The sequence below is a fragment of the Vitis vinifera genome, chromosome 12 (genome assembly GCF_030704535.1).
Source record: "Vitis vinifera cultivar Pinot Noir 40024 chromosome 12, ASM3070453v1".
Lineage (NCBI taxonomy): Eukaryota > Viridiplantae > Streptophyta > Magnoliopsida > Vitales > Vitaceae > Vitis > Vitis vinifera.
In genome coordinates this window covers 2,174,914-2,236,830 of record NC_081816.1, presented here as the reverse complement: position 1 = coordinate 2,236,830, position 61,917 = coordinate 2,174,914, and the positions used below count along the sequence as shown (strand labels likewise).

General features: G+C 33.7%; 3 protein-coding genes and 2 pseudogenes across 3 annotated transcripts; all 5 read right to left on the bottom strand.

Moving 5' to 3' along the window:
- Positions 1-22,398: 22,398 nt before the first annotated feature.
- Positions 22,399-25,136, bottom strand: LOC100245340 (G-type lectin S-receptor-like serine/threonine-protein kinase SD2-5). The gene is made up of 2 exons (XM_010658770.1): positions 25,049-25,136; positions 22,399-24,949 (listed from the first exon to the last, which is right to left on the bottom strand). Exons 1-2 carry the CDS (start codon positions 25,072-25,074, stop codon positions 22,546-22,548), a joined length of 2,430 nt encoding a protein of 809 aa, XP_010657072.1. The 5' UTR covers positions 25,075-25,136; the 3' UTR covers positions 22,399-22,545.
- A 634-nt stretch (positions 25,137-25,770) lies between these two features.
- Positions 25,771-26,487, bottom strand: LOC104880854 (EP1-like glycoprotein 4). Its single transcript, XM_010658855.3, has one exon. It carries the CDS (start codon positions 26,443-26,445, stop codon positions 25,771-25,773), a length of 675 nt encoding a protein of 224 aa, XP_010657157.1. The 5' UTR covers positions 26,446-26,487.
- Positions 26,488-27,838: 1,351 nt separating this feature from the next.
- On the bottom strand, positions 27,839-28,922 carry LOC132254800 (G-type lectin S-receptor-like serine/threonine-protein kinase SD2-5; annotated as a pseudogene).
- A 9,487-nt stretch (positions 28,923-38,409) lies between these two features.
- Positions 38,410-46,911, bottom strand: LOC100262497 (G-type lectin S-receptor-like serine/threonine-protein kinase SD2-5; annotated as a pseudogene).
- A 1,045-nt stretch (positions 46,912-47,956) lies between these two features.
- LOC100257381 (G-type lectin S-receptor-like serine/threonine-protein kinase SD2-5) lies at positions 47,957-51,501 on the bottom strand. The gene is made up of 2 exons (XM_010658771.3): positions 50,002-51,501; positions 47,957-49,827 (listed from the first exon to the last, which is right to left on the bottom strand). The coding sequence occupies exons 1-2, from the start codon at positions 50,642-50,644 to the stop codon at positions 48,098-48,100; spliced, it is 2,373 nt and encodes a 790-aa protein (XP_010657073.1). The 5' UTR covers positions 50,645-51,501; the 3' UTR covers positions 47,957-48,097.
- Between the last annotated feature and the right edge of the window lie 10,416 nt (positions 51,502-61,917).

The following is a 61,917-nucleotide window of genomic DNA, read 5'->3' as shown; positions in this document are numbered from 1 at the left end:
ACAGTTGATTCTCAATGGTTTCTCAATCCCATCAACGATTCGTAACTGAGTGACAAAATTCCGTAGCCATATCCTATGGTTTGATGCTTCGTAGCAGGCTATGAATTCTGCCTCCATGGTGGAAGAAGCAATAAGTGTTTGTTTAACACTTTTCCATGAAACTGCTCCTCCAGCTAACATGAAGATGTAGCCTGAAGTGGATCTCCTACTGTCAAGACATCCTACGAAATCGGAGTCCGAATATCTCACGATCTCTAAGTGACTTGATCTATGGTATGTGAGCATGTAATCTTTAGTTCTTTGTAAATACCGCATAACCCATTTTGCTTTTTTCCAATGATCCATATCTGGGTTACTTAAATATCTGCCTAACATTCCAACAATGTACGCAATATCCGGACGCGTACAAACTTGTGCATACATGAGACTTCCTACTGCCGAGGCATAGGGAAATCTCTCCATATCTTTCTTCTCAAGTTCATTTTTCGAACATTGGTGCAAACTAAACTTATCGCCTTTTGCTACAGGCGTGTCTCCTGGTGCGCAATTGCTCATTCCAAATCTACTCAACACCTTATCGATGTAGGCCTTTTGTGATAACCCAAGTATACCTCTTGAACGATCCCTATGGATATGTATGCCCAGCACAAAAGATGTATTACCAAGATCCTTCATGTCAAATTTACTAGACAAAAATCGCTTGGTTTCATGCAAAAATCCCACATCACTACTTGCAAGTAGAATATCATCCACATATAACACCAAGATAATGAATTTGCTCCCACTAAACTTAAGGTATATGCATTGATCAACGGTGTTCTCTTTAAAACCAAATGAAATAATCACCTGATCAAACTTTCGGTACCATTGTCGGGATGCTTGCTTTAAACCATATATGGACCTTTTTAATCTACATACAAGTTGCTTTGAATCATTAGACTCAAAGTTCTCCGGTTGCACCATGTATATTGTCTCATCAATGTTGCCATTAAGAAATGCAGTTTTAACGTCCATTTGATGTAGCTCTAAATCATAATGAGCTACAAGTGCCATGATGATTCTAAAGGAGTCATTTGATGAAACCGGTGAAAAGGTCTCCTTATAATCAATGTCTTCCTTTTGAGTGAAACCTTTTGCAACTAGGCGTGCCTTATACCTAACAATGTTGCCTTTTGAATCCCGCTTGGTCTTAAAAATCCATTTACAACCAATCGGTTTTACACCTTCAGGCAACTCTACTAGGTCCCAAACACCATTGTCTTTCATTGATTTCATCTCATCCTTCATGGCTTCTATCCACTTTTCAAAATCAAAACTTTGTTTGACTTGACTAATTGAAATTGGATCGTCTTCCAGACCCATGTCAAACTCATGTTCTTAGAGATATATAACATAATCATCTGAAATTGTACTTTTCCTTTATCTAGTGGATCTCCTTAGTGGCACTTGTACTTGAGGTTCTTGAGGTTGTTAAGTTACCTCTGGATGAACTTGAATCAGTTCCATAACTTGAGTAGGAGGAATCTCAGGTGTGTCTTAAATCCCTGTTATCAACTGTACATTCTGAATAGTGTCATCAAACATAATATGACCATGTCCAGTCGTAATAATAGGAATATTAACAGATTCCTCTTCAAATACCACCTTTCTTAATGACTCTCTCCCACTTAACTCAACATCCTCAATGAACTTAGCATTGCCCGTTTCAAAGAAGGATCTAGTTGAGGGATCATAAAATTTGAAACCTCTCGACCTTTTAGAATACCCTACAAAGTAGCAACTCACTGTTCTGGAGTCCAATTTCTTTTCATTTGGCTTGTAAGGCCTAGCTTCAGTTAGACAACCCCAGACATGCAAGTGCCTAATACTAGGTTTCTTGCTAGTCCATAACTCATATGGGGTTTTGGCTACTACTTTGCTTGGTACTCTATTCAAAATATAAACTGCAATTTTTATGGCTTCGCCCCAAAGTGATTCTGGTAAGGTGGAATGACTGATCATACTTCTTACCATATCCTTAAGAGTACGGTTTCACCTCTCTGCTACACCATTTTGGCTTGGAGTCCCTGACATGGTGTACTGAGGAACGATACCACACTCCATCAAATATTTGGTGAATGGCCCTGGACGTTGTTCTCCGGATCCGTCATATCTACCATAATATTCACCTCCACGGTTAGATCTGATGGCTTTTATTTTCTTGCTTAGTTGGTTCTCAACTTCAGCTTTGAAATTCTTGAATACATCCAATGATTGAGACTTATCATGAATCAAATAAAGATAGTCATAATGCGAGTAATCGTCAATGAAAGTGATAAAATATTGTTGTCCATTCCAAGAAGGGGTAGGAAATGGACCACAAATGTTTGTATGTATCAATTCCAAAACGTCACTGCACCTATTGACATTCTTTTTCTTCATATTTGTTTGTTTTCCTTTAATGTACTCTATACAGACTTGAAAGTCTGAGAAATCAAGTGGATCGAGAATTCCTTCTGACACAAGTCTTTGTATTCGTTGATTTGAAATATGACCCAAACGCCTATGCCATAACATTGATGAATTCTCATTCATTAATTTTCGCTTAATGCCATAATTACTTGAATGCAAGGTTTCATTTCCATTAGTGACCTTTATGTTCAATTTATATAGTTTGTCTGTTAGACTACCTGTACCAATAATATTTGAATTTAGATAAAGACTAACCATTCCATTTCCAAATGAACAACAATATCCAAATTTGTCCAAACATGAAACAAAAAATTAAATTCCGTCTAAACGACGGTACTACAAAAGTCTTTTCCAAATCCAATGTACATCCAGTGTCTAACTGTAATCTAAAAAGACCAATAGCCTTGACTGCAGCCTTGTTGCCATTTCCCACATAGATGTATCTTTCACCATCAGTTGGAATTCGGCTCCTTAGGCAACCCTGCATAGTGACACTTATGTGAGTAGTTGCACCCGTATCTATCCACTAAGTGTCTGTAGGCACTTTAGCTAAATTAATTTCTGAACAAACAGAGTTGAGAAGTGTACCTTTCTTTTCACGCCAAGCAGCGTATTTGGTACATGTCATCTTCATATGACCAACCTTCTTGCAAAAGAAATAAGTGATCTCTTTATCTTGTTTCTTTTGCTCCTTTTGCTTTGATGTCCCAGAAACTGCAGTTTGTTTTCCTTTATTGTCCCTCTTTCTTTTCTTATTGGTACCAAATCCTTGAGATGTGGAAGCCAAGTGAGCACTTTCTATCTTTTCTTGCTTCAATCTCTCCTCCTCTTGCACACATTAAGCAATAAGCTCATTCAAAGTCCATTTTTCCTTTTATGTATTGTAACTAATTTTGAATGGACTGAATTGTGTAGGCAAAGAGATCAAGACCAAGTGCACGAGTATGTCTTCCGACAACTCTAACTTTAGTGCCTTGAGTCTCGTCACAAGATTAGACATTTTCATAATGTACTCCCTGATATTCTTTTTCCCTTTATACCGCATAGAGACAAGCTTACTAAAAATAGTGCTTGTCTCAACCTTTTCGTTTGCAACGAATCGGTTTGCTATCTGGTCCAAGAATGCCTTGGCTTGGGTTTCCTCAGGTATTGCACCCCTTATAGCTTCTGGAATTGAGTGCTTCATTATCATTATACTCATGCGATTGGATTGTTCCCATTTTTTCATAGTAGACCTTTGCTCAACAGTGCTGGCACTAGTAAGATCTGAAGGGCAATCCTCTCTTAATGCAAAGTTTAAATCCATGCACCCGAGCACAATTATAACGTGCTCCTTCCATTTCTTGAAATTTGTGTCGTTAAGCATAGGAATGTTATTAACATTTGCAAATATAGAAGATGTTGAATTCATAATAATAAAACTCACAATCAGTCACATAAGCATCATACATACATGAATAAATAAACATCATGCAAGATACCTAGCACAAACATTAATATTCAGTCTTTGGACAAAAATATTAACTTGTAATTGGTATCCTTATACAAAATTAATTCATAAATATTGACAATAAAAAACTGAAAACAATATGTCTGTCTTTGGACTAACATATCGAATACAAGATAAACATTATATGTCACATATTTATGACTACTTTATCTATTATTATATTAAAATAATCTTCCTTTGGGCCGATTATTTTAAATAATAATAATAACATGTTTACATACTATAAAATAAATAAATTATATAATATAAGTTACTTTGGCAACTGGCATACATAATTCATTTATTTTAAAATATAAAACACAAATTTAGCACAAAATAATTTAATTAAAATTATTTATTTATGTATTTATGCATAAACCCATATATATCAATTGATGCATAGTATCATGTATATATATATATATTCCTTTTTGTTTATTTATAGCAACCCAAACAAAAAATAAACAATCATAGCAATTAAGGGCATTGATGCCCACAGTAGCAAAAGAATTCTCAAACAACTAAGGGCATATATATATATATATATATATATATATATATATATATATATATATATATATCTATTATTATACTATGCCACAAAATGGGATGCATTCGAGACCCAAGGTGATATTTGCAGGGAACCCTGCAGCGACTCACCAAAGGCGCACCAACGGCGTACCAAAGGCGCACCAGCGTCGCGGGTACGCCTTTGGTGCTTGTCAAACTCCGGATTGTATTATATGATTATACAAGAATCGGATGTTGAATCACATGAGAAAATATGTCACAAATCTCTATAGAAATGGTACTAACCTAAATCCATTTGTGTGTTTGATGAAGACGGTATGGATATTCTAAGAGCAATGGAAGGCCCCACCTCTTACACTATTCTCTCAGGCAATGGGAACGGGAGAGAGAGCGGTTGTTTTCTACTGTTCAAAGATGTGATGATTGTGAAAAGATACAAGCCTTAGCCATTTTATACCCTCCTGCCTTAGGAACCATACCCATTGATTATTGGGCCTCACGAGCCTTAGGCCCATCATCTAAAGCCCGTGATGACATTAGGCTCTACACATTAGGTGACCCATACTCAAGATTAAAATCAGAAATTATATGTTAATAGATAGCTTAATCCTGGACAATGTTTAATATAATGTCGGTCCACATTTATTCTATCATTATATTCTTAACAATAGAACATATATATTTTTAGATAATATCTTCTAGTGGTTTTCATTTTGTTTAATATTATTTTTAAAAAATAATATTATAAATATGGAGAATGATTGAAATTAAAACATAAGAAAGGAGAATTAAATAATATCCAATTTAGTGGGGCAAGAGGCTCCCCATAAGGTAGGTGTGGGACCTTGCATCCATCAAGGTATAAATCTATTTCTTGTCAAGGTATTAAATAGGCAAAGGGCTATTTGGGCAATGTCCCTACAAGTAATGAATGTTCCAAACCATTATGTCATGAGCAATCATGAATATAAACATTTGACTTTAAGCCTAGGAATTGTTATTCGTAAGGCCAATTATAGGTCCATTTAAAGTGTTAAAGAGACACATAAAACATTACAACTAGAATAAAAGGTCATCAGACATTAATTTCAGGTATGAACTAAGCTCTCTAAAAAAGTTATATCTTGTTTCTTCCAAAAACTAACTTAAGCTTTGGAGGGGCATACTAAAAAAAAACCATCCGAACATACCTTGTTGCAAGTATGCTCGTCGTTTTCTCGAAGGAAGTTAACTGGAGAAAACATTATTGGTCACGTACCAACAGTAGGGAACAATATTTTGCTAATTCGAGTGCTTGACAAATCAACCCATATCATTATTATACACAGACTTAAACTTATTCATCTTGGTTTGGACACCTAATCTTTCTCTTATATTAGGTATTCATTAAAGCCTACGATTACCAAGAGTCTCATTTAGTGCTTTCAAACTTAGTCCTTCAATCACTGTCAGACGCTTACATTGTGTTGTTGACATATATGATTTAAATAAGCTTGTTGAAACTTATGAGTATAGTAAATTAAAAGAATGAATTTATGTAAATGTCTTACAAATAAAAGTTATTTTTAAAACATGTTTTAAAATATAGAAAAGAGGTCAATAATATTTTGAATTCCTAAATAGACTTTTGTTTTACAAAATATTATAGAACAATTGTAAAAAATTATTCTCAAAAACTAATTTGAAAAATACTTCCTAAATATAACATAGAGATATTTGGTTAAAAGACTTCCACTACGTCTAAAATTGGAAGAATTACCTTTCTCATTTATTCTTTGAAAAAATTACCTATTTTGGACATTATTCTTATTTTTATTTCTTCAAAAATAACATTTCCCTTCCATTTCTAAAACAAGTTCTATCCACGCTCTCTCCTTTCTTGTGGTGAATTTTATAAGAAAATTCATAACAAATATCAACAGATGAAAATCAACCACAACTTTCTCATCTTTCTTTCTTCATTAAGATCGTTCATCTTTTTTTTTTTTTTTTGTTAGGGTTTTTGTGGTTGCTTTTTGTAGTGGTTTTTTTTTTTTTTTTTGTAACTTTTTTGTTGAGATTTTTTTATTTTGGGGTTTTCTATTGTGGGTCTTCACAGATGTTTTTTGTTGGGATTTTAGGTAAAGACTTTAATAGTAAAATTTTGGTTGAGGGTGTTTTTTTATGATGAGATTCTAGTTAGGATTTTTTTATGGTTGTTTTTAGTTGAGGTTTTTTTGTAGATGTTTTCTAATGGGATTTTGGTTGAATTTTTTTTTTTTTTTTGTGGAGGCATTTTGGTTGGGGGTTTTTGCGATTATTCTTGTTGTTTCTTTTGTTAGGAATTTTTTTGTAGTTTCATTTAAACTTTTAAAATGTGAAAATGATATCGGAATCATGCAATCTAACATTTAAGTTCAGATTAACAATTTAATTAAGAATGCAATTTTAATAAAGTTTTTTTTGTATATTAAACAAAAACTTAACCCTAATTAAGTTATTTTTAATTAAATTTTAACAACAATATAGTTTAGGTCTTCACAATCAAAAGTTAAACAGGGTAGGACAGGGCAAGTATGAAAATTTCTTATACTTGCCCCACCCCTCCCCTCCCCATCCCACCCTGTTTACTTTTTAAAATGAGATGGAGATGAAAATTATTTTAAATAAAAGAGATGGGGTTGGGATGAGGATGACCCATCCTGAACCCACCTCGTTGTCATCCCTAAAGTGGGATAGGGTTTTAACATACCCACAACCTCCATTATAAAGTTCAATATGATAACTTCATCCTCTATTAAAAATGGGTGAAATTACCATATCATAAATATTGAATTTCACTTATGATCTTAAAAATAGAACATTCCATTTAATAATATTGATATCAATGATACTAGGTATCCCCTTGACTTAAATATGTTAATACAAGTGCTTAGAGTAGGCTCTTTTATCATAATTTAGGTGGTCAAAGAAACGGTATGTCAACTTTGTTCTATATTACAACAAATACGACAAGTTTATTGCATAAAATCTCCACCTAGTAACTAATTCTAGACTTGCCTAAAGTAAGCTAAATTTTTTATGATTCTAGGATACTATTGTTGGTTCAAATATAATATTAAGAGCATAATATTTTAGTATTTATGCTAGAGTTATGTTTATTGAATATTCACAATAACATATAAGTGTCTCATACGTTTGTTTTAAAAAAGTTGTATAGCCTAGTAGTTGTTATTCTAACCCAAAACAAATCAATTAAACCTAATTATGTGGATTGGAAGAGAAGTAGATATATAGCTTTCACTACAAAGCAACTCAAATGGGTTAGTCTTGATCTAGCGCCTAAGCCAACTTCATGACCTCCTCCCTTAGAGGAAAATGATGCATATCAAAAGTGGAAGAGGGATGATGAGATGGCAAAGTGTAATACCTTGAGGTCACTCAAAAGTATGTTGCAACAACACTAGTCCTATGCCACTGCATTTGACATCCTTTACAACTTGCATGAGATTTTGAAGGACAGGGAACAAGGTAACTGACAGGCCACCTTGAAAACTATCATGAATGCCATTCAAAAAATAGAAATATTTTAAGAATTTTTTAAAAATAAATCAATAAACATGTACTCAAATAATAACATTGTTAAAATTTCAAAATTACCCCATTTAGTCTTTTCTCTCCCACCAACTAATCCATTTGTTTTTTTGTTTTTTTTTTTTTTCACCTTGAAATGACAAGTGAAGATAACTTCATGATTGTTATCAAATTAACACATGATTAATGAATGTGTCATATTATTTTCATTTTGTTTCTTTATTTTACCTATAAACTAATGCCCATTTTTTTAATATGCTAGTTACACATTGCTATAAAATCTTTTTAATTTCATTTTTTCATATTTATTCATTTTAATTATTTATACTCTTTAAAAATAATAATAATAATAATATATGATAAATAATTAATGAGAAAAAATTAATATAAAAATAAATATATAAGGAACAAAATTAGAGGTTTAGAACATAAGATTTTTATATATTCATGCTAAATAAAATATTTATTTATTTGATAAATCTCATCATATATATATATATATATATATTAAATAGAACCATCTTTATTATATTATTTAATTGTTTACTTTTAAATTTTTTAAATTTTCATGTGAAAATCAGAACTAATTATCATGATTTTTAACTTTTGCTTATGATTCTTGCTTAATTGTAATTATTATTTTTTTATTAATTAAAATATTTAATATTTTTAATTCAAGAATATAAACTTGGTTGTCGTTCTAACATTTTGCTTTGTTAAAATTTTTAATTTTTAATTTTTAATTTATAAAAAATAAAAAATTATTTTTAATCATTTACATTAATTTTATATAAAATCGAATATATATATATGTATGCATATTTATAAAAAAAAAACTGTATTTAGTCATTTATGTTAATTTTATTAAAAATTAAAATTTTTGCATATTGAAATTCTGCATTAATAAACACAAATTTTGGAAAAGATGGTAAAAATAGTAAAATACCACTCTAAGTGGTACTTTTAACATACTTTAGTATTACTTTTTTCATAAAAAGTGGTACTTTCTTATTTATAAAAATTGGTACTATCTTTTTTTAGGGTTGTGTTGATCAATATGCAAGTATTTTAATTTTTAATAAAATTAATATAAATGACTATATATAATTTTTTTTTATGAAAAATATACTTTATTTTTTATTTTATATAAATAAAAATTTTTAATAAAGCAAAATGTTAGAACTACAATCAAGTTTTGTCTTTTTTTTAATAAAAAATATTAAACATTTTACCAAAGAAAAAAAATTAAAACCGGGTCCTAAATCTCTATATTTGTCCATCATATGTTTATTTTTATATTAAATTTATTCCCACTAAATATTTATTATATATTATCATTTTATGTTTAAAATGTCAATAAATAATTAAAATCCTAAATATGCAAAATAATATACTAAAAAAAATTGAAAACACATCCTAAAGCCGACACATTAAAAAAAAATCAAAACAAAAAGAAGATATAAATATTATGGAGGGGAGGAAAAAAAAAAGATGTAGTATAGTTGATTGTTAAGTGTCAAAGTTTTATTTATTTATTAAAGAATAATAATAATAATAATAATAATAATGAAAAGCTTTTTAATTTGTTATGTCAAAGTTAAAAGAAAAAAAGAAAATAAAATAAAAACTTATCCGCGCTTAGAGTGGAATTTTGGAATATTGATGATTGTCAAGGTTATTTTCCTAAACTTTTCAAAAATGATTTTTTTTTTTTTTTAATGGCACGGGTAATCATGATTCTCCCAATAAGGAAATGGAATTAAAAAAAAATCTGCATTGATTACAAATTAGGGTTGTTCTATGGTACCCACTCTTCATTTTGGGGGTACCTACCCACATTTGACCCCAATAAAAATATGACATGTGTAAAGTATATATCATTAAAAAATTTATAAAAACTTATCAAACTGGTAAAGATGACTTGTTGGTGAGAAATAATCACATGCATTTCATATATATCTAAATATTACAATTTTTTATAATTTATTATTAAATATCAAATATAATTTGTTATTTAATGCATTACCTAACTCTATCTAAAAAAAGAAAATCTTACCTACTACTCTTATACTCTCATTATTCATATATAAAAAAAAGATAGTAATTTAACATGAAAATTAAATAATTTCAACTACCAAATTACAAAATATGTAAGATGTATTTTGATGAATCAAATTTCAAGATCAAGTTCAAAACTTTTTGAGAGAGAAAATTTAAAATTTGTATTATATGAAGAAGATGAAGAATTTCAAGTGATTACAAGTGTCAAAGGTAATATTTGATATTTTTTTATCCAAATATAATTGTTGTAGGAAGAAATGTGATGTTAAATAACGATTGTAGAATTTTTTATGAGTTTATTATAAAATTTTGTTATCAAATTGTTATTAATATTTTTATATAATTTTTTTTTTTTGTTCATAGATTAAATTTGAAGATGAAGCTTTATATGTCTTGAAGGATGTCAAGTGATTACAAGTGTTAAAAGATAACATTTGATTTTTTTTTTTCATTTACATATAACTATTGTAGGTAGAAATGTCATGTTAAATGACATTTAAATATGTAATGATTTATAATATCTAGATTTTTTAATTTTTTTCTGAGTTATTTTTAATCAAATTGAGAGCATTTAGTAATTTATTATGAAATTGTCATCAATATTTTGTAAGAGAGGGTACGAACTTTCTAAGGGATGGTACGAACTTTTTAAGGGAGGGTACAAACTTTTTAAGGGTGAGTACGAACTTTCTAAAGGTGGGTACGAACTTTCTAAGAGAGAGTACGAACTTTCTAAAAGAGGGTACGAACTTTCTAAGAGTGGGTACGAACTTTCTAAGAGAGTGTACGAACTTTCTAAGAGATTGTACGAAATTTCTAAGAGAAGGTACGAAATTTCTAAGAGATGGTACGAACTTTTTAAGATCGGCTACGGACTTTCTAAGGGAGGGTACGAACTTTCTAAGGGAGGGTACGAACTTTCTAAGGGAGTGTACGAACTTTTTAAGAATTGGTACGAATTTTCTAAGGGACGGTGCGAACTTTCTAAGAGACGGTGCGAACTTTCTAAGGGAGGGTATGAACTTTCTAAGAGAGGGTACGAACTTTCTAAGAGAGAGTACGAACTTTTTAAGAGTGGGTACGAACTTTCTAAGGAAGGGTACGAACTTTCTAAGAGAGGGTACGAACTTTCTAAGGGATGGTACGAACTTTCTAAGGGAGTGTATGAACTTTCTAAGAGAGGGTACGAACTTTCTAAACGTGGGTACGAACTTTCTAAGAGAGGGTACGAACTTTCTAAGAGAACTTTCTAAGAGTGGGTGCGAACTTTCTAAGAGTGGGTGCGAACTTTCTAAGAGATGGTACGCACTTTCTAAGAGATGGTACAAACTTTCTAAGAGAACTTTCTAAGAGTGGGTGCGAACTTTCTAAGAGATGGTACGAACTTTCTAAGAGATGGTACGAAATTTCTAAGAGAACTTTCTAAGAGTGGGTGCGAACTTTCTAAGAGAGGGAGCGAACTTTCGAAGAGAGGGTGCGAACTTTCTAAGAGTGGGTACGAACTTTCTAAGAGATGGTACGAACTTTCTAAGACATGGTACGAACTTTCTAAGACAAGGTACGAACTTTCTAAGACAGGGTACGAACTTTCTAAGAGATGGTATGAACTTTCTAAGAGTGGGTGCAAACTTTCTAAGACAGGGTGCGAAATTTCTAAGAGTGGGTACGAACTTTCTAAGAGATGGTACGAACTTTCTAATAAAGGGTACGAACTTTCTAAGAGTGGGTACGAACTTTCTAAGAGAGGGTACTAGACATTCAACTAAAGTAATTATATTGCATTTGTATTGTACTTATACTTTATAACTGAAGCAATGGTTCTTTTACACAACTTTCAAACTACTAGACATTCAACTCATCATACCAAAATAATACTTATACAAAAAGGTAACAAATTCATAACAAAAATATAGTGATCTTAACTCTTTAATAAATTCATAATAAAAGACAAAGTGGTCTCGTACAAAGGGGATTTCAGTTTTTAATGAAAATCCAATTATTGTTTATAAATACACAAACAAAGTGGTCCCAAACAAGCATAAAACAACTGAGAACATTTTTTCTTCAACCATGTCAAAAAGTCTTAACAACAAAACTAAAGTGCAAACCTTTTCAATGGAAATCAATAATAATCATATCAAACAACCCACTCAAAAAATAAATTAAAAATAAAAACACATCTTCAATATGACCAAAATAATATAAAAAAAATTCAAAATAATAAATTTAAATAACATTTTACACAAAAAAATGTAATTTATTTCTCAAAACCTTCTTCAATATTTTAGATCTAATATTTTACAGCTACATTGTTAAAATTATTAACTTTTCATTCATTCAATCCAATTTTTAAATTATTTATTTATTTTTTTCCATAAACTGACATTTTTTTTTTGGTATTTAAAAAAAAAACTTACCTTTAATGGATTTCTTGCTAGATTCACACAAAAAAACAAGCTTTGTGTAAACGGTTGCAGATAATGACCTAAAATGCTGGACCTTTTTCCTTTCTTTTTTTTTCTTCTACAACACCGACAAGTTGCAGGTAGGTTAAAGAAAAAAACTCTTTTTTCTTTCCTGTTATTTTTCACTTTACGGTTGTTTTTCACTTATTAAGGGTAATCTTGGTATTTAAACAAAATAAGATCTTTGGAGGAATTATCATAATTTTACCCTACCCTTCACAATAATTATCAAATTTACCCATTCTCATCAGTCATATTTTTCCCCAGCCTACCCTTAAGGGTAATTCTCTCTTTTTCATATCCTCTCTAATTTCTTAGTGTTTTAATTTTTTAAATTTTTTAGGATAATTTACATTATTTCCAATTAAAAAAATTTTTAATGCTTAATTTTTTTTTTTAACAATTCTATCAATAATAACTCAAAATAATATTATTAAACTATGTTATTGTTATTTCAAGTTAAAAAGTAAATCTAAAATTTTAAAAATATAAATAATTTAGGGTACGAAAAATATAAGAACGGTATGAAAAATGTGATAAATACATGTTTGGTACTTTTATCACATTTTTCATATTGATTTTTAGTTTTAAAATTTTTGAAATTACAAATTTATTTTCGAAAATACTATCATTAGTAACTTAAAAGAGTATTAGTAATTTATTTTATTGTAATTTAACTTTAAAAACCTTAAATTCAAAAAATGTAAAATTTGGAGAGTACGAAAAAAAATTAGGACGATCTAATTATCTAAACTTTACATATGATTACCAAAATGTTGAATTTTTATTAAAATACTCATTTCATATTAAAATATTACCATATTCATTTTTATGTTGAATTTAAATGTTTAATAATTTTTTAAAAATAAAATAATGTAATTATGATATATGATGATTTTTTGTGTTAATAAATATGTTTTCAAGTTTTATATCATTTTATTTTTTATTTTTTTCCAATTCTATTTTTATCTAATATTTATTTTATTTAAACCCAAAATTGTTGAGAATGGAGGAAGAAAGAATGCCACAACCGGTTCTTCCCTTAACTGGTTAAGTGGAATTTTTATTTCAAATTGAAAATGGATGGCCAAGATGTAATCTTGGACATCCAATGGCTTGAAAAGCTTTTTGGGTAGCTACCGAAGAGGTACCCTAGAATTTTCCTACGAATTATGACTATACGGTAGAATATATTCCAAAGATGTATAAAAAATCATTATAGCTAAGGAGGCAAATCCTCTTTGAATGTGTTCCACGGAAAGGTGTGGGCTTTTTTTTTTTTTAACTTGTACGGCTATGTAAAAAAATAATTCTTAAAATACGGTAGTTATAAAAATATTTCTAAATCTACGATACTTTTTGCCACTTTGAAATGTGTTTCTTGAAGAGACAGTTCTATATTTTTCATATCAACCATACATGTTAAAAAAAAAAATTGAATTTACCCTAAAGGTGTCCCTTTAAAAGATACCTTTCATAATTCCATAAAATTGAATTTATATTAAAAGTGTTTTTTCAAAAAATATTTTTCCATAATTTTTTTTATTAGTCACACACGTTAAAAAAAAAAAATTGAATTTATACTAAAGAAATATCATTTCTACAATACCATAAAATCAAATTTATACTAAAGGTGTCTTTTGAAGAGATATCTTTGATAATTTTCATATCAGTCACATAATGAAAAAAATTGAATTTACATTGAAGTTGTCTCTATAATTCTATAAAATTGAATTTATACTAAACGTGTCTTTTGAATAAACACTTTTCACACATTTTTATATTAGTCACTTATCGAAAAAATTAAATTTATACTAAAAGTGTCTCTTGAAGGAAAACCTTTCAATATAAATTTAATTTTATGGAATTATGGAAGGTGTCTTTTGAAAATATACTTTTAGTATAAATTCAATTATTTCGATGGATGACTAATATAAGAATTGTTGAAGGTGTCTCTTCAACATACACATTTAATATAAATTTAATCTTGTGAAATTATAGAAAGTGTGTCTTAAGAAGACATTTTTAGTATAAATTCAAATTTTTTATTATGCAACTGATATGAAAACTGTGAAAAGTATATTTTTAAAAGACACTTTTAATATAAATTCGATTTTGTAGAATTATAAAATATGTCTCCTGAAGAGACACTTTTAATATAAATTCAAATTTTTTTAACGTGTTATTGATATAAAAATGATGGAATGTGTCTCTTGAAAAGACGCCTTAAATGTAACTTCAATTTCTTTGAACGTGTGTCATTGCTATAAAAATGATAGAAGGCGTCTTTACAAGAAACACCCGCTATAAATTCAATTTCTTTAAATGTGTATTATTTAAGGGTCTCCAACGGGCGGGCCGGGCCGGGCCGGGCCGAGCTGTAAATAGGAGGCCCGTGGCCCAGCTCGGGCCGAGCCATGATAAAATGCTAGGCCCGCGGCTCGGCCTATGAACCCCTGGGCTAGCAGGCTGGCGGGCTGGGCGGGCTTTTTTAAATAAGCCAAAATGGCTTTTAAATAAAGGAAATGAGATGGGGGGATTCGAACCCCTCCCCTCAAGCTTAAATTTCAAGGCTCTAACCAACTGAGGTATATTCCTTTTGTGCTTATTAAATGAGTTAGTTATATATATATATAAAAATAAAGTATATTATTTTTAAAAAAAAAATTAAAGGCTCCAACGGTCATGTGACCGTTGGAGCTCCATGTGAGTCATGTGACCGTTGGGGCTAAGCCTCCAACGGTCACATGACCAATTTTTATTTTTATTTTTAAACCTTCCTATAAATACATTTTCTTCATTTTCATTTTTTCATCAAATTCTCTCTATTTCTCTCACATTCTACAATATTTCAAATTCTTTTATTTTTCCCTCAAATTATACAATATTGCTGGTGGTGCAAAACAAGCATTGGTGGCTCCAAGAGTTAAAATTGTTAGGAATTTCTACATCGGTTCTCTAATTGAGTAACATACTCCACCCCTACTACTTTATTTTTTTGTTACATTTTTTTTTATATTTATTACTTTATTATTTTTGGCATAATATTTTATCAATAATTATAATATGACAAGTGCTTCTTCATCTAGTCCATGTGATGAAATATCATCAAACAAAAAATTTACTTCAAATATATGGAATTTTTTTGATAGAATAGAAATAATTTTAGAAAATAATAAAAAAGAAATAAAAGCAAAATGTAAAATTTGTAATAAATTTCTTACTGGTGGCTCAAATGTAGGCACAAGTCATTTAAAAAGACATCACGAAAATTGTAAAACTAAAAATAATGTAGATATTAGAAATTATATACAATTAGGTAAAAATGAAAGTGGAAATTTAAAAACATTTTCTTATGATGAATCTAACTGTCGTGAAGAAATGATTGATTATATAATAAGAGCAAAACAACCTTTCAACATGATGGAAACTCATGATTTTGTAGGAACAATTCAACGAGGTATTAATCCTCAATTTAAAGGTTGGTTTGGAAATACAGTTAAAAGAGATATTATGAAAAAAATTTATACACAAAAAGAAATTTTAAAATTTTTTTTTGCAAAATTTGAAGGAAATATTTGTTTAACATCTGATATTTGGACATCTTTAACTCACACTGGTTTTTTATGTATAACTGCTCACTACATTGATAATGAATGGAAATTAAATAAAAGAATAATTTCATTTAAATTAATAAATGCTCCACATAGTGGTAAAAATATAGCAGCTTTAATAAATGATGAAATTATAGATTTAGGCATTCGTGATAAAATATTGACAATAACATTAGATAATGCTGCTAATAATGATATAGCAATACATAGACTAAAACGATATTGGCAAGTAAAAGAAGATCATGCTAAAATATTTCATGTGCTTTGTTGTGCATATATTTTAAATTTAATTGTAAAGGATGGATTAAAAAATGTTGATAGTACATTGGAAAAAATTAGAGGCATTGCATATAGTATTAATAGTTCTCAAGCAAAACATGAATTATTTTTTGATTGTTGCAAAATGTTAAATATGAAAAGAAAAAATATAAATTTGGATATGACCATTAGATGGAATTCCACATATAAACTTTTACAAAATATAAAAAAGTAGTCGAATTATATGAAATGCAATTAATTAACAATGATTGTGAAGTAGATATTTATGCATTAAATGATTATGATTGGCATATTGCGGATCTTTTAAGAGATCTTTTTGAAATTTTTGATACTTCAACAAACATTTTTTGTGGTGTATATTATCTAACTTCAAATCGAGTTATTATGCAAATAACTAATATTTTTATTGTACTTCAAAAATATTTAAGTTTTGAAATGTTTAATGATACAATATTTGCAATGATAGAAAAATTTAGAAAATATTGGGGAGAAATACCTTTAATTTTTTATATTGCTTTAATTGTGGACCTAGATTGAAATTTGAAGCTTTGGATGAATGGTTAATAATTATTTATTTTAATGACCAAATAAAAATTGAAGAAATTAAAAATGAAATAAATTCATTATTATATAGTTTGTATAACTATTATAAAGAAAAATATGGTAATGATATTAATACTATTAAATTACCACCTATAAACTCCTCATCTTTTTATAAAGGAGCTCTAGAAATGTTGAAAAGTCGAAAAAAGACAACAAATAGTTCTCCAAATAATACATCTGATTTAGATAAATATCTTAATACTGATATAATTTCATTTGAAGATCAAGAAGATTTTGATATTTTAATATGGTGGAAATCACATCAACACAAATATCTTGTGCTTTCTATAATTGCTCGTGATGTACTAACAGTTCCTATGAGTACAGTTGCATCAGAAGCTGCTTTTAGTGCAGGTAGAAGAGTAGTTAGTAAAAAACGATGCAACTTAGCGCCAGATGTTATTGAAGCAGGGATATGTGTGAAAGATTGGGAAATAGCAGATAAAAGGATGTACGATTCCATTCGAGAAACAGAGATACTTGCCGATATGGAATCTTTAAAATTATCAAGATCTTCATGGATGCATGATAATTCGCCATCATCGCCAGAAAATAATGACTAAATGTATATTATATTTTTATTTTTATTTTTTATGGTTGAAAAATACAGATGATTGACAAATAAATAGGTGCCAACCTAGTTGGGATGTATTTATTTTGTAGTGATGTAAACTTTTCCCACATTTTTAAATGTAATTATACATTCAATGAATAAAATTTTGAAATGAATATTTTTTTTAATACTTTTTATTTTTGTAGTTTTTTTTTAAAGGGGCGGGCCTAAGGGCGGGCATACGGGGCGGGCCTACGGGCCGGGCCTAAATTTAGGCCCTCGGCCCGGCCTAAATTTAGGCCCTCGGCCCGGCCCGCCCATAAACGGGCTCGGGTCAGGCCGAGCCTAAAGCGGACCGCGGGCTTTTTGGAGACCCTTAGTATTATTAATATAAAAATGATAGAAGGAAGGATATGCTTTCCTTTCAAAGTCAACATGACACTACAACCAATCACTTTGAATGCCTTCACCGTTTTATTTGGAATACAAATATTTATTCAAATCAGCCTAAGTTATTTCATCTTTGTCAAATGAAATAAAAAGTAAAAATAAAAAAGAAAAAGAAAAAAATGCCAAATTTCCTTTCCTTTTTTTTTCTTTAACTTTCCTTTTTTAATTTAGGTGTCATTTAGATAAACTTTTTTTTTTTTTTAACTATTTTAAAATTTAAAAAAACATAAATTATATTTGAATTATGTTTAAATTCTTCTAAAAACATAAACATGATAGTTGCAATTTTTCTCTCTACTTTTAAAAATAAAAAACAAAATATTTTGTAAACCCTAAAATTTGTCCAAATTTTATTTTTATATTAATTTCGAGCCGAATTTTGTGTTTAGATTTCAAATTTCAATTATATGTGTTTTTTTTATTCACTCACTATTTAATAGTTTTTATTATTTTATATATTATTTTATTTTATTTTATTATTATTACTTTTATTTTATTATTATTATTATTATATTTTTTTATTTTTATCTTCTTTCTCCTCTCTCCTCTCTCCTCTCTTCCTACTCCCCAACCACTCCTTCTCACTCCCCCCATACTCCTCGTCATCGGCCACCATCCCATCTCCCATTGGTTTTTTCATTTTTCCCCCCATTTTGCCCCCGTTTCCCCCCATATTTCCCTCAATTCTCTCTTCTTCCCACACGGCCGCCCCCCTGATTTTTTTTTTCCTCCTCCCTCCATTTTCACTCGGCTCCCTCCATTTTTCCAGAGATTTGGCAGCTCTTTCCCCTCTCAGATTTTCCTTTCTTCTTTTTTTCTTTTCTGTTTCTCTTCCGGGATGCATTGACCGCGGCCCATTTTTTTTTCCACCCCTTTCTCTGCCAAAGAAACACCCACAACTCCCAGATTTATTTATTTTCCCCATTTTTTTGTTTTGGTTTTTTTTCCTCCCTTTCTCTTCTTCTTCCCACAACATTCCCCCTGTTTTTTCTATTAGCCGGCCCCCATCTCTTTCTTTCCATCATTTTCCCTCCCTTTCTCTCCATCCAAACACCATTATTTGGATTTATTATTATTATTATTATTATTTTTACTTTTTTTAAAAAAAATTCTTGATTTGATTTTGATAGAAATTGTTATTGAAATTTGGTTTGTTTATTTATGTTTGGTTGTGGGCTTATATTTGGGCTTTGTTAATTAATATGAAATTTGAGTTAATTTATTGTAAATAGATTAATTTGTTAATTTGGTTTTATGGTTATATTACATTTAGTGATTAATTTAGGATATTTGGATTATATCAACTGCATATTATTTATTTGGATTTGAGTCTATTATTAATTTGTTATTTGGTTAGGTTTATTGAATTGGGCTTGAATTTTATTTCCTTTGACCATGTATATTTTTTTTATGTGGGCTTGTTAATTGATGTGAATTTTGGGGTCCAGAATGTAGGTGGGATTTGTTGGATTAATTGAATATTTGATATGAATTTGACCAATTTGAATTGTTTAATTTGGACATGGGACAATTGTGATGTATATTAAATTAGGCTAAAATTACGGAATATTAAATTTAGGCCTAGTAGAATTTATTTTAATTTATCCAAATTTAGGTTTGATCGATTGTGTTTGTATTTTTTGTTATTGATTTGGATGTTTTAGGGTAAGACCTATAGTAATTTGGGCTTATTTTAATTGACGAAATTTATGGGACTAATTTGAAATTAGAATTTGGGTTTGAATATTTGCTTGGGATTTTGCATATCTCTGGATATTTACATTTGTGCTATTTTTGTTTTTGCATAGACTCATTCTGCAATCTTGTTGGTTGAGTACGAATTGATAACACATAGAGCTTGTGGTAAGTTTATTTTGGTACATATTTTATTTTTCACTTTTATTTAGTTTTATTTTTATTAGTTCTTATAAATATTCGTTTGTATATATTTATTGAGTGTGTACAGAACTGAATATTGAACAAATTAGAAATTTTGTTTAAACGAAAGGAAGAATTCAGTAAATGTGTTTTGATAAAACAACAATTTTAAAATATTATTTTTAATAAAAGAAAGTTTTTTTTATTTATAAAAATTCACAAAAATGCATTTAGAAAAATCCAAAAGAATTGTTTTCAATAGAATTCGAAAAATTGTTTTTAATAACATTGTCAAAAAATTTCTTTGTTTAATAAAAATTGTTCAAAATTTGTTTTGTAAATAAAATTGTCCAAATTAATTTTTAATTGAATTGTCTAAAAATATTTTTTTTAAATAAATTCTTTTTCCTTAATTAAAATGGGATTAAATGTGTTTTTCAGAAATAGAGTATTTAAATTTTTGTTTTCTTTTTAATTAAAATTTCTTTTGAAAATAAAGTTATATCGTTTTAAATAATTTGTAAAAATCACTTTTTTTTTTAAGAAATGAAAATGAATCAAAATACTTTTATAAATAAAATTGTAAAAATTCATTATTTTCTAAAACAAGTAAAAATAATCTTTGTACCCAAATTGAAATTTTGTAATAAATTCTTTTGATACAATAAGTATAAATAACTTTTCTTGAAAATTAAATACAAATGAAATTGAATCAAATCACTTGAAGAAAATGTTTTGTAAATAAATAAATTGAAATCACCCATTCAAAATTGTTTTTAATAAAATCCTTTGAAATTTTCAAAAAACTAATTTTTTTAAATATTTTTTTAATTAGTTCAATAAATCAATTTGCATAATTCTATTGTCATTTATTTTGTACATTCTTGTCATTTTATTTTGTTATCACTTTTGTGTATATTGATTTATGTTATTAATTTTGGTATCCATGATTAATTAATTAATTGCCATAATTTCCTCAATTAGTTTAGTAGAGACCATATGTATACGGCCTTAGAGGGGTGCTACGGCTCACCACCGTACCTTTCCAATAAGTAACATGACCCCCAAACCCAGACTCGGTTTTTCACAGACTTGTTTTTTTTTTCCTTCTGAAGTCACACTTAAGGTTTTTTTTTCTTATTTTGTTTTTCCCTTCAAAAATAAAATAAAAATAAATGGCGACTCCAAGTATTTTTCTAAAAATCAATTTTTTCACTAAACAAATAAAAAAGCGAGTCATGCCGTCAAGTGGGAATGCACGTGAAAATGCGGGGTCCACACATTTGTGATTGTGATGATTTTTAAATTTTTTTAGTGAATTTCTATAATTTTTTAGTACTCTTATATTGTGACACATTCAGATTGGTAATTTGATGAAAAATAATAATAATAACTATATTTTTATCCTTGTATGAAGATAATTTTCAAAAATATTTTTTATGCTTCTTTTTCTTTTTTTATTTTTTATTTTTATTTTTAATTTTGAGAAGCAAAAAGTAAAAATAGGTTAACCAACTCAATTTTCAAAATGGTTTTCAAATTTATAATTTTCTTAAAAAAAGAATGTAAAAATTTTAAAATTTTTTTGAGAATAATATTTTAAAATTCATTTTCATTTTATAAAATAAAAATTTGTTTGAGAATTTAAAGTACTTTAATTTTTTACATTTTTTGATATATTTTAAAAATAAATTTATATGTAATATTTTATTTTTAATTATTTTTCATATTTATATAATTAATTTTTAAGGCAAGTCTCATAAAATAAGTGAAAAATTAAAAATATTTTCTAAAAATACCTTATTTTTTATTTTTAAGAATAACTTTTTTATGGTCAATATATATATTTTTTATTATTATTATTTTTTATAATAGGAAAAAAAATAATAATTATTTGTTGTGTTGAGATATGTTTTTTAGGAAGTGCAACTCGAGGTTGACTTGACCTAATCCGAACCCAATTAAATCTTTAGATTGGTTTGTATTATCATTTTCAATACTTGAATTGAGTTGGAGTTAAGTTTTTTCTACCTTAACTCAATTTTTTATATTTTATCCTATAAAAGAATATTTATTTTTTTAATAAAAAAATATCAAATTATATTATTTCATATATTTTTTATTTTTTAAAAATATATAAATTTATGTTTATTATATTGTTGCTATCTTAAAATTTTATTTTATTTATTATTTAAATCTTTATATGAATAAATTTTAAATTTTTTTAAAACATATTATAAATAAAATTTGAATAATTTAAATTTAACCTAAATTTAAAAAAATGAAATTGGGTTTAACTTATACCAAATGAGTCAAAATTGCGATCATGATGTCAATTCATCATTTTTATTTATTTATTTATTTTTCCACTCCTGGGAACAGTTGGTCAAGACATTGAATGAAGTGGGGCCTTGGAGAATGCGGCTGTCAGTCGTCTTTGCAATGACCTTGTTTACTTTGACTAAAGCTCCTTGAATTCAAAAGGGAGAAGGTGAAAATGAAAATTTTCAAATTTTCAGTTACAACCAAATAAAGACTAAATAAAATTTCATAAAAGCATCACACTTTAATTAGAGTTACAGCTAGGTAGGTTGACGTTTACCTAGGTCCTGATAAGGCTGATGGCATAATTGGAGTAGCAGCAGCAGCAACCTTGTGAGCAATGCCCCTAGCTAATGGTGAAAACGAAAAATTGTAATCCAGGTCACCTTCAATATCAACCAAACCCTCCAAAGCCTTCACCACCACGGACATGGAAGGCCTCGTGGCATAATCATTTTGTAGGCACCATGCAGCAACCTTCATCAGCTCCATAACTTCTGCTCCATGTCCCTGCATATCCTCACTGTTTTTATCAACCATATCCAACACTTGTCCTTCATTTGCCTTCCTTCTGAAAATACCGAGTAAATGCAAATCTTCTTCAGGTTGAGATCGGTCTACATTTCTTCGCCCACACAGAATTTCTAACAACACAACGCCAAAGCTGTAGACGTCCACTTTTTCTGTGATAACTGAGCTCAACCATTCGGGAGCCAAGTAACCCGGGGTCCCCCTCATTGTTGTTACAACTTGGCTTTGGTCCTTGTCAATCAGTTTTGACAATCCGAAATCGGAAACTTTTGCATTCAAGTGTTCATCCAAAAGGATGTTTTGGGGTTTGATATCCAAGTGAAATATCTTCTGCCTGCATTCTTCATGGAGATAGGCTAGTCCCTTCGCTATGTCAAGGATGATCTTTCTTCTGGATTCCCAACCAAGGGAAAGATGTTGGTTTTTGTGGAAGATCCATTTATCCAGGGACCCATTACACATGTACTCATAGACTAAGAGCCTATGTGATTTTTCAGCGCAAAATCCAATCAGTCTTACCAAATTGACATGGTGAATGCTGCCTATCGTCTCAACTTCAGCTGAGAATGATTTCTTTACTTGAGCTAAACCTTCAAGATGCTTCACTGCAACTTTGGCACCATTGCTTAAAGTGCCTTCATAGACTGACCCGAATCCTCCTTCCCCAAGCTTGCAACTAAAGTTTTGTGTTGTAGATTTCAAGTCTTGGAAGGAGAATCTAGTGGGCATTCCTGATACCTGATCTAGGTAATCCTCCTCAAATTCAATAGAATCCTTTTTTTTTCTGAAAAGAAAGAAGCAAGTGGTCATAAAAATAAAGACACCAAAGAAAGCTGCAAGACTTGATACGAGTATAACTCTAGCATGCCCTTTTTTCTTCTGAATATCAATAGGAGAAACCGCCACTTTAAGGAACGTGAATGAGTTAATATCATCCCGATCAGCGGTCATCAATGAAAAGACCTCAGATAGAAGGCAGCAATCCCCATGTAAAGGATCGTCTGTATATTTAAAAACAGCAGCTTTGCATGAACAGTTGTTCAAACAGGCCTGCTTGCAATTTTCTACATTTGTACTGCTAATGTCAGAACTGAAGGCAAAGTAACATACGTGTTGAAGCTCAAGAAGATGATGATATTGAGAAGAGCCGCAAGCAATAGGTTTAGTTGCATAGCATCCATGACTGGGTAGGTTGTCATCTACTGGCCTGAAATAGTTTGTTCCATCAGGAGATGGTGGGGGACAGCTACACTGTCTTTCTGAGCAAATGCCATATTTCCCGCACACCAGCGGGTATTGACAATCATCTACATCACTTAGATGATTTGGAAATGATAACCAATCAGTCAGAAGATCAGCCGCCTCCCAGTCATAATCTTTCCACCCGTAGGCTCTCAAATGACCATCCGGCCCCAGTTTGATGAACTGAGCAGACAAGTTTGCAGGAATGGAAATCCTTGAATCTGGATGGTTTTGTTCAGCACCATGTATAATCACATCGAGGTTTTCATTCCCGAGTAAGATATAATTTTGTTTTGTTTTACCTTTTGTGTCTGTATCCGAGCCCTCAAGACGATAATAGAATTGAGGAGGATTGGACTCTACATAAGCTACCAGAGCTTCATTAGTAACGGAAAGTGATAACATACCTTCAGTCCGGTTATCTGTGGCTAAGCTGGCTGTAAGCTTCTTCCCTGCAGAAACCATCTTTTGGCCCTGAAGTAGAGCATCGGTGGGGTGGTCAAAAGACTGCCAAACCGTAGCATTGTTTGCGTCAAAGAGGACAACATCTCCGGCTTCAGTCAATTTTAAGCCTGAAACACTCTTTCCTGTTGTGTTTGTGGACCAAACAAATTTGCCATCAGCATCCTTCAAGATCAAGTCTCCTCCTCCAGTTAGCTGTAAAGTAGCATTTACCCGGACAGGATCGTTCCGATTAGCAGACCACACTAGTTCTGGAGATTCTATAGAAAGGAAATTGATGGGGTGGTAGATGACAACAGCCAAGAGGCATTCATCTCTTAAATAGCGGCAGTAGAATCCAAAGCAGAACCCTCTACCTTCGCTTTTGATGTCAAGAATGGGCTGCACAGTGACCATCTCATCCCCCTGGTCATATGTAAGCTCTTGTTCAACGTTAGTCCATGAACTGGAGAGACGTGCAACAATATTAGGATCATCGTCCAAATCTAGGGTAGCACCATAAAAGAGAGAGATGAGGGCGAGGAAGGAAAGAACAGGAACATACCAAGACTCCAATCCATGCCAGGCCATTACTTTTCCGGATAATTAAGAAACTGGATTTAGATTTCCACCCACACAATATTGAAGCAAAGAAACAAGAGATTAAGAAAATGGACGAAGTTCCAAACAACACGGTGGAATTTAAAGGTCAAGTCAAGCTACAATAATGATATAAAACATAAAGGATTTTTGTTGAGAACAAATCATAAGTTTTAAATTGTGTCTCTTCCAAATAACGTAGTGGAATTTTAAGGTCAAGTCAAGTTATAATAATGCTACAAAGGATAAAGGGTTTAAAATTTTGTCCCTCTCTCTGAGAAAAATATGAATGTCGATCTATTAAGAACTTGTTTGGAGTGATTTTAGATTAAAAACAATTTTTTTGGATTTTGTTTTCAAGTATTAAAAATATTATATATGATAGATATTTCAATTTCCTTTCTATGTGACATAAGAGAAGTTGCTATTACCTTATATTTTAGTCACACTAATATAATTAAAGAAAATGCAATAATAGTATTAAGATATTTTATTTAATATATTTTATAAACATTATGATTTCGCATTTCTTCTTCCTCTCATCCGCCTGTTTGATTCAAGACAAAGACATTTTGTTAAGAGTTCTTTTGCGTGGATTTAGGGTTAAATTGACTTTGTCACAATTATTTTCCCTAGTCAGAATTTATTTTTAATATTATTTTTTTCATCTAGTCATGAAAGGCCATATCATGGATGAATATGCTTGGCCTTTGATATTTTCATTTTCCATGGATGACTCAATTTTGGGTCATCTGTGGCTAAGCTGGCTGTAAGCTTCTTCCCTGAAACCATCTTTTGGCCCTGAAGTAGAGCATCGGTGGGGTGGTCAAAAGACTGCCAAACCGTAGCATTGTTTGTGTCAAAGAGGACAACATCTCCGGCTTCAGTCAATTTTAAGCCTGAAACACTCTTTCCTGTTGTGTTTGTGGACCAAACAAATTTGCCATCAGCATCCTTCAAGATCAAGTCTCCTCCTCCAGCTAGCTGTAAAGTAGCATTTACCCGGACAGGATTGTTCCGATTAGCAGACCACACTAGTCTTGGATACCCTATAAGAAGGGAACTGTAGAAACTGTAGGGGTGGTAGATGACAACAGCCAAGAGGCATTCATCTCTTGAATTGCGGCAGCAGAATCCAAAGCAGAACCCTGCACCTTCGCTTTCGATGTCAAGAATGGGCAGCACAGTGACTGCCTCATCCGAGTAATATATAATTTCTTGATGAACGTTAATCCATGAATTGGAAAGACGTGCAATATTAGGATAATCGTCCGAATCTTGGGTAGCACCACGAAAGAGAGAGATGAGAGCGAGGACGGAAAGAACAGCAACATAACAAGACTCCAATCCATGCCAGGCCATTGCTTTTCCGGATAATTAAGAAGCTGGATTTAGATTTCCACCCACACAACATTGAAGGAAAGGAACAAGAGATTAAGAAAATGGACGAAGTTGCAAACAACACGGTGGAATTTAAAGGTCAAGTCAAGCTACAATAATGATATGAAACATAAAGGATTTTTGTTGAGAAGAAATCATAAGTTTTAAATTTTGTCTCTCTTCCAAACAATATAGTGGAATTTTAGCCTATGTTTGATTTTTTTTGAAAATTTTAGGAAAAATATAAAGGAAAAACAATAGAGAGGAAAAAAAAAAAAGTGAAGGAAAATAAAAAATAGAGTTAAAGATGATAAATTATTTTTATTTGTTACTTCAAACTCATTTTATTTATTTTAACTTCTCAATATAAAGATTAAATAATTTTAAAATCCATAAGTTTGTAACTAATTTGAATTATATTTAATTTTCTTTGAAATATTTTATAGGACAACCAAACATAAGAAAATAATTTTTTTTAGCAATTTTTTTCTTTTTTTTCTATTTTTCGGGAACTAAACATAATCTTAAGGTCAAGTCAAGTTATAATAATGCTACAAAGGATAAAGGGTTTAAAATTTGGCCCCTCTCTCTTAGGAAAATATGAATGTTGATATATTAAGACCTTGTTTGGAGTGATTTTAGATTAAAAATAATTATTTTGATTTTTTTTTCAAGTATTAGAAATATTATATACAATAGATATTTCAATTAATTTTATGTGGCAGAAGAAAAATAGCTACTACCTTATATTTTAGTCACATTAATTTAAAGAAAATGCAATAATAATATTAAAATATTTTATTTAACATATTTTATAAACATTATGATTTCGTATTTCTTCTTCCTCTCACCCGGCTGTTTGCTTCAAGTCAAGGACATTTTGTTAGAGTCTTCTTTGGCGTGGATTTAGGGTTAAATTGACTTTGTCACAATTATTTTCCCTAGTCAGAATTTATTTTTAATATTATTTTTTTCATCTAGTCATGGAAGGCCATATCATGGATGACTATGCTTGCCCTTTGATATTTTCATTTTCCATGGATGACTCAATTTTGAGTACTAGAAGTCTACAATGAACATTCCTGAGAAGCAAATTTTAGAAAAGAAGAATGTAATTCATCCCATTCTTTGCTACCATAATTCAAATAGAGCTTTACATCACCCTAAAGTCTTGTAGAACACTGGCATTTCTTAAGGTATAAATTACAACATCTCCAAGGAAAAGAAAATTTGCTTTATTATTGGTGAAGCTTTTTGATCTTACAAATATTAATTTCACTATTTCAAATATTAAGAGAGTTTTAAACCAAGGCCCTCTTCTCACCTTGGAAAAAGCTAAAACAATGGAGATCCAAAACCCAGGAATTTTGGCCTACACTGACAATACAAACTAAAATTACAATGAAACTTCATAGAGGAGGGACTCCCTTTCACCTGGGTCCTGACAAAGTGGATGGCAGTAATGGAGGAGTAGCACTAGCAGCCTTGTACCCCTGGGCCAGATATTTTCCTGATAATGGTGAATATGAAAACCTGTAATCCAACTTAATTGCTACTCCAACTGAACCCTCCAAAACTTTCACCACCACAGACATGGAAGGCCTCTTGGCATAATCACTTTGCAGGCACCATGCAGCCACCCTCATCATTTCCACTACTTCCTTTCCATGTTCTTGCATGTCCTCACTGTGTTTATCAATTATATCCGCAAGTTGCTCCTCTTCTGCCTTTCTCTTGAATATGCTTGGTAAATGCATATCTTCTTCCAGCTGGGATTGATCTATGTTTCTTCGCCCACACAGAATTTCCAATACCACCACACCAAAGCTGTAAACATCCACTTTCTCTGTGATGACTGAGCTCAACCATTCTAGAGCTAAGAACCCGGGTGTTCCTCTCATTATTGTTACAACTTGGCTTTGATCCTTGTCAATGAGCTATGACAATCCAAAATCAGAAACTTTTGCTCTGAAATGTTTATCCAAGAGGATATTTTGTGGCTCAATGTCCAAGTGAAATATCTTCTGCCTGCATTCTTCGTGGAGATGGCCAGTCCTTTGGCTATGTCAAGTGTGATCTTCTTCCTTGATTGCCAACCAAGAGTAAGGTCCTTGTTTCTGTGGAAGATCCACTTATCCAAGGATCCATGGCACATGTACTCATAGACTAACAGACTATGTGATTTTTCGGCACAAAATCTAATCATTCTTACCAAATTGACATGGTGAATGTTGCCTATTGTCTCAACTTCGGCCAAAAATGACTTCTTAACTTGCTCTAAGCCTACAAGGCGCTTTACTGCAACTTTCATTCCATTGCTTAGAATCCCTTCGAACACCAAACCAAATCCTCCTTCCCCAAGCTTGCAACTAAAATTTTTGGTGCTAGCTTTCAATTCATGATAGGAAAATCTTGTGGGCATTCCTTGTATCCAGTCTAAATAATCCTCCTCAAGTTCCAGGGAGCCTCTTCTCTTTCATAAAAGAAAAAGGCAAGCACCAATGCAAACAAACACACCCAAAAACTCTCCAAGACTTGATCCTAGTACCAGTCGAGCATGCCCTGTTTTTTTCCCAATCATGTTTCCAACATCCCCTGTTTTGGTCTGCACTTTAAGAAACAAAGATGTGCCATAATTGTATGTTCCATCCATTTTCTGGAGTGAAAAGACTTCGGATAGCAGGCAGCAATGCCCAATTGAAGTATTTGAATTGCACTTAAACAAAGCAGCTTTGCATGTGTAGAGTTTGCCAACTATCAAGTGACAAGTGGCAAGGTTGCTGACTAAGCTCAACTAGCAAACAATAAATGCTGAAAATAAGGGCTGGGAGTATTGTTAGTTAGTTAGAGGTTTGTTTTGTTTTTGACTGATATAAAAGGTGCAGTCTCGGGAAAAACAGAACAAGGGGGCATTTTCTGTTGTATAGATCAAAGAGCAAGAAATGAAGAGAGAAATGAAGAGAGCTTTGCAAATCCATAACCATAGGTCTATTTCAGATACCTTGTATAGAAAGAAACTGAGATGAGGAGGGTTCTTGGGGAGAAACAGAGGAAAGGAGGGTTCTTGGGGAAAAATGTTGTAATTTCTTTGCTTTCAATTCTTGTGTAATCTCTGATTGGTTCAGTTGAATAAAGGCTTCAGGAAATCAGTGTGGATGTAGATCAAGTTGATCGAACCACGATAATTCCCTTGTGTTCTTGATCTTGATTGATTGCGTACCAGCTGTTTGATTTTATTCCTAAGAGAAGGTATTTGTAAACTGATCATCTCTACTTGTTTAGTGTCTGCTCTAACAGTCCCTAGTTCAAGGCTAGTTCTTTCTTCAACAATTGGTATCAGAGCTTTGGGTTATAATGGGGACTGCAAAGTTCGATGTAGAAAAGTTTACGGGCAAAAATGATTTCGGGTTATGGAGACTAAAGATGAGGGCATTGCTGGTTCAACAGGGGCTCCAAGATGCCTTACTTGGAGAGAAAAACCCGCCCAGTACTATGTAAGTGTAGACCATCTATTTTGTCCTACTAGCACATATTCTATTACGTGTCCGTTTGATACTTTACAATAATTCTCTGATGACCCATTGGGCACCACCTTAGGCCCACTTTTGCACCCTAGGCCCATTTAGATACACCTGGCCCAGTAGGTACACTCCTAAGTCACTTAGCACGTTTTTTTTATCACTTGGACACCTCCTTGGTTTAGTTTCCACCTAATTCACCTTGACACTTTCCACTTAGGTCACCCAGGTCACTTGGATTTTTTTTTTTTATATTATTATTATTATTATTCTTATTATTTTATTTTTTATTTTATTATTATTATTATTATTATTTTTTGTAAGCTTAATTCTCTAAGATTAGTTTCTTGATTGATGAATTTTTAAGACTAGGTGAGTATTCAGCTTGATATTTCTTTATTATTTTATTTGGGTTGCCTGAGATGAGTTTTCGATGTTTAATTGTATCAGCTTGATGTTCTATTTTTATTTTCGTTTTATCTTTTTTTTTTTTTCATTTGTGTTTTAGTTTAATATTTAGATTATTGTTATGTGCGTGTGGTATTTATTTATTTTTCCTGCTTTATTTGTTCATTGATCCACTTATTTATTTTCAGAAAATTGTAAGTGACTAGGGATCTTATATTATTATTAATACCAATATTATTAGTTGTCTTTATTATTATCAATATTATTATTATTATTTATTATCCTTATTATTATTATAATCATTTTTTTTTATCATTACCTTTGTTATTCTTAGTACCATTATTATTTAGTTATATTATGCTTTTACTATGTCATTTTATTTTCATTTTTTTTATTGTATTATGTTTTTTTATTGCCTTATTTACTTTGTTTTTATTATATAAAAAAATAAATAAATAATAGAAAAGGAGAGTCGGTGGACTACATAAGAAGAAGAAGAAAAAAAAAAGATATTTTATGAAAAAATTAAAAGTCAAAAGCCAGCAAGAAGCATGGGGATTAAAAAAGTTGTTATTGTTAAAACAAATAAAGGAAGAGTAGAAAAAGGGATTTTTCTTGGAGAGAAAGAAAAAGTGGGGGGCATTTCCCGAAGAGGCTGTGGGAAATTAGAGCTACATGGGAGGTTGTAGGGAAGTCTTAAGGGTGAAATCTGGAAAGGGAGAGGAAGGGGTTTTGGAACAAAAGCATTCAGATTTAAAGAATGGAGAGGTAAAGAGAAAAAAGAGGATCCGGAGAGGAGAAAAAAGGAAGCAGAAGGGAGTTGGGGGGAATTGCTACTGGGTTTGGGTGACGGCACCAAGAGCTAGAAGAGGCATATCAGTGCTTGAGGAAAGTTTTACAGCACTTTATTACCTGCTAATAAGGTACACTCTCACTCTCACTTTGTTTAATATTTCGTTATCATGACTTATTTTTTAACTATGATCATTTTGGTATCCATTGATCTCCTAGATAATTGTCATGTTTGCTTCACCTTATTTAGTAGAGACCCTTTTTTTTAGGGGCTTAGAGGGGTGCTACGGTCTTTATCGTACCTTCCCAATAAGTAACCTGATCCCCGGACCCAAACTCAGGTTTTTCGCAGACAGCTTTTCCAAAAAAAATAAATCAGGAGTCCATCTAGGGGTTTTGTTCTTACTTGTTTTCCCCTTTAAAAATAAATAAAAGTAAGTGGCGACTCTAAGTCTTTTCTAAGAAACATATTCTTCACCAAATAAACGAAAAGCGAGTCTCGCCGATCGAGTGGAAACGCATCATTAAAAATGCGGGGTCCACAGTAAGAAAAGTAGAGTCATTCTTTCTTTAGGCGATACTGTGCTTAGAGAAGTGGCCAAAGCAAAGTTTGCAGCTGAGTTGTGGCTCAAGCTTGAGAGCCTATACATGACCAAGTCATTAGCAAACCGATTACATAAGAAGATCAAGTTATATACTTTCAAGATGACCCCAAGTATGTCAATTGAAGAGCATCTTGATCACTTCAATAAGATAATCTTGGATTTGGAAAATATTGATATCACAGTATCAGATGAAGATAAAACAATTCTGTTACTAACTTCTTTAGATGCATCATATACTAATATGAAAGATGCCATAATGTATGTGAGAGATAGCCTGACCTTTGATGAGGTGCAATCCATTTTGCATGCTAGAGAATTATAGAAACAATAACAACCCAAGGAGGAGTCAGGTGAGGGTTTAAACATCAGGGGTAGATCTGAAAAACGAGAAAAGAAGGGCAAGAATTCAAAGTCCAGATCAAAATCCAAGACCAAGAAGTTCAAGTGTTTTATCTGTCACAAGGAAGGGCACTTCAAGAAGGATTGCCCGGATAGAAGACAAAACACAGTCAAGAAAACCGTTAATGAGGGTGATGCTGCTGTGATTTTGGATGGATATGACAGTGCCAAGGTGCTGAATGTGGCAGAAGTAGACTCGAGCAAGGAGTGGATACTTGATTCAGGGTGCTTTTTTCACATGTGCCATATCAAAGCTTGGTTTGAAGACTTTAAAGAAGTTGATAGAGGTTATGTCCTGCTAGGCAACAATAAACATTGCAAGATTCTAGGTACTGGTACTGTTAGGATCAAGCACTGTGATGGCATTGAAAGAGTTCTTGAAGATGTTAGGTATATACCCTAGTTAAAAAGGAACCTTATCTCACTTGGAATGCTGGATAAATCAGGATATACATTCAAGTCAGAACCTAACTCTTTGAGAGTGGCTAGAGGTTCACTTACTGTCATGAAAGGGACAATAAAAAATGGGTTGTATACTCTTATAGGCCAGACTGTGATAGGCAAAGTTTCTACTATGCTGAAGGAGGATGTGGGGACAACTAGCCTATGGCATCAGAGGCTTGGTCACATTAGCCACAGGGGACTACAAGAGCTAGAAAAGTAAAGAGTGCTGGGAAAATACAAGCTGACATATTTTCCTTTTTGTGAACATTGTGTGTTTGGCAAGGCTACAAGGGTGAAGTTTGCCAAAGCAGTACATGAAACACAAAACCAGCTGGACTATATACACTCTGACTTGTGGGGACCATCACGGGTATCGTCGATAGGTGGAGCAAGGTACTTCTTATCTCTTATTGATGACTACTCTAGGAAAGTGTGGATTTATTTTCTTAAAAATAAAAGTGAGACATTCCTAAAGTTCAAAGAGTGGAAAATTCTAGTTGAAACTTAAGTAGGTAGAAAAGTGAAGAAGTTGAGAACAGATAATGGGCTTGAATTCCTATCAAATGATTTTAATTCATTTTGTCAAAAGGAAGGCATAGCTACACATAGAACTGTCAGATATACACCTCAACAAAATGGCCTAGCTGAGCGCATGAATAGGACCATTTTGGAGAGAGTGAGATGCATGCTGTCAAGTTCAGGGTTGTCAAAGGTTTTCTGGGCTGAGGCTGCAGAAACAACTGTCCATTTGATCAATAGGAGCCCATCATCAGCATTACAATTCAAAACCCCTTAAGAAAAGTGGACTGGCAAAGCTGCAGATTATCAATATCTCAAAGTTTTTGGATGCACGACTTATGTACATACCAAAACAGATAAGTTAGAACCACGGGCTGTAAAGTGTATTTTCTTGGGGTATCCGAAAGGAGCTAAAGGTTACAAGTTGTGGATAGAAACACAAGGCAAAGGGAAGTGTATAATTAGTAGAGATGTAACTTTTAATGAGCAAGATATGTCAAAACGAACTCCAGCCAAAGATGTGGAAGGGTCAGATCAATTACAGTTTGAGGTGGAGCATGAGACTTTGCAACCTGAAAAGTCTACAGAGACTTCATCAAAAACAGTTCAAGAAGAAATAGTATATGAAAGACAAGATGAACCAACTCAAGGGCTGGAATCCTATAGTCTGGCAAGAGACAGACAGAAAAGACAAGTCAAACCTCCCAAGAGATATGGCCAAGCTGAGATGACAACATTTGCATTGAGTGTAGTTGAAGAAATAGTGGATATGGAGCCAAAAACATACCAAGAAGCCATTAATAGCAATGAGGCTGATTAGTGGGTAAAAGCTATACAAGAGGAGATGGATTCCTTAAGGAAAAATGAGACTTGGGAATTAGTCACTAATCCCAAGGACCGAAAGCTAGTAGGCTCCAAGTGGGTTTTCAAAAGAAAGCAAGGGACACTAGGGGATGAGGCTCCAAGGTACAAGGCAAGACTGGTGGCTAAGGGGTTTTCACAAAAGGAGGGTGTTGACTACAATGAGATATTCTCTCCCGTAGTCAAACACAGTTCAATTCGATTGTTGTTAGCTTTTGTAGCTCATGAAGACTTAGAGTTGGATCAATTGGATGTGAAGACAGTATTCTTGCATGGAGAACTTGATGAGTTGATTTATATGCAACCACCCGAAGGCTTTAGGAAAGGAATCAAGGATGGTCAGGTATGTTTACTTAAAAAACCTCTTTATGGCCTAAAACAATCACCTAGGCAATGGTATAAGAGATTTGATAAGTACATGCTAGATATTGGTTTCAATCAGAGCAGCCATGATGGATGTGTATATTTTAAGCTAATTGAAGACAACATGGTATATCTTTTACTATATGTGGATGACATGCTGGTGGCATGTAAGGAGAGAAGACACTTGGAGCAGGTCAAAGAGATGCTTAAGGCTGAATTTGAAATGAAAGATCTTAGTTCAGCCAAGAGGATTTTGGGAATGGAGATAGAAAGAGACAGGAGCAAGAGGGTACTTAGGCTTTCTCAAAAGTCATACATCTCAAAGGTGCTAAGCAGATTTGAGATGAATAATGTAAAGACAGTGAGTACTCCTCTAGGACAACATTTTAGACTTTCCATAACACAAGCACCTGAGACTCATGAAGAGAAAAGGTTTATGGAAAGGATACCTTATGTTAGCATGGTGAGCAGTGTGATGTACACTATGGTGTGTTCTTGGCCTGATCTTGCATATGCAGTTAGCATGATAAGTAGATACATGAGCTGCCCTGGAAAGCCACATTGGCAAGCAGTAAAGTGGCTTTTTCAATACTTAGCTGGTACTAGAAGCTTGGGGCTGGTTTATGGAGGTAATAGTCAGTTGGGAACTCAGCTACAAGGGTTTGTAGATGCTGATTATGCTGGGAACATTGACACCAGAAAGTCTCTTACTGGATATGTATTCACAGTGTTTGGAGGAGCAGTGAGCTAGAAGGCAAACCTTCAGTCAGTGGTAGCACTCTCAACCACTGAAGCTGAATACATGGCAATGACAGAGGCTGTGAAGGAGGCAATTTGGCTGAAGGGTATTACAGAAGAATTGGCTATGTATAGAGGTAAAGTTGTTGTATATTGTGATAACCAAAGTGCAATCCATTTAGCCAAGAATCAATCCTTCCACGAAAGGTCCAAACATATTGATGTAAGACTACACTTTGTGAGAGATGTCATTGTGCAGGAGAGATTGGAGTTGGAAAAGTTCCTACTAAAGACAATCCATTCGACATGTTGACTAAGTCTCTAAATGTGACTAAGTTCAAACATTGTTTGAATTTGATCAACATGGGAGATTGCTGAAGACTTCCTAGTAGGGAAGGTACTAAGATCTGAAGGTAGTTCAAACACTTGTCAACTTAATAGGTTGTCAAGGTGGAGTTTTGTAGAGTTTGCCAACTATCAAGTGACAAGTGGCAAGGCTGCTGACTAAGCTCAACTAGCAAACAATAAATGCTGAAAATAAGGGCTAGGAGTATTGTTAGTTAGTTAGAGGTTTGTTTTGTTTTTGACTGATATAAAAGGTGCAGTCTCGAGAAAAACAGAACAAGGGGGCATTTTCAGTTGTATAGATCAGAGAGCAAGAAATGAAGAGAGCTTTGCAAATCCATAACCATAGGTCTGTTTTAGATACCTTGTATAGAAAGAAACTGAGATGATGAGGGTTCTTGGGGAGAAATAGAGGTAAGGAGGGTTCTTGGGGGAAAAGCCTGTAATTTCTTTGCTTTCAATTCTTGTGTAATCTCTGGTTGGTTCAGTTGAATAAAGGCTTCAGGAAATCAGTGTGGATGTAGATCAAGTTGATCGAACCACGATAATTCCCTTGTGTTCTTGATCTTGATTGATTGCGTACCAGCTGTTTGATTTTATTCCTTAGAGAAGGTATTTGTAAACTGGTCATCTCTACTTGTTTAGTTTCTGCTCTAACAGTCCCTAGTTCAAGGCTAGTTCTTTCTTCAACAGCATGAACAGTTTTTCAGGCAGGCCTGCTTGCAGATCTGTACACCTGTATTCTGGATGTCCACACTAAAAGGGAAGTAATCTGTGTTTTGAAGCTCAAGAAGGGTGTGATATTGAGACAAGTGGCAAGAAATGGGTGGAAATGCAGAGCAGCCGAGGTTGGGATGCTTTCATTTATTGTCCTAAATTAGGACGTTCCATTAGTAGATGCTGGGGGACAGTAGGACTGCCCTTGTGAGCAGATACCATATCTCCCGCATGCTAATGGGCATCCACACTCGTCTTTATTTCCTTTCAGAAGATCAGGCACCTCCTTCCAGGTAGTTTCTTTCCACTGATAAACCTGCAAATGACCATCAGCCTCCACCTTCATGTATTGAGCAGATACTGCAATAGCAATATAAAGAACTCAAATCGTTTCCGGCATCATCATAAGTGGGCAGGTAGAGGCTTCCGTTATTGTAAAAGATAAAAACTTCTCCATTACTGTTGGAACCTCCACTCTTGAATTCGTAATAGAGCTGCGGAGGATTGGACTCTATCTGAGCAGCAAATCAGTGAGTTATAGGCAAAATTGAAAGCAAACTTTCCGTCAAATTTGAATCCGACATACTGGCCGTCAGCTTCATCCCATCATGCAACCATTGATCCACAACCAAAGAGTCAGTTGGGTGATGGAAAGGCTCCCACACGGCAGAGTTTTCTGTGTTGAAGAGCACAGTTTCAGTCTAAAGTTCAAGCCTGAAACATTCTTTCCAGGCGTGTCTGTGGACCAGATCAGATCTCCTTGTTCAGTGAGTTCCAGAGTAGCATTGAGTTTGAGCGGACTATTTCTATTAGCAGACCACACAAGTCGAGGCTAGTCTTCATCTTGGAAGATGAAGACTGCAAAGAGGCATGAATTACTCTCAAAGTGGCAGCAGAAGCCACAGAAGAGACCTGAGCCACTGGTTTCTTTAACAAGGATGGGCTTCGTGGTTACCCAGTCTATGGATTTTGCTCAGTGTCCCATGCTGTTAGCCCATGAGCTGGAGAGATTTGCAAAACTTGGATATTGTTGGGAAAGTTGGGTTTTGGCGTATATTGAGGGAAAAGAAGAGGTTATGAGAAAAGAGAAGACAAGAAAACTACAACAACACTCCACCCAGTACTCATTGTTATTCAATATAAACTAAATTAATTATCATCAAATAAAGATGAAAATAGGTATTTCATGGAATCGTTTTCTTAATCTAACCTTAATTTTTTTTATGCCTATATAAGTTATTTTTAACAATATATATATATTGTTCCATGGTCCCATGGTCTCCTCTTTGCTCCATCCTTTGGATCTTGACCTTCTAAGCAATAGCATCATAACCCACATGGCCTCCACAAGTATGTTTCACATGCTTTGACTAATAACACGACTCTCATCAATAGGACTTGTCTAACCAAGAGCTAGAAAATCATGCCAGAAGTTGTGGCCAACATCTCAAAGGGATTGTTACAAGAAATGGAAGACTCCCTAAACTGGAAGTGTCCCCAAATTTTTAGCATCAACCAAATGATATGTACCTGTCAACTAGTCAAGACATTGAACGAAGTGGGGTCAAAGGAACTAATGGCCTTAGAAAATTCCGAGAATGCGCTGCTACCACTCGTGTTTGCGATGACCATGTTTACTTTGACTTTTCTTTACTAAAGTTTTCAGTTTGCGTGAGACATGTGTTCCACTTTGCTTCTTGGGATTCATTTTGTTACAATTTTCCTTTATGGGCTGGCGTGATCTTCACATGACTACTACATCTATTTTTTTCTGGAGAAAAAAAAAACATATTTTAAGATAAAATGACTTTTAAAATTACTATCAAATAAACTTTAATTATAAATTTTAAGAAAATAATTTAATTTAAGTTTCTTTTTTGATACACTTATTTTTTAAAGATAAAAAAATAATAAAAATTAACAAATTATTGAAAGAAATTAAGATATTAAAAATGTTTAAAACTATCTTAAATTTTAAACACTTCCAAAATCATTTTTAAGGATATAAAATAAATTTAAGTTTTTTAAATATTATTATATTTTATATAAAAATTACTAATAATCTATAAAATGGAAATTGATAAAAATAATAAAATATTAAAGCCAAAAAAGCTCATGGAATTCCAAAGGAAGAAGGTGAAAATGAAAATTTTCAGATTTTCACTTATAACCATGAAAATAGAAACTAAATAAAATATCATAAAACCATCACACTTGTATCTCAGTTAGGTTGAGCTTTACCTAGGTCCTGTTAAAGTTGATGGCATGATTGGAGTAGCAGTAGCAACCTTGTGAGCAATGCCCCTAGGTAATGGTGAATGCGAAAAATTGTAATCCAGGTCATCTTCAACATCAACCAAACCCTCCAAGACCTTCACCACCACGGACATGGAAGGCCTCGTGGCATAATCATTTTGTAGGCACCATGCAGCAACCTTCATCAGCTCCAAAACATCTGCTCCATGTCTCTGCATATCCTCACTGTTTTTATCAACCATATCCAACACTTGTCCTTCATTTGCCTTCCTTCTGAAAATACCGAGTAAATGCATATCTTCTTCAGGTTGAGATCGGTCTACATTTCTTCGCCCACACAGAATTTCTAACAACACAACGCCAAAGCTGTAGACGTCCACTTTTTCTGTGATAACTGAGCTCAACCATTCGGGAGCCAAGTAACCCGGGGTCCCCCTCATTGTTGTTACAACTTGGCTTTGGTCCTTGTCAGTCAGTTTTGACAATCCGAAATCGGAAACTTTTGCATTGAAGTGTTCATCCAAAAGGATGTTTTGGGGTTTGATGTCCAAGTGAAATATCTTCTGCCTGCATTCTTCATGGAGATAGGCTAGTCCCTTCGCTATGTCAAGGATGATCTTTCTTCTGGATTCCCAACCAAGAGAAAGATGTTGGTTTTTGTGGAAGATCCATTTATCCAAGGACCCATTACACATGTACTCATAGACTAAGAGCCTATGTGATTTTTCAGCACAAAACCCCATCAGTCTTACCAAATTGACATGGTGAATGCTGCCTATCGTCTCAACTTCAGCTGAGAATGATTTCTTTACTTGAGCTAAACCTTCAAGACGCTTCACTGCAACTTTGGCACCATTGCTCAAAGTGCCTTCATAGACTGACCCGAATCCTCCTTCCCCAAGCTTGCAACTAAAGTTTTGTGTTGTAGATTTCAAGTCTTGGAAGGAGAATCTAGTGGGCATTCCTGATACCTGATATAGGTAATCCTCCTCAAATTCAATAGAATCCTTTTTCTTTCTGAAAAGAAAGAAGCAAGTGGTCATAAAAATAAAGACACCAAAGAAAGCTGCAAGACTTGATACGACTATAACTCTAGCATGCCCTTTTTTCTTCTGAATTATGTTTCCAACGGGCTCCCTTATCCTTTCAATAGGAGAAATCGCCACTTTAAGGAACGTGAATGACTTAATATCACCCCGATCAGTGGTCATCAATGAAAAGACCTCAGATAGAAAGCAGCAATCCCCATGTAAAGGATCGTCTGTATATTGATCAAAAACAGCAGCTTTGCATGAACAGTTGTTCAAACAGGCCTGCTTGCAATTTTCTACATTTGTACTGCTAATGTCAGAACTGAAGGCAAAGTAACCTACGTGTTGAAGCTCAAGAAGATGATGATACTGAGAAGGGCCGCAAGCAATGGGTTTAGTTGCATAGCATCCATGACTGGGTAGCCTGTCATCTACTGGCCTGAAATAGTTTGTTCCATTAGGAGATCGGGGACAGCTACACTGTCTTTCTGAACAAATACTATATTTCCCGCACACCAGCGGGTATTGACAGTCATCTACATTACTTAGATCATTTGGAAATGATGACCACCCAATCAGAAGATCAGCCACCTCCTCCCAGTCAGATTGTTTCCACCCGTAGGCTCTCAAATGACCATCCGGCCCCAGTTTGATGAACTGAGCAGACAAGTTTGTAGGAATGAAAATCCTTGAATCTGGATGGTTTGGTTCAGCACCATATATGAACACATCGAGGTTTTCATTCCTGAGTAAGATATAATTTTGTTTTGTTTTGTTTTACCTTTTGTGTCTATATCCGAGCCCTCAAGACGATAATAGAATTGAGGAGGATTGGACAGTACATAAGCTACCAGAGCTTGATTCGTAACCGAAAGTGATAACAGACCTTCAGTCCAGTTATCTGCGGCTAAGCTTGGCTGTAAGCTTCTTCCCTGAAACCATCTTTTGGCCGTGAAGTAAAGCATCAGTGGGATGGTCAAAAGACTGCCAAACAGTAGCATTGTTTGCATCAAAGAGGACAACATTTCAGGCTTCCGTCAATTTTAAGCCTGAAACACTCTTTCATGTTGTGTTTGAGGACCAAACAAATTTGCCATCAGCATCCTTCAAGATCAAGTCTCCTCCTTCAGTTAGCTGTAAAGTAGCATTTACCCGGACAGGAGTGTTCCGATTAGCAGACCACACTAGTCTTGGATACCCTACAGAAGAGGAATGAGATGCGAGGTGGTAGATGACAACAGCCAAGAGGCATTCATCTCTTGAATTGCGGCAGTAGAATCCAAAGCAGAACCCTGCACCTTTGCTTTTGACGCCAAGAATGGGCAGCACAGTGAGTGCCTCATCCGACTAATATATAATTTCTTGATTAACGTTAATCCATGAATTGGAAAGACGTGCAATATTAGGATAATCGTCCGAATCTTGGGTAGCGCCACGAAAAAGAGAGATGAAAGCAAGGAGGGAAAGAGCAGCAACAAGACAAGACTCCAGTCCATGGCAGGCCATTGCTTTTCCTGATAATTAAGAAGCTGGATTTTAGATTTCTACCCACACAACATTGAAGAAAAGCAACAGGAGATCAAGAAAATGGATGAACTTCGAAACAACATAGTGGAATTTTAAGGTCAAGTCAAAGCTTCAATAATCTACAAAGGATTAAAAAAATATGTTTGATTATATATTTAGTTATGTACGTACAAATTATTATAAGAAACTTCTGTTAAGTACAAAAGTTTTTCTTGGACACATTTTTTTAGTCTTCTATTGCGTCGATTAGTTATTTTCCCTAGTCACAATTTTTTATTTTGTCAACCCACGAAATGTCATACCATGGATGAGTATGGTTCTCGTGGGTCCATATATATATATAGGACTTTTCTCAATAGTACAGTAATTTAAAAAAATTATTCTTCAATTACTATAGTGGAAGAAGTTATTACAAATATAGGGTAGTTTTTGCCACATAGGAGAGAGGAGAGAGGGTGAGAGAGAGTAGAGAGGAGAGAGGAAAGAGGAGATAGGAGAGAGGAGAGAGGAGAGAGGGTGAACGGGTAAAATTTTTTAAAAAAGGGAACTCGTCTCTTGAAGAGACGAGTTCCATGAAAAAAAATATATATATAATTTTTAAAAAATTCTCAAATTAAAAAAAAAAAAAAATTGGAACTAAAGGCTTGAGATGAGTTCCCATGGGAAAAATATATATTATTTATTTAAAATATATTTTTTATTTAAAAAAAATCCCAAAAAAAATAAAAAATAAAATTTCTAAAGGGAACTCGTCTCTTCAAGAGACGAGTTCCTTGGGAAAAAAAATATTTTATTTTAAAAAATATATTTTTTATTTTAAAAAATCCCAAATTAAAAAAAAAAAAAAACGCAATTCCAAAAGGAACTCGTCTCTTCAAGAGACGAGTTCCCATGTAAAAAAAAATATTTTTTTTAAATATATATATTAAAAAAAAAAAAAAACAATTCCTCAAAATTATAAAGGAACTCGTCTCTTGTAAAAAAAAATATTTTTTTTTTAAAATATATATATTTAAAAAAAAAAATTAAGAGTTCCCTTTAGGAAAAAAAATAATTTTTTTAAAAAATATATTTTTTATTTTAAAAAATCCCAAATTAAAAAAAAAAAAAAAAAAAAAAAAAAAAAAAAAAACAATTCCAAAGGGAACTCGTCTCTTGAAGAGACGAGTTCCCTTGTAAAAAAAAAATTATTTTTTTTAAATATATATATATTATAAAAAAAAAAAAAAAAAAAAAACAATTCCTCAAAATTCCTAAAGGAACTCGTCTCTTGAAGAGACGAGTTCCTATGTAAAAAAAAAAAATTTAAAAAAAAAATATATATATATTCAGAGTTCCCTTTAGGAAAAAAAATAATTTTTTTAAAAAATATATTTTTTATTTTAAAAAATCCCAAACTAAAAAAAAAAAAAAAAAAAAAAAAACAATTCCAAAGGGAACTCGTCTCTTCAAGAGACGAGTTCCCTTGTAAAAAAAAATTATTTTTTTTAAATATATATATTAAAAAAAAAAAAAAACAATTCCTCAAAATTCCTAAAGGAACTCGTCTCTTCAAGAGACAAGTTCCCATGTAAAAAAAAAATATATATATATTTAAAAAAATAAAAATTCAGAGTTCCCTTTAGGAAAAAAAATAATTTTTTTAAAAAATATATTTTTTATTTTAAAAAATCCCAAATAAAAAAAAAAAAAAAAAAAAACACAATTCCAAAGGTAACTCGTCTCTTAAAAATATTTTTTTTTTAAAAAAAATATATTTTTAAAAAAAATTATTTTTTTTACATGGGAACTCGTCTCTTATTTTTTTTTTTCCATAGGAACTCGTCTCTTCAATAGACGAGTTCCCTTGATGAATTGTTTTTTTTTTTAATTTTAATATATATATTTTAAAATAAAAAATATTTTTAAGAGACGAGTTCCTTTGGAATTGTGTTTTTTTTTTTTTTTTTTAATTTGGGATTTTTTAAATTTTTTAAAAAAATAATTTTTTTTCCTAAAGGGAATTCTGAATTTTTATTTTTTTAAATATATATATATTTTTTTTTAAAAAAAAAATTTTTTTTACATGGGAACTCGTCTCTTGAAGAGACGAGTTCCTTTAGGAATTTTGAGGAATTGTTTTTTTTTTTTTTTTTTTTTTAATATATATATATTTAAAAAAATATATATTTTTTTTACATGGGAACTCGTCTCTTCAAGAGACGAGTTCCCTTTGGAATTGTGTGTGTGTTTTTTTTTTTTTTTTTTTTTTTTTAATTTGGGATTTTTTAAAATAAAAAATATTTTTTTTTCCTAAAGGGAACTCTGATTTTTTTTTTTTAAATATATATATATTTTTTTTGTTTTTTTTTTTTTTAATTTGGGATTTTTTAAAATAAAAAATATATTTTTTTAAAAAATATTTTTTTTCCTAAAGGGAACTCTGAATTTTTTTTTTAAATATATATATATTTTTTTTAAATATATATATATATATTTTTTTACATGGGAACTCGGACGAGTTCCTTTAGGAATTTTGAGGAATTGTTTTTTTTTTTTTTTTTTTTTAATATATATATTAAAAAAAATATATTTTTTTTTTACATGGGAACTCATCTCTTGAAGAGACGAGTTCCCTTTGGAATTGTGTGTTTTTTTTTTTAATTTGGGATTTTTTAAAATAAAAAATATATTTTTAAAAAAATATTTTTTTTTTCCTAAAGGGAACTCGTCTCTTGAAGAGACGAGTTCCCTTTAGGAAATTTTTTTTTTTTAAATATATATATTTTTTAAAAAAATATATTTTTTTTACATGGGAACTCGTCTCTTCAAGAGACGAGTTCCTTTTGGAATTGTGTTTTTTTTTTTTTTTTAATTTAGGATTTTTTAAAATAAAAAATATATTTTAAAAAAAATATATATTTTTTAAAAAAATTATTTTTTTTCCCAAGGAACTCGTCTCTTGAAGAGACGAGTTCCCTTTAGAAATTTATTTATTTATTTTTTTTGGATTTTTTTAAATAAAAAATATATTTTAAATAAATAATATATTTTTTTTCCCAGGGAACTCGTCTGAAGCCTTTAGTTCCAATTTTTTTTTTTTTTAATTTGAGAATTTTTTAAAAATTATATATATATTTTTTTTTCATGGAACTCGTCTCTTCAAGAGACGAGTTCCCTTTTTTAAAAAATTTTACCCGTTCACCCTCTCTCCTCTCTCCTCTCTCCTCTCTCCTCTCTCCTCTTTCCTCTCTCCTCTCTCTCACCCTCTCTCCTCTCTCCTCTCTCCTATGTGGCAAAAACTACCCTATATTTGTAATAACTTCTTCCACTACAGTAATTGAAGAATAACTTTTTTAAATTATTCTACTATTGAGAAAAGTCCTATATATATATATATATATATATATATATGGGTTATGTACCATATCCACAATCTTGCTTTGGTACCGAAATATCATCTTTGGTACCATACCCACAATCTTAAACCAATGGCAATATGCCACATGTTAATGCAAAAAAAAAAAAAAAAAAAAACCTTACTCTATGGGTCAACCACTTATACCAAGAAAAGAATCCAATGCAACACAAAAAATTTAAATCTTACAACATCCAATTATATAATTTAAGGAGTTATTTTATATATTGAATAATTTGTAAAAATAAAACTCATTTGAATGGTAAATTACAATTTATTTATTTTTGTAATATAAAGTGATATACCCAAGACGTAACCAAAAAAATAAAATAAAATAAACCAAATATTCTAAAATAAAATAATTTAGTGATATAATTAATAAATTAAGAAAAGGTAAATTTATTTTATTTTAATTTCAAATTATTTGTTGAAAAAATTGGATGAATATTTGAAGTGTGAAAAGCAATATAATTGGTTTATGAAGTGCAAAAAAATTGAATAATTTCAATGAATAGTAAGTGAAATGAGAATTTTTTTTTAATTTTAAAAAAGGAGAAAAATAAAAATAAAAATAAATATAAATAAATATACATTATTTTAAAATAATATATATATATAAAATGTTTTCAGTTGTGCTTGCAATATGCATTACAAACAAATTTTCATGTTAACATGCAAATTATTTTATATATATTAACATTTTTTTTTCTATGTTCCTCATATTCTCGACTGCAGGCATCACAAGGTTGACATTAAATAGGTAGTTGGATGGTTGGCGAAGGCAACAACTGCCATACAAATTATTGGTGTCAGCTAACCTAATAAGGGTATCTTTCTACCTATTTTTTAAAACAATTTTGAAAATTAGTTTATGAGAAGAAATTTTAAAAATAATTTTTATATCTAATATTTTATTTTTAATTATTCTATATGTTTATATAATAATTTTTTAAAATGATCATAACAAATTAAACAAGTGAAAACAATAAAAAAAAAACAACTAAAAGATCTTATATGAAAACATCTTATTTTTTGTAAGAAAATAATTGAAAATAAAAAATAGTATTTTATTATCAAACATGTTTTCTATGTTTTTTATTTTGGAAAATAAAAAACTATTTTAAAAACTAATTTCCAAACAGATACGAGGTACTGTTTTAAAAAACAATTTTTTTTATAAGAATAGAAAACCAAGAAAATATGTTTTGTAATAATAATAAAATAATTCTCAATTCTCAAAAATCGAAAGAAGATAACATATTTTAATTATTTTCAATTGCTTTATTTTTTTAACTGTTGTTTTTTAAAAAGTAATTATATAAATATAACAAATGATTAAAAACAAAATAGTAAATATAAAATTTATTTTTAAAATACATTTAGAAAAGAAAACATATTAAACATTTGAGGTTATTAAACAAATAATTTTACTATAAAACATTGGAGAATAATTTTTAAAAACAATTTTTTAAAATTATTTTAAAAAATACTTACCATACATAATCTTAATAACTTATTCGATGCCTTTTATTGAATAAGTTAAGGACTTCTTTCTTTTTCTTTTTCCTTTTTTCTTTTTTTCAAAAAGATCATATATATCTTAAACCAAAAAAACAAAATACACTAAAGTGTTTTTTGAAAACATAATTGAAAATAATAGAATGACTATTTAAAAAAATAATAGGTTAAATATGAAGAATAATTGAAAATAAAATATTACATATAAAATTTATTTTTAAAAAATATTTGAAAATATAAAAAAATGGGTTAAAAATATTATAAGCTCTCAAATAAACTTTTGTTTTAAAAAAACAAATCATAAAATTGTTTTTGAAAACAGTTCTACCTTTCCTATCCCATTTCTTTTTATTTTCATTCATTACATCATTGTCCCTAATTTAAATTCAAAAAAAAAAAAAAACACCATCCTACAACCCTAAAAAGAAAGCAACAAGCAATTCTAAGTCATGATCTTATACTTTCATCTTCACTGATCTTGATGATTCTCCAATATTGAACCTTGGAACAACAATGTAATGCAAAATATGAAAGTTCAATGATTTTCATCTACATATATATGACTACTATGCATCCAGAATCACAATGGTGTTCTCCCAAGAGAAATTTTTAGGTTTCATGAATTTGTGAAAGCTTCTTTACCTTGGCCCTGATAAAACTGAGGCCAGTAATGGAGAAGTACTAGAACTGGCAGCACCTTCCTTGGGACCAACCACTGGTAAGGGTCCAGGCAGCGGCAAAGGTGAGAAGCTATAATCCAGGTTCTCATCAACATCGACCAAACCCTCCAGAGCTTTCACTACCATGGACATGGAAGGTCTCTTAGCAAAATCACATTGTAGGCACCATGCACCCACTCTCATCATCTTCACTACTTCTGTTCCATGTAATTGCATCCCCTCAGTACCGTGTTTATCAACCATGTCCAAAAGCTGCTTCTCTTGGGCCTTCCTCTTGAAATCCTCAGGCTGAGACAGGTCTACGTTTTTTCGTCCGCACAAAATTTCCATGCCAATACCATGACACCAAAGCTATAAACATCCACTTTTTCTGTGATTACTGCACTCAACCACTCAGGAGCTAAATAACCAGATGTTCCCCTCATTATTGTTACAACTTGACTTTGGTCCCTGTCTATAAGCTTGGATAAGCCAAAATCAGAAACTTTTGCATTGATTTTTGTTTTTTCATGAGCCCATTTCACCACTCCTATTGGTATTTTGTTGGTTGAGTATGAATTTATGACACACGGAGAATGAAATTTCAGGAAAAGAAATGATGCTCAAGAAAGTTGTAAATGGGGCATTGAACTTGCATTAAACTTGTTGGGAGATATGTTTTATTTTCCACTTATATTTAATTTCATTTCTAGTGATTACTATAAATTTTATATATATATACACTTACGGGGTGTATGCATAATTGAACACTTGATAGTTTAGAAATCTTGTTCTAATAAAAGAAATCAACAATTCCGTTTTAATAAAATATTAGTTCAAAAATTCTTTTTAATAAAAGTAAGATTTCATAAAAATTCATAAAAGTGTTTTTAGGAAAATCTAGAAAATTATTTTTTAATAAAATTCAAAATTTTTTTAATAATAATTGTTTGAAAATTTATTTGTTTAATAAAAATTATTCAAAAAATTGATTTTTAAATAAAATTACGCAAAAGGTTATTTTTAATAAAATTGTCCAAAAAAATATTTTTTTTATATAAATTATAAAATCCTTCATTTGAATGAGATTACAAGTAATTTTTGTAGATAAATGTATTAAATAATCTTTTAATAAGAATAGAATGAGAATCATTTTTGCAAATTAAAGTTGCAAAAATCTTTTTTTCAATAAAATTGGATTAAAAATATTTTCGTAAATAAAGTTTGTAAAGAAATTAATTCTTTTGTAAATAAATTAAATCGAAGTACTCCTGTAACTAAATTTATAACAATTCATTTCCTAACGAGGATAAATAAAAACTATTTTCTTGTGAATCAAATCATTTTTTTTTTACATAAAATTATTTTTAATAAATTCTTTTAGCAACAATAAGTGTAAATAACTTTTGTGGAAATTGAATACAAATAAAATTTAATCAAATCATCTATTGAATACATATGACTACTATGCATCCAGAATCGCAATGGTGTACTCCCAAGAGAAATTTTTAAGTCTCATGAATTTGTGAAAGCTTCTTTACCTTGGCCCTGATAAAACAGATGCCAGTAATGGAGTAGTACTAGAACTGGCAACACCTTCCTTGGGACCAACAACTGTTAAGGATCCAGGCAGTGGCAAAGGTGAGAAGCTATAATCCAGGTTCTCATCAACATCGACCAAACCCTCCAGAGCTTTCACTACCATGGACATGTAAGGTCTCTTAGCAAAATCACTTTGTAGGCACCATGCTCCCACTCTCATCATCTTCACTACTTCTGTTCCATGTAATTGCATCTCCTCAGTACGGTGTTTATCAACCATGTCCAAAAGCTGCTCCTCTTGTGCCTTCCTCTTGAAAATACTCAGTAAATGCATATCTTCCTCAGGCCGAGACCGGTCTATGTTTTTCCGCCCGCACAAGATTTCCAATACCACAACACCAAAGCTATAAACATCCACTTTTTCTGTGATTACTGCACTCAACCACTCAGGAGCTAAATAACCAGGTGTTCCCCTCATTGTTGTTACAACTTGACTTTGGTCCCTGTCTATAAGCTTGGATAAGCCAAAATCAGAAACTTTTGCATTGAAGTGTTCATCCAAAAGGATGTTTTGGGGCTTAATATCCAAGTGAAATATTTTCTTTGTGCATTCTTCATGGAGGTAGGAGAGTCCCTTGGCTATGTCAAGGATGATCTTTCTTCTGGATTGCCAACCAAGAGCAAGGTCTTGGTTTTTGTGGAAGATCCATCTATCCAAGGATCCATTGCACATGTACTCATAGACTAAGAGCCTATGTGATTTTTCAGCACAAAATCCAATTAGTATTACCAAATTGACATGGTGAATGCTGCCTATTGTCTCAACTTCTGCTAAAAATGATTTCTTTACTTGGGCTAAACCTTCAAGTAGCTTCACTGCAACCTTGACACCATTGCCCAATGTGCCTTCATAGACTGACCCAAATCCTCCTTCCCCAAGCTTCCGACTAAAATTTTCAGTTGCAGCTTTCAAGCCTCCATAAGAGAATCTAGTGGGCATTCCTGATACCTGATCTAGATAATCCTCCTCAACTTCCATGGTATTATTTTTCTTCCTGAAAAGAAACAGGCAAGTGACAATTAAGATAAGCACACCAAAGAAAGCTCCAAGACTCGACCCAATTATGATTGGAACATGCCCTGTTTTCTTCCCAGCTTTGCTTCCAACTTGTTCTGTATTATTTTCAATTGGAGAGTCCACCACTTTAAGAAGTACGGTGGAGTTCACATATGTTTCTTCATGTTTCCCATAATTTCTTATGAGTGAAAAAACTTCAGACAATAAGTAGCAATTCCCATTGGAAGAATTCCAATCATATAGAAATCTAGCGCCTTTGCATGAACAGTTCTTCAAGCAAGCCTGTTTGCAATTCTCCATATCTGTGTATACAGTGTCCTCTCTGAAAGTAGAGTATCTGTAGTTGTCAAGCTCCATAAGACTGTAATATTGGGAAGATAAGCAAGAAATGGAAGTGATTTCAGAACATCCAAGATTGGGTAGCCGATCATCTACTGGCCTGAAGTACTTTGCCGCATTACTTGAATCTCCAGGACAGCTGCACTGCTCGTCTGAACAAATTCCATATTTTCCACAGGACAATGGATATTCACAATTGCCTTCATTGGTTTGCAGGAGATCAGCTACTTCCTTCCATTCAGATTCTCTCCACTCATAAACTCTCAAATGACCATCGGGGTCCAACTTCATGAACTGAGAAGACAATGCTGCAGGAATCGAAATCACTGAATCTGTATCATTTGGCGCAGCAGTAGGTATGAACAGAGCAAGGCTTTCATTCCTGAATTGAATATAACTTGGTTCTGTATTATTTTTCATGCCTCTAACAGTCTTGTTATAATAGAACTGTGGAGGACTAGAGTCAACATAAGCTACCATACCTTCATTAGTAACCAAAAGTGAAGGCAAACCTTCACTCCAATTTGATGAAGATACACTTGCTGTCAGCTCCTTCCCTGAAACCAACTTTTGGCTGGGAACTAAACAGTCTGTCGGGTAATCAAAAGACTGCCAAACGGTATTGTTATTTTGGTCAAAGAGCACAAGGTTGCCTGCTTCAGTTAAGTTTAATCCTGCAATAGATTTGCCACTTGTGTTTGTAGACCAAATCAGGGTGCCATCAGCATCTTCTAAGGTCAAATCTCCTCCTTCAGTAAGTTCCAGGGTAGAAGTAGCATTAATTCTGAACGGATTGTTTCGATTAGCAGACCACACAAGTTCTGGTAAATCCATGTTTTGGAAGATAAGGACACCAAAGAAGCAAGCGTCGCTCCCAATGTAGCAGTAGAAGCCACAGATGAAACCTGAGCCAGTGGTTTCTCTAAGAAGGATGGGCTGTGGAACAGCATACTCTGAGGAATTTGTTGATATCACCTCCCCAATTTTGTTGGTCCATGAACTAGAGAGGTTTGCATTACTTGGATATTGGATATATTGAGCATCGGTTAGGGGGAAACAAGAGATCAGTAGAAGAGAAAAAAGAAGAGCAGAAACAGAAGAAGACTCCATCCGATACAGGCCCATGGCCTCCTCAGATTAGGAAGTTTTAGATTCCCCTTAAGACAAGTGAAAGAGAAGGAAGAGGATCAAGAGATGATCTAGTATGGAAGGACATAATAGAATTGGGAACCAAGGCCAAGCAGGCTTCGAAATATTGACACTTGCCGTGACGAGTCGGATACCAGATACGATCCTATGCACAAACTCGGCACTAAATCGGCGAGAGTCGGTTGAATCGGCTGAGATTTCCAGTCAAAAAGGAGAGTTTTTATTCTTTAAATCACAACAGAGTATCAGAATTTTTTCATAAAAATCAAAGATTCCCCTTCAAACTTTCAGCCCATCAATCCCGTCCACCATGATGAAGATCAAAGAAGAAGAAGAAATCAAATTAAACCCCACCTGTGACTCTTTTTTGGAAGTCTATGAGAGGAGAAACCACCAAAGGAGTGAGGGCATTAACTTACCAACAATCGCGTACGGTGGACTGCAGGACTGATACTTTCACCGGTGAGGTCGGCGACCATGGTTCAAAGTAGTGGGTCTCGCGGTGGTGGTGAAAGTGAATAAGGTGGGTCTTACAGTCACTGCTTGCTCCCCCCTCCCATTGCGGGTCTTGACTCTTGCAGTGGTAGCGTGGGTGGCTGCTTGCTCTCCTCTCCCATTGTCGGTCTTGACTCTTTCAGAGGTAGGGTGGGAGCACAAAGCCTCAAAGATTGGGAAAGTGGGAGTTGACTTACCAACTGACCAAGTCGAGCTAAGAAAGCAGGGTTAAGCAACTTCTACTTTTGTGCATTGCCGTCTAAATATTTTCTCTGAACTTTGGCATTGAAATAGTCATCCAAAGGTTGTTTTGAGGTTTGATGTCCTAGTGAAATATTTTCTGCCTGCTTTCTTCATGGAGGCAGGTCTTCTGCATTAGAGTTCAACTTTTTTTTTTTTTTCTAGCCAGGTTTGACGAATGAACCCTGCAGGCCAACCAAGTCCAAATTTATAATGAGAAAGTAGAGATAATATATTAAAACAGAAAGCTTACAGACGTCATGGGAAATTATAAGTCTTGTTTGGTTCATGAATCAAAATGAATTTCAGAAAATAGTTTTCATTCATTTCTAAAATTGGAAATAACAAGAGCCCTTTAGTTGTTTATCATCTATAGCTATTTACCTGTGCAGAAAAAGAGACAAAACCAAGTAGAACAAACACATAAGTCTTAGACCTAAAAATCTACAATGGAGCAGAAGGATCAAAATGACATCAACAGTAGAATTTCTTATTTAGCAGAGCTAATTAAGACAGAATGTTATTTTTCTCATTTTTGTGGGAGTCCCATTTCCTGGTCCTGATAGATGTAATGGCAATGCAGGAGAGGCAATAAAGCCATTATTGTCTGTTTCCATTGGTCTTGGTACTGATGAATTAAAGAGATTGCATTCAGGATTATCTTGAACATCAGTCACCCCCTCCGAAACCTTAATCAACACTGATATAGCAGACCTCTTGGCAATATCATTTTGTAAACACCATGCAGCAGGCCTCATCAGTCTCCACTTCTTCTCCTTGTAACTGTATCCTCACTGTAGTAATAAACAACCCAAATTGGGCTATTAAAGCTTTGGCTACCCCAATAAGAACTGTCAAAGGCAATCAAGCCTATCTGTGACTGCTATTACATTGACAAGCATTTATTTGGCTGGCCAAACCTATTTTCTTTTCAGCACTGTCAGGTTGCATGAGTTGCACTAATCTGTCAATCCCAAGATTTGCATTTGGATTATTGCTCGGTTCCACGAATTATCTGTACTGAACTGCACAAGGACAATGTCACCCCTCCTAGGATTGAAAGCACCTTTGACAAGGGCTTCTTGAAGGTTCAGAGAAGCAAGCTGCTGCTGAATAGAGGCTACCCTCTGATCTCTGATTGTTTGGACATAAAATCTACCACCACTCTCTGACTATAAGGCCGCCGACTGGTGCAAAATGTGTTCCCTTGCATTATTGATGCTTCCAGTAACCATGTCAGTGCACTTGAGCTCCTTGCTTCAGAATCTTTCAGGTGTTACAGAACCAGAATTTTCTTATCCATCAGGTGTGTTGCCATCACTTTCAACAGAATCATCTCCAGAAGAAGCTTCTGCAAAACTAAATGTTTTCCTGCCTTAAACCTTTAATGGAACTCCCTTCGATTGGTAAATCGATGAGAGTCATATCAGGGATGTGGAAATCTTCAATATCACAAGATTGATAACCAGATGTGTTGCTACTCTTATCGTTGTTAAGGGTGGTCATTTGCAGTGTGTCAGGGCAATCCTTGCAACCTTGGGGGCTTGGCAAAAGATGGCGAATAGTTAGCAATCTGGGAGAAGCTAATAGCCAGTGTGTGAGCACCGTCAACCTTTCCAGATTTCACGTTTGGAGGCAGGTGACCTGTGGTGCTGGAAGACAAATGCAGATCAGAAGCAACAGCTGACTTTCCAGATCTCAGGCTTGCAACTGAATGCCCTTCAGTGATGGAAGATCAATGAGGATCATATGCACCAGATGGTAAAGATTCAACTTCTCTAAATTTCAATCGATGTGAGGTACCTCTCAGAGCTCAAAGATGAAAAGCTCCTGGCGTTAGGAGCATCAATACTAGTTGAATCTTCTCCAGAACTTTTCTGATGAAGCAACTCCCTCAATAGGCTTTCTGATCCCTAGGGCAGCTGGATGAGCAACGTCTAACACAGTGGCTTTGGTCTTGGAAACTTCAGCTCCACTGGCATAGGATTGAGCAGAATCATTTTGGGCATCATCACTAGCTGTGGACTCTTCTAAACATTCTGACGTCTCAATGTCTAAGTTGTCCACTGTTTCCTTGAATACCAGCTTCTTCATGGTGAGATTTGTCCAGAGAATGAATGTTTTTCTTGGGAACCTCACCATGTATATTCCAGTTTGCATTCCTGATCCAATCATGAGAGAGTTGCTGATCTTTCAGTGGGAAAACCAAAAGATTGGTTACTATTCCCTAAGACAACAGTTTTCACAGCATTAGCAGATAAGCATACGTTAGAATCTCCAGTCTTATCAATACCAGATTGTAGCTCCACATTTAAATTTGTACAATTTTGTTCCAGTCCAGCTTGGCTAGCAATCTCTCTGATGCATCATACCCCTTCTCGTAAAGATTGCTGTCATTTAGAATATGATTGGCAAACTCTGGAACAAATGAGCAAAGTGCTTTCACCGAATGTGACAGTGCGCCACTTGGTATGCAAGTCACTCCAGTTTGTCCAGTTTTGTATGCTGTCTCAAGAGTGACATTGCCCAATGCCTCAGTCTCAGATTTCCCATTGATCAGTTCCACAGCTTCTTTAAGCATAGAAGCATCAACATTACCAGAAACTGAAACCCTATTAAGCAGTGCATCTTAAACTTTGGCATTTGGTTCAATTGCCATTTTAGAAATGGATTCTGCTGCTTCAGCGAGCATTCCAACTTGGCCTAGAACTCCTACCATGCAACATAATGTTCAACAGAGGGCTGAATGCCTCCTTTTAGAAACATCTCATTAAATATCTTCCAAGCTTCAAGAAAGATTTAGTAGTCAGTGTAGGAGCTTTCTATTTCTGGTTCCAAAACAAGATTCAAGTCAGTAAGGCAGATGTCAATTTTAGCTTACGATTCACCTGCTTCATTTCCTTTTCAACTTCAGTCTGTTTACCTGAGGTTTGAGGGAATTTGGTGCTTGAGGGAGCAGGCTCTGAACTGGGAAACCATGAAAGATATCTGGAAGCAGTTGTTGGATCGTAAGCACAACTTGGATGAACTGATGCCAATCTATTAAAAGGAGTTGCTCCTTTACACTTATTAGGTGGTAGATATGCTTCTCCATGGCTCAATGGTAGCATGTGATTGGGCAGTATTCCCAGTTTCCTCAATATAGTTATCGCTAATCCTGGAACCATGTACCAGGCCATCTGTGAAAACTCCAAAATCAGCAAATGCTCCAATTGGCTGGACTGATTCCATCTTTCCCTGTAGAAGTTGCACCAGGACCAGTTCTTCATGCTTGATCAGTATCCTCTTGCATGCCTCGTAGCACATGAAAGAAAACCCAGTAACAGATACCACTTTCATGCAACTTGGGCACAACCCTCTACACAGTCCAGGGAGCCCTTCCATTTCAAGTATGCTTGCAAGAGCATGTAATACTTTCTGGTTTTGTATCCCATTGAGAGCTCCAGCCTGTATGATGCTTTTGAGCAGCCACAAAAACAGAATCCCCCTATTCAAGGTAATAGATAGCCTCCTTTTGGAATGTAACCAATTCAAAAGGAAAAACAGGCACCATGTCAGGAACAAATTCATGAATGTAACCCAGCAATCCCTTCACTACCTCCACAGACAGCCCAGGTCTTTTTCTTCTGCTGTTGTCTAATCTTGTAGAAGTAATCTGGCCTTTTCCATTTTCTGGAGCTGTCACTCCCATGAACCACATTCCTATATACAACCATGGTATCGATGCTCCAGATATATCACCACTTTCAAAAGTGAGAACAGAGCCAGGTATCCTAGGAAAGTTATTCAAGTTCCAGCCTGGTCTTGAATGTCGTCCATCTGAAGTAGAACCAACAGGACTGGAAACTTTGGGAAACCCACTGTCAAAATCCCCAGCTTCACACCCTCAGTAACTGCATCCTTGGCTGGCTTTGCAATTTCTTTCACCAGGCCCTCTGCAATTAGGGCTTTGTGTTCTTTGAGGATAGCAACTGCCTTGTGAAGCAGCTCAGTTCGCTTCCAAAGCAGTGTCTTTTCCCATAACTTTTTGGCATTTTTTGCTATTTCCATGACCTAGTTGACCTCTTCTTGTGAACAAGCTTGAACCCTGTACTGAGTCTTCCTGGTGGTGGGGTTAACAATGGCTACAGACTTCCCAGAAGCAGCCTTCTTCCCTTCTTCCCTTCTCCCTCTGAGTAGTATTTGTGCACATCTCCATCAAAACCTTCAAAATGTTCTACAACGTCCTGATTATTGTGCCCAGACTAAATGCTGAGAATATGAGAGTGCATATCAGTTCAATAATCTTCCACTCAGGTTTATAACAGATGATTGTACCATCAATCAAAACACTAATGTTCTGGATGGAATCCCCAAGCACATGAAGACATGCCCCCTGTACATTGATATTCCATTGCTTCTTTTATTTAACTCCACCCTTCACCTTCTGCTCATGGATTTTGTCACATCGACCATAGCATTCCAGACATACTGATCTCTCTCATCCTTATGATAAACAGGTGTAGCAGACCATACTAAAGAATGGAGATGGCAGAAAAGTGGAACAGTAAGAATGTTGCTGCTGCTGTTATATTTTTATTGATTTTGATTAACACATATAAATACACGTATGGAGGAAGGTGCAAGAAGGGAAGTCAAAGATCTTTACAACATTTACAGTAACTGCAATATTTTGACCCTGAATGTATGGAGAGAATCATGGCTTCAGCAATTGTATTTGGGAAGAATCCAAACTGTCTATCAAGGGAAGAGATCAAGCTCTCTATCGCGAGAGGGATCCAAGCTATCATGCCCCCACAAGATGGAGACTCCATTGGAGACTCCAATCTTGGAACGAAGTTGCTCAAAACGAGTATGGGAAAGGGGCTTAGTGAGGGCATCAGCAAGTTGATCATCACCACTGATATAGAAGACAATTAGTGAACCTTGCTCAACTTTGTCTCGTACAAAATGAAAATAAATAGAAATGTGTTTCATACAGAGTGGAAAACTGGATTGGCGCAAAGGTAAGTAGCATCCACATTGTCACAATGAATAATTGGAGGCTTGGGGAGAGAAACTCCAAGTTTACCAAGTAAGGATTGCACCCAAGATAATTCAGCAGCAATGGTGGCCACTACACGGTACTCAACCTCAATAGATGAACAGGCAATAGATTTTTGTTTGTGAGAGGACCACGAGATAGCATTGCCACCGAGGTAAACAATATAAGCAGTAGTAGATGTTTGATCATCGCGATTTCCTGCCCAATATGCATCAGAGTATGCACTTAGCAAGAGAGGCTGATCAAAGTGTAAGAGAAGACCATGATCAATAGTGTGTTTGAGGTAGCGCAAGAGTCTCTTAACAGGAGTCCAATGATTGACAGTGGGACGATGCATAAATTGAGATAACTTGTTCACAGAATAAGCAATATCTGGGCAAGTTAGAGAAAGATACTAAAGAGCTCCAATCACCTGACAAATGACAGTAGCATCTATAGAAGCAGTGCCATCATGAAGTAAAAGTGGTTGAGTAGTGGATAGTGGAGTGTGAACATCCTTAGCACTGTCTATGTGGAATCTAGTGAGAAGATCTCACATGTATTTATGTTGAGTAAGCAAAAGTCCATGTGATGTAGTGGTGACTTCAACACCTAAGAAATAATGAAGAGCACCCAAGTCTTTCAGCGAGAATCATCTTGATAGAGCAGTCAAAGAGGTGGAAACAAGAATAGGATCACTGCCAGTCACTAGCAAATCATCCACATAGACGAGAAAGTAGATGGTGGCAGATGGCCCACAATAAACAAATAGAGAAGTGTCAAACTGAGAATTGAAGAACCCACAGTCTAAAAGAAACTGTTTAAGTTCCCTGTACCTTGCTCTGAGAGCTTGTTTTAAGCCATATATTGCTTTCCTGGGACGACAAACATGAGAAGGATTAGTAGAATCCACAAAACCAAGTGGTTGAGACATGAATACCTCTTCAGAGAGTGTGCCTTGCAAGAAAGCATTATTAACATCGAGTTGTTGGATAGGCCACCCATGAGAAAGTGCTAAGCAGAGAACGATGCGAATGGCTGTACCACACCAGGGTGTTGATGAAAGCCCTTAGCTACAAGACAAGCCTTATAACGAGTAATGGTACCTTTTGGGTTTTGTTTTATGCGAAAGACCAACTTACAACCAACAATATTTTGACTGGAATGAGAGGGAACCAAATCCCAAGTACCATTACAGATAAGAGCAATAATCTCATCAGACATAGCTTGGCTCCAATGTGGACCCTTAATTGCCTAAGACACACAGGTGGGCTCCATGGGTTCAGGAAGGGGATGTTTGGTGGTTTGGTTGAATTATTTGGGTTTTAAGCGTGAGTGGTCATGGGATGTGTGAAAGTGAGAGGTTGGGAATGAGGCATGGATGTTGGTTGGAAAGGGGAGCATAAAGGTGGCTCGGGTGTTGAGATAGGGGTTGGTGGTGCAATAGTGCATGAATTTGAATCATTGTGCATAAGTACAACAACTAAATCTGAGGGTGCAGCAACCGCGACATAATGAAGAGAGTTAGTGTTAGATGGTGACAGTAGAGGTACGCATGTAGGCTCACGATCATGATTGGCAACCACTAATGGAACGAAAAAATGTGTAGGGTACCACGATGAAGAGCTATTCGATGCAATATGAGAATTGCTTATAGAAGATCAAGAAGGAAATTCATGCTCAATAAATTGAACAGGCCTGGAGTGGAAAATTTTATTTGTGGAAGGATCATAGCATCTATAGGTGCTTTGAGAGCTGGAGTATCCAATGATAAAACATGGACAGGACTTTGGTGCTAATTTGTAAGAGGAGTAAGGGCAAAGCCAAGGGTAGCAGAGACAACCAAAGACACAAAGTTTGAGATAATTTGGTGGTTTGTGGAAAAGACACTCAAACGGTGATTGAAGATTTAGAAGAGGTGTAGGCCAACGATTAATAAGGTATGTTGTTGTTTGAAAGGGAAAGCTCTAGTAAAAGTAGGGAAGAGATGCTTTGTGTAGTAATGTGAGGCCAATTTTAACGACATAACGATGATAATGTTCAGCAGAACCATTATGCTCTGGAGTGTGGAGAGCGGTTTTAAGGTGTTGAATCCCTTGTGATTGACAAAGAGATATAAGTTTTTCATATTCCTCCCCACCATTAAAATAAATAGAGACAATTGGTGTTTTAAAAAAAATTTCCACCATAGTCTTGAATTTGATAAACACAATGAACACATCAAATTCATGATGCAAAGGATAAAGCCAAATGTATTTAGAAAAATGGTCCATAAAAATTACATAATACCGAAAATTATTCGCTAATATAACAAGAGGAGGGCCCCAAACATCATATAAATAAGATCTAGGGGACCTTGACTTTGAAGGGAGCAAACACCAAATGGCAAACTATGACTTTTATTACATTGATAGGAATTACAAAAGAAATTTTGTGAAAGTTTGTGAGGAGATCAAAATGTGACCACTATGGAGAAGATGATTGAAAATTTTGATTGAAGGGTGTCCAAGACGGTTATGCTAATCATGTGTTGGAGCAAGAACACTGACTAAAGCATGTGGAGTCATTGTAGTAGAATTCCCAACACTTGGCTACTAGTAGATGTCATGGTCGTTGTGTCCTTGAATTAGTTGTGCCCCCATGCGCATGTCCTTCACAACAAAATGAGATGGAAAAAAATCAATGGAGGCATGATTTGATTTACAAAATTGAGAGACAGAAATTAGAATTTTTTGTTTTCATGGAATGGACAAATAAAACATTGGATAAGAGAAACTTATTGGAAGGGGTAGGAAGGTTGGTTGACCCTGTGTCAGTAATTTTAAGGCCTATACCATCTCCAATGACGATATCATGGGCCCGTCATAATCTTGGTGCCAATTAAGATTGTTAAAATCAATAGTCACATGATGAGAAGCACTCGAGTCCATGATCCAATTAGTTGAGCTAGCAATGGTTGTGGTTGTGTGATGTGCCTTAGATGGTGTTCGGGGAGTGTCATATTGGAAGTAGCACCGTTGAGCAGTATGCCCTCATTTTGCACAAATTTGGCATACAACATTCTTCCAATGTTAATTGTTGGGATTCTGCCAAGGTTGATTTGAATTGTTGCCAAAGTTTATGTTTGGAGAGCCACGGTTATAATTGGAACCATAGTTGGAGTCCTTCAGTTTCTGCCAATGCTGATTGTTGCGGTTGTTAGTCCCATGATTTGCAAATTTGGTGTTATGACGAGCAACATTTGCTGTAACAAGTGAGGGATTAGGTTGGATTGCATCACTGTTTAGAAAGTTCTCATGCTTTATCAATGTGTCAGAGAGCTCTTCAAAGGTGATGGGGTGCTCTCTTTAACGTACTACAACCACAACTTCCTTGAACTCTTTGCCTAATCCTTGAAGACATCGAATAACAATATCATCTTCATCTTATGGCACTCCAATAAGAGCAAGTTCATCACAAATACCTTTGAAAGTATAAAGGTATTCCGAAACAGGTTTTATGCCCTGGGTTATCGAGGTGAATCTGCCTTTCAAATACATGATTATGGAGCGAGAGCGATTGGCAAACCTCCTTACAAGACAATCCCAGGCACCACGAGTAGTTGTTGCAGAAGATACAAAAGAAATAATGGCCTCGGATAAAGAAGCAAGAATGGCATGCAAAATAAGTTGATCCTGTATTTTCCAAAGAGTATAAGAGGGGTTTTGTATGCTGGTGTTGTTCTCAATGATAAAAGGTTCAAGACTAGGCGAGGTCTCATTGATATATCCCAGTAAATCATAACCAAACAAGAAGCTATGGAATTGGGCTCTCCAGGAAATGTAGTTTGAGGATGTAAGTTTCAATGGGAATTGAGCAGTTGCTTTATAGAAATCAGGTTTGCTGAGTTGTATTGATTGATAATGGAAGAAGCAAAAATAGAGGTTTGGGTGGTGCTTTTGGAAGCCATCGCTGTCGGATGGATAGTTCTCTCGTTAGAGAATTGCTTTGATACCATAAAGAATGGAGATGACAGAAAAGTGGAATAGTAAGAATGTTGTTGTTGTTGTATAATTTTATTGATTTTGATTAACACATGTAAATACATGTATGGAAGAAGGTGCAAGAAGGGAAGTCAAAGATCTTTACAACATTTACAGTAACTACAATATTTTGACCCTGAATGTATGGAGAGAATCACGACTTCAACAATTGTATTTAGGAAGAATCCAAACTGTCTATCAAGGGAAGAGGTCAAGCTCTCTGTCACGAGAGGGATCCAGGCTGTCTATCACATACAAAATACCCTCCAGTTCTGAGGATCCTATTGAGTTCCATTAATGGTCATCCACCATCTGCATCCCAATGGACCCTACAACGAGCACAGTGGGCCAAATCATATACATCATCTGGATACGCCAGTTTTTGGGTTCCAATGACTGCAAGAGTAGCAGCAATTCCTTGCTCTGGAGCACTGTATTTTGAGCCACATGTTCATCCTTTAGAACAAAAGACATGGTAATTACATATTTATCCAGCAAATAGCCTCCAAAGTTAGCAACGCCAATGCCAAATAACTTTGATCTTCTTCTCCCTAGCTTCTTTGTCATTGTACACAAATCGTACTCCATATGCGTCTATCTTCGAAATAGGCTCATTCCTTGGGGTTTCATAATCCATTTCTGGTTTGGTTTTTGTTCTCTGTTTCTCTTTAACACTCAGCATATTCACCACTTTGCTATCTAATCCATGCTTGAGGCCAGGGGCATGCAATCAAATGTACACCAAAACAGACACCAAACACAGAAAAGACGCAGAAAGGAACTTAGACAAAAACATGGTATATATTAAAAAAGGAAAACCATTAGGTGCAGCCCTGTTTCATTATCTTATCAACAAGCTCGAGACCATATGTGAACCCAGATCAAACGTAAGAAAGAAAGATAATGAATGCAACAAAGCTTCCCAATATGTCATAGCAGATCAAAAACAAAGTTAGGAACAAAACCAGAGGAATGGGAGTTGGAGTAAATCCATAACAATCTGGAAATCATCAGTAACAAGTCTCAGTAATAGCAAATGAAAGAAAAAAACATAAAGGAAAATGGGTTTCACAATGGAAAGCTTACCTTAGGGGATGCTGGCCGGTGACCATCTTCTCAGGAACCCAAGAACCACTAGCTTCCTCCTCTGGCTCCTTTCTCTTTTCCTTCCTCCAGCTCTTCCTCTCTCACCGATTTCTTGCTGCTCAAGCTGAAAATAAACCAGAGAATCCTCACTCTCTACCGGTTTCCTTCTTTGGTTTCTTCCTCTCTAAGCCTTTTTTTTTTTTTTTTCACTTCTCTCTCTTGCTTCTTTAAAACCCAGAAGACGAACCATCCCCTGCTAACCACCCCTAAGAAAAAATGCCACCTGCTCTTTCTCTATTGTCTCTAAAACCCAAGGAGCCTTCCCCACTCTCAAACCTCTCACTCTACAACCCACTAGTAGCCCACCAGTAGCCACCTCTCAC

Coding starts and splice junctions, on each gene's coding strand:
- LOC104880854 (XM_010658855.3), bottom strand. CDS start 26,445: ATGGCCTGGCATGGATTGGAGTCTTGTTATGTTGCTGTTCTTTCCGTC.
- LOC100245340 (XM_010658770.1), bottom strand. CDS start 25,074: ATGGCCTGGCATGGATTGGAGTCTTG. Junction 24,950..25,048: donor TGGCATGGATTGGAGTCTTG/GTATGTTCCTGT, acceptor ACGTCTCTCCAG/TTCATGGACTAACGTTGAAC.
- LOC100257381 (XM_010658771.3), bottom strand. CDS start 50,644: ATGGGCCTGTATCGGATGGAGTCTTCTTCTGTTTCTGCTCTTCTTTTT. Junction 49,828..50,001: donor ACTTTTGGTTACTAATGAAG/GTATGGTAGCTT, acceptor CGATTCCTGCAG/CATTGTCTTCTCAGTTCATG.